The sequence below is a fragment of the Phyllostomus discolor genome, chromosome 3 (genome assembly GCF_004126475.2).
Source record: "Phyllostomus discolor isolate MPI-MPIP mPhyDis1 chromosome 3, mPhyDis1.pri.v3, whole genome shotgun sequence".
In the NCBI taxonomy this organism is placed as follows: Eukaryota; Metazoa; Chordata; class Mammalia; order Chiroptera; family Phyllostomidae; genus Phyllostomus; species Phyllostomus discolor.
Genome location: NC_040905.2, coordinates 103,209,201 through 103,281,289, shown reverse-complemented (window position 1 = coordinate 103,281,289; position 72,089 = coordinate 103,209,201).

Below are 72,089 nucleotides of genomic sequence, written 5' to 3'. Positions count from 1 at the left end.
CTGCCTCAACTCTAGTGGACGTTTGGCAATTTTGGGAGATGTTTTTGTTGTCACAGTTGGGGGAGGGGGAGTGCTACTGGCAGCTAGCATGCAGACGCCAAGAATGCTGCTAACTACATAAAAATGAGCACAGACCCACACAGCAGAGATTATCTAGTCCAGAAATGTACATTGCTGAAGGTGAGAAACTCTGGCTTGTCCCAGAGCCTGGTTATAGCAAGCAAATTGACTGGTGTGTCTATTTGAGCAAATATAGCTGGGAACCTGGGTTGTAGTCAGTGTTTGTGTTAGAGAACCCAGGCTCTACCCTTGGGAACCCAGTTGGAAAATCCAAACAAAATACAAGATCTTAAAGTCTATGAATCTGCTGTGGAGCAAAAATCTGAGATGTTTATGTTCTTTAGTCTTTTGCTGATCTGGAGTTGTGAAGATCAACATTCACTTGGTATAGACAGGATATCCTGTATGGCAGAAAATACAAACGAACTTCATTTAAAAGGCAGAGCTACTATGGGGAGGAAGAAGAGATATAGAAGTGGCTGGGTAGTGTGATCTCATGGTTGTATTAGAGTATTTTAGATGAGAAGTATGAAACACAAACATGTCTAGAGAAACAAAGGCTGTGTTGTGTTGAACTGTATTGAGCAGAATATTGAGAAAACCCAGACCCAGTGAAAAGAAGATTGTGGCTAATAATGAGTAATCAGGGCCCAACAGTAAGGATATAAGAATATTTCTCAAGTTAACAAATAAACTAGTGATAATTACACAAGAATTTTTCCTGGGTGACTATATAATTTATTATCCAAACTGAGAGGCTTTTGAAAATAAAGGGGGTATTGTTCATAATTAATTGATCTATGACAGGCATAGACTAAAGCTTCCCCAGAAATTGGGACTTACTGTAATCATACGTAAGTTTTTAGTTTTATTTATTCTTAGGCCACAGGTAGCATATATACACGGCATGCATAGTGTTCTATCTTCTTCCTCTGCCTGTAGTGGGCATTACAGAACTCTTCCCCTCTGAATTAATGTGTGGTCTTAAAATCATTCTCAGTAGAGCATCCCAAACCTTTTTGCGAATTAATGGGCATTGACATAAGAGATCAGACCTGCCTTGGGCAAGCATCCTACTTATATGCTCTGCTCAGTTCCTCCCTGACTTCATTCTCCCACCACTTATCTCCTCATTGGAATTCTCATTCTCAGGAATCTAAAATTCCACCTTTTCAGATTCCCATCAAGAGGCAAAGTCCTAGACACAGTGGTCCTTTAGGACACAACTTGCAGAATTATTTGAATATCTTGTTATGCTTTTTTGTTAATGCTATATGATGTTTTATCAATTTGATGTCTAGGGTCAATTATGCATAAATATTAAACATGTTTTTCATTGAATGGTTAATAAAATATAACCCTCAAATGGATTTTTTCTTGTTAAAATTTGTAGGGCTTGATTAATGTGGTCATTTTTCCTAGGAGAGATTCCAGTATTTATTTTGGCAAATATATCCGATAATTCCAACATGGCTAACTGGCAGTTACTAAAATGAGTGGGATGAACCAAAAACTAGAAGAAATTATTAAGAGACCCATCTCCCTCTATGAATACTAATATTTAGTTATTGTGAATATGGTGGGGCAAGGTCAGGGGGCATGGTAGGGAATTTGTCAAGAGTGATACACCATTTCCATTATTTCAGCTGTAATAGAGAGCAGTTACTAAGAAACATGGCTGACTGAAGGCATCCCTTTTGTTTAGTAAAACACAAATGCAAATTGCTAAAGTTGTTCTTTAATTCCATAAACTTTCCTGTAAATTGCTATCTGGGGAACTCTTTGTGATGTGTGTCCACTAAAATTTAACCTTGGGCCTCAAAATTGGGCCTTCACGGATCCTTATCAGTGTTACAGGGTCTGTATTGTTCAACAATAAACATAGTATTTATGATTGCCCAAGGTTGTTCATCATAAGTTAAATATCTATTGCAAACTAAAATACCATTACACATGTAAACCATTTAATATTTTATTTGGCCCACATAATATTTTAGAAATTATATTTTAACATTCCCAACTTCTAAAAATCTAAAAATCAGGAATTTAACAATTATTAAAAGCACATTTTAAAATGTTTTAAGAATCCACTTTGAAAAAGTAGTTTACCTGGCAACACTGGCTCTACATTCCTGTCAAGATAGAGGTTATTTTCTAGTTGTACCTAATCATCCTTGTTTACTATGTTTCCTTCTTGGCCCTTTGAGGCATTTTAGCTTTCAACTCCTGGTTTAGGTTAATAAGTCAATCACAAAGGAATCAACCATGAAATTGAAGATGTAGTCACCCAAGAGTGTATTTTAATTTAAATTTAACACTAGCCAATGCTTCAGGCTAATGATGAACATTACCCAGATCTTTCAATATAAACACACAGAGAACTTCAGAACAAGTTCTTTCATTTAATCAAATGACTGTTTACTGAGTACCTACTATGTGCCAGGAACAATTCCAGGTTGTTTGTTACCAACATCATTGGCCAACTTGATCATTGCCCACAGATAAGCAAGGAAAATGCACAAGCTAATTGAGCAATACACAGAATTGCTCAACTGGGGGATGTAGTATGGAAACTCTGGTGTGAAGCACATTCTCCAGAGTTTTAAAATGTACCTTGTACATAGTCAGTCTAGGAGGCAGAGGTAGGTTGAACAAATTTATAAGCTTATAACTGCCTTGTTCTTTTAGATTTGAAGAGGTCCTTAGAGATCCTGTCCAAGTTATGGTAACAGAAAGAAGAGAGCTGTAAGTGACTCACTCAAGGTCAAGTGGTTTACATCAAGGGCAGGACTAAAACTCAGGAGCTGGGCAATTTTATTTTCTCAGGAGAGGCACAGATTGCCACCCACTGGCTTGAAAAGTGGGTTACTCCATTGCTGATAGGTATAGAAAATATTATCAATAAAATTTTACTTCAGGCCACTGCTACATAATATCTCCTGTTTCCAACTCTTCTGAGATCACTATGGTGGGGGAAAGGGGCTGAAAGATATTTCTGTCTTGTGGGCATTCATCTAGAACATCTGGCGTAAATAATGATTATTTGTGTGGTTTTGGCTCAACCTGGAGGTCAATCTTTAGTACAATGCCACGAGATCATTACATTGAAATCAAGGGCTTGGAGGAGGTATGCATGGTCATCATCCAATTTGTGTCTGACAAAATGCTTAATGAGACAGCTAATCCCCAGAATGAAAGAATCAAATTGAGAAAGATTTCACTAAACTGGAACATTGGTTACAAGCCAAAAATTGAGCATTACTAGAGATAGATATTGCTTTAAAAAATCAATTGCTCAGGTAGAGAATGGAGAGCATTAGGCTTGGCTGTGGTTCCCATGTCTTAGGGATGGATGTCCCTTAGGGGGATGTCTTAGAGGCTTGTGTGAGCCAAGTGAAGTAACACCATAAAAAAGATGTTGATGAAGAAAACCCTTTTGGTTAATAAGTAACAAAACTTCAACTCAAATTGATTAAAGCCATATGGAAAACTTACGAGATCATATACTGAAAAGTCTGGGAATGAACTTATGGGACATTAGTCATTTTTTGATGTGTAAAGAACAACTTCTAAATCTCAGTGGTTTTCAACAATACAGGTTTGTTTTTCTTTCTCATGGGTCCATAGGGCAGCTATGTGTAGGCTGGGCTTGCCTGAGCCAAGCTGGACTCCGGACTTGTGCCTGGTTTTGACTGCTCCATGGGTCATCAGCCTGAAGCCCAGCCAAAGAGGCAGTGCCAACATGGGCAGGATCACCTCATGTCTGATCACAAGAGCTTAAAAGGGGTGAGTGGGAATACAAATGCATTAAGGTTTCTGCCCGGAATTGGCAAACAGCACTCTTGTGCACATTCTGTTGGTCATAACTAACCATGTGTAGAGTTGGGAAATAAAATCCACCCTGTTTATTTGGAGGTATTGTGGCTACATGATAAAGGACAAGAATATGTAATTCTAATGCCCAGAGACTGATTCAATCTCCCACAGTCTAGCTTTAACATGTCTGGATCTAGAAATTCAAATGATGCCAACATGAATCACTTCTGTCATCTCTCTAATTTCTACTGTTACTTTGAGTCACTGAAACCATCTACACTCACAGCTACTGTCTAAAGTCTTAACAAGACTTTACTATTTCACTGTCTTAATCAATGTAATTTTACTTTTCCAAAAAACTCTTGCTTAGCAAAATAAATGTTGCAAGTTACTTTATTGTTCATTCAAGAAATGTCATGAAAGACCCTTCAATTCTTCCATAGATAGCATTAAACAATAGTTTATATCCAAGCTCTTTGAATTTGTTATCTCAAACTTCTCATCTTGCTGTGTCCATTAATCCTACACTATTATATTACAATCCTTGCTAATTCTAACAAAGTCCCCATGTTAGAGACCTACTATAAATCAACTTCAAAACTTCAATAAATATCCCAACTGTGTCCTTGTTCCTTTGAAATGCTACTAGATTTATCAAGGTAGTGCTCTTCTCCATAGTGTTAAGAACCAACTCAACTTTGTCTTATCAGCAAATTGTTTGGGTGATACTTCAGGAAGCTAGCATTTAATAGCCTCATGCTCAGGATATTGCCACAAGACTGCAAAATTATCTGCCAGCCCCTTCAGGTTTATGGTATAACACCTGAACACTCCTAAAAGAAAAAGTTATAAAAAAACATTTCTTGGGAGCTACAAAAAAGGTCCTGGTAAGGCTCTGATTGTCCCAAGTCAAATCACATACCCAACTGTAAACCATTCAAGTTCAGGGGATACTATGCTCTCATTGTCTATGCCTGAATCTCTTGGCTACTGCTGGAAGTGAGCACGTAGTAAACCTCTCCTGAATCAGGTGGCTTGAAATGAGGACGGGTGAGGTCACCTGGAGGATAATTAAGCATTTGATACCAAAAGAAGAGGGAATGGATGTTGAGCACACAAAAAAACGAGAGGTATCTGGTATCCTATTTTAGTCAATAGATATTAGTAGGTCCACATAAGAGAGGGAAAGCTTTACTGTACTGCTTAATACTGATTTCCAAAAGCTGTTGTGCTTCCAGAAGAGAGAGTAATAATAGTAATGGGATGGGCACTAACGGAGTGGTGAAACCTGCATGGTTTATCCAGAAGAGGAAGGAGTCTTAAAGGTCTGTCATGTACAAAAGTGAGTAAATCTGATTTACACCTGATTCAATTTAACTCAATTCCATCCACAAAAATTGGTCTTTGTTATAAACTAAATGCATGTACCTCCTTCACCACCAATTCATATATTGAGGCCCTAACCCCTAATGTGACTATGCTTGGAGTGAGGAAGTAGATAAGGTTAAATGAGGTCATAAGGGTAGAGACTTGATACAATAGGACTAGTGTCCTTATAGGAGGAGACACCAGAGAGCCCTTTCTGTGTGTGTTCACCCTGAGGAAAAGCCATGTGGGGACACAGAGAGAAGGCAGCTCTCAGCATGCCAGGAAGAGAGTTCTCATCAGAACCAAGTCACAGGAACTTTGATCTTGAACTTCCAGCCTTTAGAGCTGTGAGAATATAAATTTCTGTTGTTTAAGCAACCCGACCTATGGCCTTTTGTTATGGCAGCCTGAGCTGACTAATATAGGCTTCAAGTTAACTTAATTCATAGTATTCTTTGATCTCAGTAAGTAGTTGACAACTTCTCTACAACATCCTGGCCATGGCAAAAATTCTGACAGATAATGGGGTAGACGCCAGAGCAAGATCACAAATGGACCTTGACCATATGGACTGTTAAGAAATATTATCCAAAATTTAGAAATAGGGCATAGCATATCCTGTCACTAGCGTGTCACATCATTATTTAACAGTTCTGCTCACTCAAGATTTGTTTAATTCTCTTACAGAATATCTCTGTATTTGGTTTACTTTTTATTCTTCGATTAGAGATCAAGGGTATTATGAAGTTACATGTCATCTTATAAATTTCAACGCAGTGGAAAAAATAGCTCTAAAGGTTACAGTTCTATCATCCTATAGAACATTACTCACTAAAACAATTTGCTGGTAAGACATAGCTGAGTTAGTTTTTAACACTACAGAAAAGAGCACTACCTTGATAAATCTAGTAGCATCTCAAAGGAGCAAAGACAAAATTGAGATATTTATTGAAGTTTTGAAGTTGATTTAAGATGGGTCTCTAATGTGGGGACTTTGTTAGAATTAGCAAGGATTATAATATAATAAATAGTGTAGGTTACAGTTCCATCATCTTATAGAACATTACTCACTTTTGTTTCTAACTTAGCAGTCTTATGGGAAGAATATTTGCTTTTCATAATACCTATAAATACGCAGGTCCTCAGAATGTTCTTTGAACAAGTTTTACCTTTTTACTGATTCCTTCATTAAAGAGTGAAATAAAATTTGACAACTGTTTGGTTTATAGCTGCCTGAAATTCATGTCTTTAACTTTTTGAAAATTATCTTTCACAGAGCTGTCTAGATTACTAGCAGAGAGACATTAAGTCAATGTATCGTGATGAGGAAGGCTAGTAAGGAAAAGAGACTACTATGTTCTGGGTGGCCATGAAGAGAAGGATTTAATGTAGTCTAAATGATTGGGAATGGCTTCCCTGAAAATGTGACATTTCTTAAGCACAAGTGACAATTACTAAAGTGAAGGAAAGAAAATTTGGGTTTGGGGTGTACTTGTTACAGTAGTCCAAGGTCATGGGTGAAAAGAGGGGGTAGGTCGAGTAATAGAAGCATAAAGAACATATTTTTTCACCAGAGGATCTGGTTCCGAGTTCTTGACCTTCTAGGGATGTCAGAATCCCCAGGATGAGAAAAGAAGAAGTGCTCAGGCCCTTGCATCTCAGATTGGGCTTGCTCATGGCTTTGGCTTCTAGGTAAATGGTCAAATGACTCCCACAAAAGAAACAGCTCAGAGGCTCAACCCTGGGACTCAGAGTGAGCTTCAAAGGGCAAGAATATAGTTTCCTTTTCCCCACCAACTGTGAAATCAGGCAGGGGGTGGGGGCTGGAGGAGGAGAGGCGCACTTTCCATAAGCCCAACAGGAAAGACAGACCTCCCAATGCTTGTGTTACACAGAAGCCGAATTAAATCTGCACACATGAAAGGGAGCGGATGCCACACCAGCTCACTCTGATCCCATCTCTGCTTTGCAGATGAATGGGTTTCAGTAATCAGTCCAAACTGCTTCTCATTTGATTAAAAATGTCAGAATATAGGAGAGAAATAAAATGCTGAGGCTTGTGTTGCCAGGATATTAAGCCACTCATCCTAAAAAAAATAGCTAGAAAGCAACAGGAGGGGATCACTTTTAAAATAGGCTTTCTGAGCTCTAGCTTCTCAGGCACAGGAAGGTTTTTGTCAGGCAGTTTTGACCTGGAAAGCTATGGGGCAAAGTGCCTTGCTCAGCATGCCACCAATCCAGGCAGTTCCAGCCACAGACAAAAGTCTCTGTTCAGATTTTAGACACTGGTCCGAATAGTACAGACTTTGGGGTCACATAGACCGGGTTTTATATCCTGGCTCTGTCTCTTACTAGCTCTGTGATCCTATACAAAGACTCAGCTTCTTCATCCCATCTGTACTAGAGGATAAAAACTGTCTTTACCTGATGGGGGTTACTCCTAGTAAGAAGTGAGTTTATGCATGCAAAGTGCTTAGTGCAGAGTCCAGCATGTAGTAAGTATTATCTATCTTTATTACAAGTATAGTAATAATAATGGTGACCCTCATCATCATGGCCTGCCTATAATTTTTCACTATTATAAAAATCTGATTTCAAATTCATCATTTTTCTATTGCAAGGTCCATCTGCAACTAGTTTTAAAGAGCATTTCAGTAGCTTAGGGGAAAATATAACTTGATGCCTATCATTCAACTCTGAGGACCAGGTGGATTTATAATGAAAAGATGGGTTATCAACTCATCTTGATTTGCCTGAGTCTTGCCTGGTTTTAACACAGCAAGTCCCACATTCTGGGAATCCCCATAGTTTTGGGCCAATGAGGAGAGTTGGTCACCTTAATTATAGGACTGACTCAGGTTGCACAGCAAGTCATAAGAACCAGGACAGAACCCCAGGCCTCCTACACCCAGCCTGGATGGTGCCACCAACACCTTTGCTTGGGGTGGGGTGAAGAGAAATACATACTAAAAGAAGTTCCAGTTTATAAGTCTGAGGGTAAAGCTTTTTAAATTTTTTTAAAATTTATTGACTGATTTTAGAAGGAAGGAAAGAGAGGGAGAAAGAGAAACATCAATTTGTTGTTTCACTTATTTATTAATTCATTGGTTGATTCTTGTATGTGCCCTGACCAGGGATCAAATCCACAACCTTGACATTATCAGACCATGCTCTAATGAAATGAGCTAACAACAATGGATATTGCAAATGACTGGGGCAAGCCAGGGGGCTTACACAATGCTAAGTGTGAAGTGCCCTTTGGCAATGGCCACTTGTTGCCCCGTAGGACTGTGAGCCCAGTGTTGCTAAATAAACCAGTTATTCAAGAGGTGGCAGGTATCCAAAAATTTTAAAATGCGAGAGCTCCCCATTTTCAAATGTTGGCAACTAATTCCACTAAAAGAAACAAACAAAAAAACTGTATGAGCGAAACAAAATACAGTAGTGTGCCAAATGAGGTCTGCCAGCCTTCACTTTACAGTCCTGACCGAGACCAGGCTTTTCCTCACTTCCAGGCCCTTTCACACACTGGTCCCTCTGCTGGGCACCCTATTTCCTACCTTTGCCTCTGCAGACAGCACCTCTTATTCATTTGCCCCTAAACATCATCTCTAAGATAATGATTCCCAAATTTTATTACCAAGCCCAGAACTCTCTCCTGAACTTCAGACCCATATACATATTCAACTCTCTATTCAACATCTGTTCTTGATGTCTAAATAGGCATTTAAAACTTAACATGTCCAAAACTGGACCTTTGATCAGATCTCCAAATCTGTCATTTTCTGATCTCAGTACATATATGCCAATACCATTCTTCCATTTCTCAGACCAAAATCAGGGCCATGCTTGACTCCTTTCCTTCTGTCATATCCCATATCAGTCCTTCATTAGATCCCATTCACTGCTCCTTCATAATTCATCCAACATTTAACTTTGTCTTAATTCTCTTCTGCTACCACCCTGGTCCAAGCAACCATCATTTATCACCTGGATCAGAACCACAGCCTTAGCTTCTACCCCTCACAAGATCCAACTAGCTGCCCTCTTCCCCATTACATCTCGGACCTCCACACCGACTGGCTTCCTTGCTGTTCTTATCATGGTCTCTTTGCATGTACAACTTTCTCAGCTGAAATGCTTTCCTTCAGGTACCCATGTAGCTCATTCCTCTCCCCCTTCAGATTTTTATGCAAATATTACCTTCACAGTAAAGTAAGACTTTGAAAACTCAAAATTTATCATCACCACCCACCCCACCCCCATCCCCACACCCCCACACACCCACACCCTGACCCATGGCACTCCTGTTTCTTTCTCTTGCTTTATTTTCTCCTTAGCATTATCATCATCTAATATTTAATACATTTCACTTTTCTTGCTTTTTTGGCTATTTCACTTTTCTCACTAGCTCCTACAGGACAAAGATTAGTGATTACCTTTTTATTTCTCTCTTTCCAGAACCTAAAATAATGCATGAGACACAGTAAGTGCTCAATAAATGTGTTGAATAAATGAATCAAAGAATTAAGAGGATATTAGGTAAAAGATACAAAATATTGGCTATCGTTGATGAACAGTTAAGAAAATTTGAATAAATCTAAGTAAATGTTTTTCTGACTAGCCAAAACAAACAAAATCAAAAGAAAAACTAATAAACTGAGGGGGGAAATGCTTTTGCATTACTAATGACAGTAAAAGGATTAGTTTCTTTCATTGAATAAGTGCTGTTCCAAAGAAATGACAAATGGCCAGTATCCTATTAGAAAAATCAGCAAAGGACACAAACAAATAATTCAGAGGAGGGAAAGAAAATGGAATGGCTTATTAACATATGAAAAGATGCCTGACCTTTCTCATAATTAAAGAAATGCAAATTAAAACAAGAAGAGACTAATTTTCACCTAACAGGTTGGAAAATACACTCTGAAGATGATTATACTACACAATGGTAGTGGGAGTTTGAGCAAATGACGAGTGTGCCAATCAGGACAGCCTCTGGGATAATTAGGTCACTGGTGTACAAACTATACAACACAAATCCTGTGGTCTGACAGGAATTCGCCCTGCACAGAAATTAGCCTTGCAAAATGCAGTAAGGTATATGCACAAGGAAGTTTATAGCAATATTTTTCACACAAAAAAAGAAAAACCAGAAGCAACCTAAATATTCAGCAATAGTAGTGTTGTTACATTTTTGAAGCAGGTAAGAATTATCCACTTTAAAGATGACAGTATACATCTATTTGAGGAAAAAAGATTAAGGTACATCTAAATTATTTATGTAGAAATAGTAAGTTAAAAATGCAAGATGGAGAAAAATGCACTTACTTTTATTCCTTTTGTATTAATAAAAAGGATATGCTTACATACACATGCTTGTACATGAGCAGAAATTTTATAACAAATACACAGGAAACCATTAACATTGGTTTTTCCCTGGGAAGAATAACAGGAGATCTGAGGTGGAAAGAAAACTTTGACTTCATTTATGTTTTCAAAATGTATGAATAGGTTTTGTATTTTATAAACAAAATTTTGTTTAAAAAACATCATTTTCCAAAAATACACATTGAGTATTTAAGTTACATGTCCTCGGGACAGGAGGAGAGAGCCTGTTAGATCAAAGGCTCCCTACCCTCCCACCCGAAATGGGCATTTTGCCGCTTCTGCCTACCTTCATCTCATGCATGAATCAGAGTGAGAGCACCCCTCTTACATCATTCAACCCAGACAGTGGTGCCCTCCGGCCAGCCCAGCCCACAGATAATCACATCATGATGGCATTTTCCTGCCCCTCAGTCTCTGTCCTCAGCACACTCTTTTGCAGAAAGAAAATCATAGAGAGCTTTTATCTCTGACTTAGAAACATAGCATAAAACCCCTGTGAACTGCTTGGACAAAGGAAAAGTAAGACAGGCAGAAAACTTCAGGTTCAGGAATAATTTGCTCTTTAGACTCAGAAATACTGTGTTTTCCCTAACAACAGCTTCTAATTCAGATGTAGTATTGTTGTGTCTTTTGATCCCCTTCACCCTTTTGTCCACCTACCCCACTCTCCCACCTCTGGCAACCACCAGTGTGTTCTCTTCATTGATGAGTTCAGGGTTGGTTGGTTTGTTTTTATCCCACACATAAGTAAAATCATACAGCATTTATCATTCTCTGTCTGACTTCTTTTACTTATCATCATGCCTTTAAGGTCCATACAATGTTCTTGTAAATCACAGGATTTCCTTCTTTTTAAATGGCCAAGTAATATTCCATTGTATGTATGTACCACAACTTCTGTATCTATTTATCTGCCAGTGAACATTTAGGTTGTTTCCATGTCTTGGCTATAGTGAATAATGTTGCAATAAACATAGGGGTAGGGGTGCAAAAATCTCTTCAAGATAGTGAGTTTATTTCCTTTGGATAAATACCCAGAAGTAGAATTGCTCTATCATATGGTAATTCTAGTTTTAATTTTTTGAGGAACCTCCATACTGTTTTAGGATGTATTTAGAATAAGGACAAGAACATGTAAAACAAAACAAGTCATTCTTGTCACTTCAATATCAAGAATCAAATATTACATGTTAAGATAATGTCTTTCATTTAGCCTAGTTATGTTTATGTTAATGCACATCAGTTTGAGAATGTTTTATGCCTCACGTAGATCTTTCATGCAGAAGCCAGGTTTGGAAGCACTGAGGGGAGATAGGGGGAATCATAATAATGGTAAATAGAGTTATAAATAGAAGTAAAAGTAGTAGAAGCAGTGGAAGTGAAAGTTGAAATAGGAGTAATAGTAGCAGTAAGTATAGTAGAAATAATAGAAATAGTAAGTGCCAAAGAGGCTGGTGTACTAGTAACAAAGATTCTCTCATTGACCAAACCTTGCTCACATTCCCTGATCTCTTTTTTAACTAGGCCTGACATTTGGACTCCCATTTTTTTCTCTGCATTGTCCAGTTTTAGCAAGAATCCTGCTAAATTGCTAGAGTCTCCCATTCTCCATATTTGATCACCTTCAATATCTGATAGGGTTCCTCATTCGCCACCCACCCCCAAATGATGTCTGATCACCCTGGCCTGTCTTCAGCAGGAATTCAGTTAGGTCAGTTTAACCAGAATCCTCCTTACCCTTTATATTTCCTCTTAGCAATTTTCCACTCTTTGACCTCCAATTTGCCCCTTGGTTATAAATTCCTACTTGCCCATTGTCTATTCAATGTTGATTCTGATCTTTTCCTCTTACTGAAATACCCCATTCTGGTGGTCCCCATACCTATCTGGATGGCATTTCCCTTATACCATTAGCTTCATGAGAATCAGGACCTGCCCATCTTGCTCCTTGCTATCAACTCCACCATCAAAAACTATTCTTTTTTTAACTTTCTAATGTTCCAAGTATTCTTTTTTCTACCTTTGTTTTCCTTGAAAAAACTGTACATATGGCTATATAATTTAATTTAATTTAATTTAATTTAAAATTCAGTTCTTCACTTGTACTCACTTTTCAAGGGCTCAACAGCCATATGTGCCTAGTGACAACTGAATTGGACAGCATACATGTGCAACATTTCCATCATCACAGCAAGTTCTATTGGAAGCAGAAATACATCATTTCATACATTGTAGGTTTTCAGAGATTTGAGTCCCCATTTGGGGCATTGTCAACACGGATCCCAAGATATACTTGAATGTATTGCTTATTCCAATATTCAGAGTCATCCAGCAAGGTCCATTTGAACCAGAGGAAGGTATTAGTGGCATCCCATGAGGACTATCAAGTCTCATTTCCATAAACATGTTGCTTTGGGCAGTTTTGAATCACCATACAGTGCAATATCTACATGGTTCCCAAAGCCCAGCCTCTGCCTCTATAGCCATCCTCCTCTCTGTAGATCCTTTCCATGGGTGGGATGTGGCATCCATGTACGAATAGGGGGGCTGAGGATGGGAAAGGAGTGGTATGGTGGTACTATTGCCATGAAGAATCTGGATTTCCCTCCTGATTCCCCAAATGTAACAGGTGCTGAGTGGGCAGTGACAAATGGCTTCCCTGAAGCAGGCCATCCCTGTTTTAATTATTTGATTCACTGGAGTGCAATGACTTGACTGGCTTAAATTCAGGATCTTCCTAGGCAGTCAAAACTCAGTCAGGGGATGTTAGTGCCTCTCTGTTATAAAATAGACTGAAATTCCACTTAAACTCAAATTACATTTGGCTGGAAATCTCTGGTTGTCAGTTTTGAAGATTCAAAAGCAAAAACAAAAGGAAAAGGAAGAATTGGAGGAAAAATATAAAAAAGAGAGAATGCAAGAGAGAACATATTTAGGGAGGAATAAATGGTTCATAAAAGTAGTCCTTGGAGGTTTAGAAACAGGGTTTATTGTTTCAACAAGCAGTTATTAAGGAGCAAAAGATATTCAGTGTTAAATGCTCTGAAGAACTTAGAGGGAGAGTTCTTGTGTTTTGATCTGACAGATCTAACTTAAAATTTTGGCTCTTCTATTTTCCAGCTGTGTGACCTTGGTGAAGACATGCAGCCTCACTGTGCTTCAAGTTCAATGGTGCCTACCTCAAAGCACCATTGTGAGGAGTAAATGAGAGAAGGTAATGAATACGGAGCACATAGCATGCATCTAGAAGATACTAGGGTCCTAACTGAAGATAAGGATGTGAATGGGCTTGCCCAGAAAGTACAAAGAGAGAGAAGAGACAGGGCCCATGTTCAAACCCTGAGAAATGTCATCACATCTTAGAAAGGAAGATGGCAGATGAGAAGACAGAAGCTACTGGAATAGCCAGAAAGATTGCAGAAAAGCCAGGAAAGAGTAGAATTCTTGAAGCTAAAGGAAGAGAATGTTTCACAATCTCCCAAGATATAACAAAAAACAGGACTGAAAATGTCCATTTATAACCATTAGAAATGAGGTGTTGCTAAAATAGTGGATGTCATAGATGTTCTTAATATATTTCAAGGGAAGAATCAGATTACAACCATTTATATATTTATAAATATAGATAATTGAGCTACTATTTTAGTTTGTCATTCAACAAATATTCACCACCTGCTGTAGTCTAAGCACTGTTCAAAATGCTAGAGATATAGGGGTGAATGAAACAGGCACTTCATGGCACTTACATCCTATCATGCACTCGTGCATGTGAGATTATGTGCATATATACAGATATATGCACACATACATACATGCATATATATCTTTCTTTACCTTTGGTTGAAATGAGATATATGTGACCAACCATAAAATCAGACCAAATCATATTTCTGCATATACATATTGCTTAGATAAAAAATGTGGCAGACTATGTACCAAATATTAATGATGATTTATTCAAGTGATGGGACAGTGTCTGAGTGGATAAGAGCTCAAGTTTTGGGGTCAGGCAACCTGAGTTCAAGTTATTTTTGCCACCAAGTAGCTGCCCAGATGAGCGAGTCACTTGACCTTACTCGACCTGTTTACTTTTATCTAAAATGCAGATAATGATAACCACTACCCCACAGTACTGTGGTGAGAATACAATGATGTAATGCAAGTATATACCTAATTCAGTGTCTGGCATGTAGTAAGTGCTCAATAAATCTCAGCTACAATTGCTTAACTTGCATAGATTTTATAATTTTTTTCTATGTTAGACTGTATCCTTTTGTAATCACAAAACATAATAGGAGTTGTTTAAAATAGTAACTTTTAATGGAGAGCAATGAGGGGCTGGCTGCTTGGAGATTAAATGCTTGAAGAGAAGAAAAGGAAGGTCATATTATGTAACACAATCTGATTGTGTCAGATGCTGGCATTTTGCAAATTCTACTTTTTTTTCTTGCTTTTTAAATTGAATTTATTGGGTTAACATTGATTAATAAAATTACATAGGTTTCAGGGGTACAATTCTACAATACATCATCTGTATGTTGTATTGTATATTCACCACCCCTAGTCAAGTCTTCTTCTATCACCATTTATCCCCACACTACCCTCCCCTCCCACCCCTGCCCCCCTTTCCCTCTGGTAATCACCATACTGTTGTCTGTATGAGGTTTTTTCCTTAATCCCTTAGTCTTTTTCACTCATTCCTCCTTACCCACTCCCACAAATTTTACTCTTGTAGAAAAATCACAGAAGAATCATGTGACCAAGGATGGGTGGTGAGATAGACTAAATAAAGTAAAAATCCCATTTCTGGAAATGGGTGTAGTAACAGGCATCTTGGGAGAAATGAGCATCTGAAGACTTCCATGGTAGCCTAGAGAAGACAAGTCATTTCACGCAAATCAAGAGTGAAGACTAGAATTCAAGCCTCTTGTTTCCGCATACCAGCACCCTTTCTATTACACCTTATTGCTAGGGCATTACTATTTTCAAAGATATTCTCTGTGTGGTAGGTTCCCCATCTCTTATTCTAAGACATGGGTGTAGTTACTGAAAGACTATGTCTCATCTTTCTATATTTAAAAGTCAATAAACAGCAGGTAAAAGTCAATAAAAGAATCTAGTAACTATGTATTTGAAACTATACCTTTTTCAGGTTTTCCAATAATGAAACACAATAATAACAAAAGTCTTACCATGTGTGTCAGGTGGCCCTAGGTGTGCTAAAAGAGGTCACTGGGTTCAAATAGCTCCTGGAGCGTGTCATGTCAATTTCTCTCCTAATGCAGGAATCTTTTCTAAGATACCTCTAAGTGGGCAGTAAGTGAGCTGTTGATTGAGCTACTATTTATTTAGCAACTATTATTTCCAAGCATGAGATATAATCTACAATATTTCCCAGAAGCATCCAGAGTGACCTTGAAACCTGAATCAGGACATACACCCTTCTGATGACTTCTCATCACATTGGAATACAATCCAAATAATCTCCCTAGCTGATAAAGAAGGGCACCATGGCTGCTTCTCTGACTCCATCTCCTTCCACTTTCCCCTCATCTATTACTCACCATCCCCTAACTGTCTTTCAGACTTTCAAACATGCCCAGTTCATTTCCTCCTGAGGTCTCTATACTATACTAGCCACTACCTCTGTCTGAAATTCTTTTCCCCTAGGTCAATGCACAGCACTCCTTTTTAATTCAAGTTTCAGCAAATGCCCTCTCCTCCAAAAGGCCTTCGATGACACTTGATCTTGATCTAAAGCAACACCTTGTTCCACAGTCACCCTCTGTCCCACCTCCTGCTCTATTTCTCCATAGCCCCAATCACTACCAGGAATTATATTGTGTTTCAGGTCAGGTGCTCCAGAAGCAGAACCTGAGGATGGATTCTTGAGCAATTGACTGACTTATTGAGAGAATGCTCATGAAAGAAGCTTATAAGGGAGTGCAGAAAGTAGAATAGGGCATGAAAAATGCTGAGCAAAGAAGGTGCTCTGGAGCATGACCTGCTCCATTGAGTATGTCCTGCCTTGAGGCTAGGGAGCTGGTCATGTAACCCCTCATCCATCTGTCAGTGACCAAGGGCTACCCTTAGATGGGGGACATAAACTTTGAGACAACCTCAATTGACTAATGACAAACCTTGGCACAAGGGATGGATGCACCAATGGTGAAGCTCTGAGCAGCACGCCAACAGTATCTACAATGTCTGGTTCATATATTATTTTAATTGATCCATATCAGTCTACCCTGCTAGGCTTTAAGCTCCATGAGGTCAAGGAGATCATCTACTTAATTCACTGTGGATGACTCCTTAAGATATAATAGGCACTCAGGAAATATTGGTTAAATGTTCAAAGTATTAAGTTAAGACACTTCACTTACTTGTCTACCTAATCCTTACAATCACCCAGGGAGACAGGATCTTCAAGTCTGAGTTGTTTCCAGGCACCACTCCAAGCTTGTCCATCTGAGAGCCAATTAACCAGATAGGCTGGGTAGAAATAAATCATGTAAATACACTTCACTAGAGACTTCACTTTGAGCCTTTCTCCCACTACTATTACCCACTATTTCCAGCTATACACACATAGGCTTTCTTTTGTTTTCCCAAGTATTTAATCTCTAAATCCCAGACCATGAGATCAAATAATCCCAGAGAATCAGCATACATTCCCAGCACTCTTTTTCTTGATGCTTCATTTTGTATCCAAGCATGTTAATAATATTATATATATATATATTATATGTATATATATTAAATAATAATATTTAAAATATATACTATTTTTCCTGTTTTCCTCCTCTAAAACCTAGGTATGTCTTATAGTCCTAAAAATATGGTAACTTCACTCATTGGATATAAAACAGAAAGCAACAAATTAACAAACAAAATAAACTCACAGACACAGACAACAGTATGGTGGTTACCAGAGGGGAAGAGAGTGGGAGGAGGATGAAGAAAATAAAGATGGTCAATTATATGTTGCTGGGAGGAGACTAGATTTTGGGTGCTGAGCGCACAATGCCATATACAGATGATGTATTATAAAATTATACACCTGAAACTTATATAACATTACCCTAATACATTTAATTTAAAGAAAAAACTAAATGGAATGAATTATTTCACCAACAGGAATATTGGAGAATGTTTTATCCCCTTTCATTGCTAGAGATTGTCAGGCATGTTAAGGCATACTTTAAGACCTCGCTCAGATGATGCTGACGTGCACCTGTGCATCAGCATCACATGAGAATTTGTCAGAACTGCAGAATCCCAGGCCCCACCCCAGACCTGCTGAATTAGGATCTGAATTTTACCCGACTCCCTGGGTAATTCACTTGCACATCAAAGTTAGACAATTACTACCTTAAGACAATTGTATCCATTCTTTCCTACTACCCCTCCTTGAGTGAAGCTAATTGTTTAGAAGAGTTCTGCTAATTCTCTAAATTCCTTTTACTCTGAGTCATGAAGGACCATAATGGGGTCCTAGATCCCTCCTCTGGTCTGAAAGAGTGAAAATTTAAAAAGCTTAGGGTCTTCAAAAGTGGGTACTTGTCTTGGACCCATATTTTTAGAAAGGATTAGCTTAAAGAATATCTAATTGTGGAACAATGACCCTCAACAAAATTCAACACTTCTACCTACTCTCTTTTTGAGCTTCCACAAGAGAAAATTCTCCAGGAGCAAGTGGACTGATTCTGTCCTTGCCTATTTCAGGTAACCCAGAGGCCCTCCAGAAGTTGCATCAGCAGTGCCTCCTCTCAAAAGCTTCCAAGACTCTCACTAAGGGCAATAAGTTCACTAAGTGCACTAAGGTGAAAGTCTAGACCCATGTAATAGCCTGTGAGTCCTTATATATAAGCTTTGACTTCTCACTCCTGTCCCCAGCCCCCATGATCCCTCAGACCTCTACTAGTCTCACCCTTGTTCACTCTGTCCCTTGTTTCTCAGACATGCCAGGCCTACCCCTGCCTCAGGGTTTTTGCACTGGCTGTTCCCTCTGACAGGAATTCTGTTTCTCACATATCTACATGTCTCCCTCCTTCACCTGCTTCAGGTCTTTGTTTCAAAGTGGCATCTTTTTAGTGAGGCTTTCCCTGAACCACCCTGTTTTAAATTGCAGCCCATACTCCTGGCTTTCCCAATCTCCCTTATTCCACAACAATTAATTCTCCCTGTATCACCATCTTCTAACATACGTAATTTAAGCCATTTATTTGGTTTGCTTATTACATGGCCACCAGTATGTAAGATCTATTGGGACCAAGACTTTTGTCTCTGCTCACCACAATATCTGCAACTCCTAGCACAGCGCCTGGCACAGAGTAGATGCTCAATAATGAATGAGTGAGTTCATTCAACAAACTATGTCTGGGGCCCAAGATAGTCACTAATAATCCAAAAATGAATGAGACCTGTCTCTGCCCCTTGGGAAGCCCATAGAGCACTGTGAGAAAGGGACCAAGGAGCAAATAAGTAAAGCTGGGAAATGACAGGTCAACAGAAGAGAGGTATGTGTGCAAGGCCACTCAAGGAAAAAAGCAGACTAAGCCCAACAGTGGGGAAAGTTTCAGAGGGCAGCTGGCATTTGAGGTGGGCTTGAGGATAATGGAAATTTTGACAGGATATGGTGGATGGAGTAATAAGCACCAACCCCTACACCAAGACAGAGGAGTCAGCAAGTATGGAGCACATCAAACTGAAAACTGTGTTCAGGAGCAAAGGACAGGAGGCAGGGCCTGTGTGTGCGTGTGTGTGCATATGCATATATGCATGTGCATGTGTGTTCAGGAAATAAGTAAGGCTGGAGTGGAGAAAAACAGATGCCCTGGGTCAGTTGGAGTGCTGGGGTTAACATTGTAGCTCAGCTCTCATTTGCTGGGTTCTGTACTGCCTTCTTGATCAGCTCTATCTCCCTACTCTACTATCTGCTCAGGTGCCTACACCCTCAGGACCTTCCATATTTTGCAGAGCAATTTACCTTGGACCTATCTTCATATTCATAAACACAAAAATATCTCTGTTGAAATCAAGTGTCAAATATTCTGAGACACAGCCTCGAAGCAGCACAGAAAAACTGGTAGAAGCTTTAAAATTTCAGACTCCCTCTTTTCTCTCTATGCCAGTCTATCTATTAATAAATTATAGGGATTTCTTTACCCTTCCATGACATATGTAGCCAGCCCACCTCCATCCCTCAGGAGGATTTTGACAACAGTCAATTTGGGTTTGTAGAGTTTCTAATTTTTTTTTATACCTGAATACACATACTTTTATCTCTCATAGCACCCTCATAGCACCTCATAGCATCCCTGTGAAGTAGGTATTATTATGCTATTTTTCAGGAGAGGAAACTGAAGCCCAGGGTCATAGCACACAAATAACAGAGCTGGAGTGAAAACCCAGGTCTATCTAAGTTCAAGGTGAAACATTTCTAACCCAACATCAATGAGAAACAGAACAGGACAATGTATAGCTCATAATCTAAAGGCAGATATTTCAAGGAGAATGAAGATTCAAAAACACTGTAGAGAATGGATGTTTCCCTCTATCCTTCCACTGTGCACATATTAAATATTAATTCCCTGTGTCTTTGCAAATACAGAACTTGTTACCTCTGAGATTTAGAAAATAGAAGTTAGGGCTGCTAATGTCTACCATCAAAATTAGTATATGAGTGAAATGTACCTGGAATCCTACCTCCTAGAACCACCCTTTTGATAACTCTTCCAGAATTATTATTTTTCTAAAACACAGATATGTTTAAACATCATTTTAAAACATACAATCATTTGTAATCAGATATAATCATAGCATCTTTGTTCATCCCTTAAACTCCCTCCTCATTACTTTAGTGGCTGTGCAGTATTTCCCTATATGAGTGGACCTCCTTTGAGCTTTATAGCATCCATGTCTTTTAGCTGTTTATAAGGACCGTCTAAAGGTAAGCAGTGCCAGAATCAGGACCCTCGGGGTGGACTCCAGAAGTTGGAAGGCAGTGCCCCTGACCAATAGGGGGGTTAATTACATTCCTCCAAGGTAATCCCAGTTTATACTCATTTCCAAAGAAAATGTGTTGGAGAACATTCTGAGAGGTTTAGGGACCTACTCCCTTTTCCTAGCTTCCTAGGGAAGCACAGCCTCAGATATTACTCCCTTGGCTTTCCATTATTTGTGGAACAAAATCCAAACTTATATGTATCCCTCATGTTCTGTCACACACGAACCTATTCTTTACCCCTCAGCTCTCCACCCCAGCCACGTGGTGTTGCTCCAACTCTGGATCACAACAAGCTTCTTCCTGGTCCAGGTTTACCACATACTAGCTTCCCCACCACTGCCCCCTGCCCCTGCCCCCCATGGCCCATGCCTGGAGCACTTCCTCCCCAGCTTCTCCTTGCTCTCTAAGCTGAATGTCACTTCCTCAGAAAGGTTTTCCTGACCTCCTGATTTGAACAAGATTCCCTCTCATCCCCTCTCATAGCACCTGTGCTTTCCCCTCCACAGCCTTTCATTTCTACTGCATTAATAAATATTGATCTGCACATTTATTTGTTGAATATTTATCCTCCTTATTGAGAACTCTAAGCTCTATAGAACTGAGAGGGACTGTATCAGTTTTGTTCATTGTTGAATGTACAGCATCTAGCACAGGTCCTGCTGCACATAGATGCCTAATAATCTTTCTTGAGTGAATGAGTGAATGAATGAGTCACTTCACTCTGTGTTACTACCTCTGGACATTAGTTTCCCCTTATCTACAAATAGGGTTTGTGATATGTTATGAGAGTAAATGCTCTAACTTCTGTAGAATGCCTCAGTAAGTGTATTGACAGGTGAGAAATGGTTCTCACTGCCATGGTTATTTTTGCTCTTCAAACATCCCTAGCCTTAGTATATAAGAGAGATACCCACAGCCCTACTTAATTTAAAAACTTTTTGTTTGCTTTTTTGAAGGCAGGTACAAATGAGAACATTAGGATATTTATTCTAATACAATTCTTTTGAACCTCAAAATGCATATGACAGAAACAATTTTACATATTTTCTTCTAGCTAACATATACAGGGTGACATATATAATTTTACCTTTCTTTCAGTAAACTACTATTTACAAATGTCATTTGGCTCTGGCTTAGCTCAGAAAAGGTTCAGGCAGTTAATTACAGCTGACTCTGGGGCAGTGGAACTTGAGCCATACTCAGAGGTCAATAGCTTTGATGAAACTGGGAGGGAATAAGTGTCACTTAAGGTGACAGGCTGAGTGTCAGTCACCTTAGGACCAATGGGTCTGTAAGTCAGTGATCCCATCCTCATGTCCCATTTTGCAAATAGTTTATACAAACAATAGTAAATACAAAAGTGCCCTTTCCTTCCCAGAGAAAATCTGGCCTCCAATCTAGAGTGGAGGTGATATGATGTAATTCATCCATTCATTTCTCAAACATTACTGACCACTTACCACATGCAAAGCTATGTCCTAGGTGCTAAGCAAAGACACAGTAGTTAAGAAGATTGGTAAGATCTCTGTTCTCACGGACCTTACACTGGCGGAGGAGGGCATTTACAAGGCAAACAGAAGAGACCAAAGAAAAAAAGATCATAAAATGATGAGTGTTTTTTTTTCAGATAAATGAAATGGAATTAATTAAGGGAGAGTGAGCTATTGAATGAAGATATGAAATTTAATCTGAGATATGAATAAGAAGAAGAAACTAGCTACACAAAATCTGAAAGAAGAACATGCCAGGAAGAGAGAGCAGCTAGTACAAAGCCCTGGGGTGGGAAACTTTAGATTTTAGAAATTTAGTAAATAAATAGAAGAGAAACTAGAAAAAGGAGTATAGAGATCAGGCCTTTAAAGCCATGGTGAAGAGCTTCTATTTTATTCTAAAGGCAGGGAAAAGCCACTGGATAGTTTTAATCAAGGGAGGAATAGGATGTGATTTATGTTTTAAAAACATCACTCTGGCTACTGTGTGAAGAATATATGGTAGGGGCAGGCGGTAGTGTAGATGTAGGAGACCATTCAAGAGGATGTTGCAATAATCTAAAGGAGAAGTAATGGTGGCTTGAGCAAAGACATTACAGACAATTCTGTCCACAATGAGTTTATAGTTCATTAAGGTAAACCTTTAAATGCACAGAGGAGGTACATTAATCCTACAAGAGAGTTAGCAATCAAATAAAATTGTCAGTTAATTTAGATGAAAAAGTTCAAATATCCCACCTTTCCCACTGGAAGAAGCAGCATACACATAAGCTTTCTTTTCTCTCTCCTCCAGATCATCCTGTTAAACTCCACCTGTTTAATAACCTACCTGCAGATCTTGGATTCTAGCATAGCCTTCAGAGAACAAGGTCAATGCAGGGAAGATGAAAGACAGGAGTTTTTCTTTTCAGGGCTATAAAATCCAAGAGGTTTGGAATGAGGATGTCAAGGCCATTGTTTATTTGAATGAATACAGCCACCAATAAAGTCTGAATTAGAAACCTCTCCTTTTGCCCCACCTGAGAACGGGCAGCTACAAATGAAATTACTCATGACTTTCTGATGATGTTCACTTGAGCGGTTACAGAAATGTCTTGAAAAGAGATTTGGAATCAGGAGAGAATTTTTGTGAAAGCTACTTAGTCATGCCTGGTCCAATAACACCACCTAAGATTTTGCCAAGAAACTGGTCTCTTACTTAACTGGTATTACTCCAGGACCCTGTGGCCATAGGAACTGAATGGGATGCTAGGAAGGGATCTTAAAAGTCTTATGTTGCTGGCTAGAGTCTCAGACTTATCAGAGGTCATAATCAATATTTGGATGAGAAGAACTGGGACTCGTCTCCAAAAGGTCAGAGAAAAAAATATTTAAAAAAATGTGTGTGTGTGTGTGTGTGTGTGTGTGTATAGAAAGAGAGTGAAGTCATGTTCTAAAATGAATGTAGTGTTTCTCAAATGCCTGCATTCCAAAAGCCCTCTTTTCTTCTTCAGATGTCTGAATTGAGGCATTGTTCTATTTGCCAATAACTAAGACAAAACAATATGAGACATGAGAATTAGAGAGAGAACAAGAGACAGAGTCTAAACAGATGATGCTACTATTGTCTCTAATTATATTAAAGGGTCATTAAAATATATCATAAAAAAACAAAGATCTCATGTCCCTGTTCATAGAAAAAAGCAACTGACAAACTTACTCCACAGGACATTTATTATAAATCAATATTAAGCTATAACTTGGAATCAATTACATATAATCCCTTCAAACAGTCTCACTTTCTTCCCAAACACAGAGCAAAGTTCCCTTGTGGGAGCTAACCTAAAATTCACACACACACACACACACACACACACACACACACACACACACAGAGTTTCATCTTCAAGATATGTACTCAGATAAGGTTCTCAAATTTAATAAAAGGCTTCTTCACATTGAGGAACCTTTCATTTTAAGTGAAACATCCTGACAAGAAAACTGCAGTCTGAAAGCCAGTAAACTGTGATTTCTCAAATGTGTGTGATGTGCCTGCACAAACATCTTTTCAAAAGAAAAAAGAAGTCAAACTCAGCTGCCTCATCTCCCCACCTTCTCCTCTACCACTATTGCTTCCCTATCTCCACGTGGAAGCCCCTTCGCTTCATCCCTCATCCCTCAAGGGCAGATCAAAGAGAAATCCAACTTCTCCTCACTTTGGGAATGCCTTTCTTGTTTGCAACCCTGCAGAAAAAAAATATCGCTCTCTGTCCCCCTGGGAGGATGTTTAAGTTGAAAATATACCCAGTACAGAGAAGGAAAGTAATGTGATAGAAAACTGGTGTTTATATGAGGATTTGAAGACCCATAATGTAATATCCACTCTATCATTAAAATAAGTGATCAGCTTTCCTTTATCTGTGAAGTAGAGTGAAAACTTACCAGGCTCTATTTACCCCCTCAGAACACTGTAAGAATACAAAGTGTTAGAATAAGGGAAGACTTCTTCTCTGGGCAAGGATGTAGGGCAACCCCATCAAAGGAAGAGTATTTCAAGAAAACTGCTTCAACAAGTAAGTGATCCGAGTTTAACTCCAGGTGTTGGAACTGAATCAAGGCAAACAGACCAAAAAAAAACACCTTCTGAAAAAAGTGCTAATGGTATTGTCTGTAGTATAAATAAACAAGACACAATTTTAACAAATTCTATCCAGTGTTTTTTTTTCAGTTGCCATTTGTTTGTATAATGATATAGAACATATAACTCCAATATCAAGCTCAATTCTTTCCACTCTGTTAGTTGTTTTGGTTCTTGATGTTGTTCTTTCTGTCTGTTCCTCTCTGATCTTCTTCTCAATCTGTTATCATGTAAAAGAGGCAGAATAAATGTACAACACCTGGTATTGTACAGGTACGACACCTGGTGTCTTGCGCAGTAGGATACTCCTCTTCTAAGCCAGACATCCTAAAGATACTTCCAAATGTTTTTACTTCTGCTAGGTCATGTGAGGTGATAATATTACATGTGGGCACTAGAAGGAAAAGCTTTATGAAAGGCAAAGTAGACAGACATGCCACCACTCTGATGAACAGGCACTCTTTTAATCTCACTCCTCCTTCGTGTGAAATGCTCAGGGTCCAAAAGCCAGGATTAGTCCCACACACTTCTCTAAGTCCCATGATCTCTGAAGCCACATCAGTTCATCAGCAGATTCATTCATCTGCTTTGAAAGGACCTGAGGCTTCACATGAGGTCCTTCAAATGATCTTTAGATACTGAGTCATACTTCCTCTGTGGGAATATCAAAGTCTTCAACAAGTGGGTTTTGGCAGTATGTCAAGTGGTTCTCTGGACACAGAGGTGGGAGTTTGACTTATTAACAAGTTTCCAGGTTTACCTGGCCCAGAAGAAAATACATTTGTAGGTAAGACAATCTATATGGACCAGTGCCTATTAAAGCATCATCATTATTAAATGCTAATTAAGTACCTAGGATGAACTATGTGTTAAGAGAGATGTCCAACAGCAAAAACTCAAGTGTTTCCTTAAAGGAGCATAAAAAATGTGAAACACATACATAGGAAGATAAATAGTAGCATGCATCAACCACCTCTAAAGGCTGTGTCTACTAGTCTGACAAGTTCAGAACATGGACTGCACCATTTTCTTCATAGATATATCACCAAAAATTAAAGTATAATGTGAACATAGTAGAGAGCTTGAAAATGTTTGTTGATGGGGTGGTGAACACAGAATACAATAGACAATGTGTTACAGAATTGTACACCTAAAACCTATGTAATTTTATTAAACAATGTCACTGTAATAAATTCAATAAAAAATGTTGAACAGGAGAATAAATGTAAAGGTCTGGAGTTATGGTTGGTAAGGCTTATGGTTAAAGGAGGTAGTGGTATAAAATTTGTAAAAAAGAGAATGTACAGATGGATAATTAAGAGCTTAGATTCTGGTTCTAGCCGGGTGGCTCAGCTGGTTGGAGTATTGTCCCATACACCAAAAGGTTGCAGATTCAATCCCCAGTTGGGGTCCTATGTTTCTCTCTCACATCGATGTTTCTCTCTTGATGTCTCTCTCTCTGTCTCTGTCTCTCTCTCTCAAGTCAATGGTCATGTCTTTTGGTGAGGATTTGTTTGTTTGTTTGTTTGTTTGTTTGTTTGTTTTTAAAGAAAAATAGCTTAGATTCTCGAGCTAGGATTCCTGGATTTGAATCCTGACTATACCACTTACAACCTGCATAACTTTGGGCAAATTATTTAAACTCACTGTGTCTCAGGGTTGGTTTTCTTTTTAATTATAAAGTGGAAACAATTAAGACACCTACATTGTACAGTGGTGAAAAAGATTAGATACATACAAAGTACTTAGAAAATGGCTAGCATATAATTAATGTTATATACGGGTAGTAAGTGGTGGTGGTGATAATTATGATGGTGATAATGATGATGATAGTAATGATGATGACCATGTCAAAATATGGAGGTTCATGAAGAATGAACCAAAGCACAAGAGTTTTTAGGGGATAAAAATACTGGCCTGGTGGTGGCATGTGATAGGAGAGTATGACAAGTAACAACATAAAGAGGAAGAAATCTAGACTAGAGATCTCCCCAAATAGCATTTGGATGTTAAGGTGGCAGGCACCTGAAAGTTTTATGAGGGGGTGCTCATAAAGGGGTATTTTAGAAGATGCATAAATAAATTGTGTCCCTTTTAATAATGCAAATGTGAGAATATTAACAAGAAAATAGCATAGTAAACTTTGATGTATTTATATTGTGGAATACTATGCAGCAATTAAAAAGAATGAAGTCAACCCACATAAGAATTTGAAAAAAATCTCCAAGTCACATTGTTGAGTGAAAAAAAAGTTGCAAAACAATAATAAATTATACTACTACTTACTTATATATATATTCTGCATATTTCCCATTCTACATGTTTTCTATTGACATATATGTTTACAAATACACAGAATAATGTCTGAAAGTTCGCATACTAAACTGATGCACATAAAGACTCTGAAGAGAGGAAAACAATTTGAGGGATGAGAAAGCTGTCTAAGGGATTTTACCTCCACCCTCAATGTTTTGGTTTTTAATCAAAGAGAATGATACAGGTATTATTTATATAAATAAAAAGTAATAAGTTAAAGAAAATAATGTTAAGAAGAAAGATTAATCTGTAGAAAAAGAAACTTGTTTGGATGGAGGGCAGGCTAGAAGCTGAAAGCTTAATTAGAAGGTATTGCAGTTGTCTGGGTTTGAGGCAATAGGTAACAAGGTCCATGATGGGAATGACAAGAATTACACTATATAAATCAACAGATCATTGTAGAAAGCCAGAAAAAGGGGAACAGAGAAAGTAAGAGAGAGAGAGGGGAGGGAGAGAGAGAAACATTCAAGTTCAGTTTGGTAACACATATAGCAGTACCAAAGCTCTCAGAACAGCTATCATCCCAAACTCTACAGCTTGCATTAAGATTGCTTTCTTTAGCATAATAATGACTGGATTCAATCAATTAATTTTGTCAATTAATTAATCAATTGGCCCACAGCTGTTTTAAGAGCTTTAGAGAACAACTGCAAAGAAACCTCTAAACAGTTGATTTAATATTAAGTAGCTATTGCGTCAGCCTTACTTAATTAAGAAATAGTCCCATTGAAACCAGAGAGTATTATCCTTTTATCAGTGCATTGAATCTGATGCACTTAATGGCTTACCAATGATCTGGGAAAGATATTTCTTTTATACCATAAAGAAAGGGTATTTTGAGCCCTAGGTAATACATATTTCACTTACATCCAAGCAAAATAGCATTTATAATATCCTGCATTCAAGGCCCACATATAATCCTTTTTCCTTCTGACAATAAATCCATAAAAAATACAATTTTTGAATCAAGTTTAATATTAATCCATTGAAAACTGTCTATTGGCAATACCAAATAAAGTTACTTTCTGCTTCAGCTAATAGGAGGTGTAAGAGAATTAACTTATTGAAGTACCAGTTCTTCATCTTGGTCAAAGAAGAGTGGCAGTCCACAGATGGGCTTCAAGGGGCCTGAGAACATCCTGAAATATTATGCAAAATTCTCTAAAATGACTTATTAATTTTGCCTTGTTAACCTGTTGGGGAACAAGAAAGAGCCCATGATTTAAGTAAGTTCAAAGGAAATAACACAAAAACTGTTATAATATTTTTTTACAAACCATGTCATCCAAGTTAATTGAATTATTCTAAGTAGACAGAATTGCTGAATCAGACAATATTAAATTGAAGTTATTTATAGTAAGTCAATCTTTTAAGGGAATTATAACATGTGACCCTATAACATTTTTTTAAAATGCAGTCAGTGATGAGTGCAACATGTCTCAGAAACAATATCTAAGAAGAAAAGTTTATAGAAACACTAAGAAAATTTTCAAGGACAGGAGGCCTTCATCTGGTTGAGAACATCATGGGGCACTTTTGGAAGCAGGAAGCACTTGAACTATCCATTGTAGAATAGATAGGAATTTGTAGACAAAGAATGAGTGAGCAAGTTTTAAGTTAAAATAAGTGTTGACCAATGCCATGAACTTAGGGAAAGTCAGGCCATCCTCAATTTCAGAAACTTTTGGGGCAAAATAAGAAATAAGGCAAGAAATGTAGCCTTGTACCTAAACAAGAAAGCTGGGTCTTATTCAATTAATGTTTCTGATCAAGGGGATGATATGAAAAATAGATCTATTCAGAGTAGAGGTAAAAGAAAGATTAGAGGAGAGTAGAATAGCTGCTTAGTAGTCTGTAGATAGCCAGGGTGAATAAAATTAGCACAAAGACCAAATAGAAAAAATGAAAAACCACTTTGGGTATGAGGTAGCCTATAGTTGCCCAGGGTTACTGCCCACAATCAAAATTTCTGTCCAAAATTATTTCCTTCTTCAAATGCTTAGTTGGCACACACATACAAAGACACAAATCCTTAGTACCTTAACTAAGTCTTGGGGTGATATATCTACAATGATCTTTCACCTGGTAAATTGGACTTTATAGGGAATAAAAGAACAGTTTTGGTTCTCAGTTCATCATGATACTGTCTCAGCAAATGTCAAAGGACAGGAATGAATTAATTCTCTGGTCCTTAGTTATAATCTGAATTCCCTGCTTCCCTGACAAACATGGGAAACCACAGCAACAAATGTTCTTGTTGGAGGTGTCAATCCCACCTTTCCTGGTTTGGAGAAGTGTAGCCCTCTCTGTCAGCACCACACACTCCCCTCTGGCTATCAGCTGAAGGATTACTTATATCTCCCACTCAGGCTGACCAATGAACAAGTGGTCAGAGGTCATTTTGAATAGAAAATGTTCCCTTTCTTTAGAAACCATGACACTGTGGCATTGGAAGTGACTCTCAGATCTCTCTATCAGAGAGCCGATAGAACATAGGCTTCTGAGATCAATGTGCGGCATAGAATCATTAGAACAAATTCAACAGGAAGGAAAGGAACCACTAGATGGGAATCTGATAGTGTGCTGAGATTTACACAGACTGCAGAGGATATGCATGGTCCTCTGTTATTACAAGTGTTCTTTGGTAGAAAGTAATAAATCCCTCTTGTTTAAGTTACTCATGGTTGAAATTGTTACTTTTTGCTTTTGGCAGACCTAAGAGGAAAATGGTTACCCACAAGGACTGTAAGAGAAGAAATGCGCCAAATATTAAGATCTCAACCACATTGCATTAATTTGTAATTGAGCAGTAGTTAGGTGTCTTTGAGCAGAAACCTCATTTTGGACTCAGTTTTGTGACCAATGATTGTGTGATGTCCTGAGACAACCTGGAACTTCCACATGATGATATTTCCTCCTGAAAAGAACATTACTTTTGAACTGAAAAACATGTTACTTTTGAGCAAGGTACTCCAGAGTTCATGTCATTTCTAAAATTATCTTGTTCCTCTGTAGGGAGGAGAATTTTTCATTGTCTCTAGGTTCAAATTCCGTTTTGTTTGATAAATATGCCAGGTGTAAAAGTTCCTCATTATTTAAAAATCACGGTCAGCAAAGTGAGTAGGTATGTAGATAAGTAGACAGGTCAATTATAGATGATAAAGAACTTTCCACCAGTATCATAGATAGATAGATAGATAGATAGATAGATAGATAGATAGAAAGAAATAGGAGCTTTATACCAATGTCACAAATAAGATAAAAGAAAATTTGTGATAGGCTGAACAATACCCTCTCCAAAGATTCTTTGCCCTGATCCCATAACCTATGAATATGTTAAAGGTAGTATCTGAAAAAAGGGAGGGGGGGGCTTTCTACATGTGATTAAGGTAAGGATACTGAGAGGGGGCGTCATCCTGGATTACCTGGCTGAGTCCAATATAACCACAGAGATCACAATGATCTCTGGAGGTCAGAGTCAGAGAAGGAGATACGGTGGTGGAATTAGTGGTTGGAGCGATGCACTTTGAAGATGGAAGAAGGAACCATAGTCAAAGAATGCCAGGGGTCTCTAGAATCTGGAGAGACAAGGAAACAATTACCCTCTGAAACTTTCAAAAGGAATATGGCTCTGCGACAGCTTGATTTTGGGACTTCTGACCTCTAGAGCTGTAAGATAATATATTCATGCTATTTTGAGCCATTAGTTCATGGTAATTTGTTGCAGCAGCAGTATAAGAAATAACAGAACATTATAATTGAAGTCACTAAAGGCTCTGAATTTCTGCCCAAAGGAAACAATAAGGAGGTGGGAATGGCCTCCCATGTTCCTGCTGCAGTCCCCCAGGAGTATCTGAAAATCTGAGCTGCAGACAATGAAGACATCAATGTGCTGTCCAGAGCAGCTCCTGGCATTTAACAGCTCTGACATCATCCTTCAACTGGTTTCAGCCTCTGCATATTTCATATTTTTATTCCATTATGATCAGAAGAACAAAAACATAGCCTGGCCCAGAGGTAAGTATTCCAATATGACTTCCAATATGACAGACCCAAGGCAAAAAGGGGATTGACTTCCACAAGATGAGTCGAGTCTACAGATGCTAATGAAACATATTCAGAAGCATTCATCTGCCCAGCCTATTGTTCATGATGGTCCATGGGCATTAAATACACACACACACACACACACACACACACACACACACACCCCTCCTGGGTCCCAGTTGAATGCCAATCAGTTCCTGCAGACCAGCCAAGTTACCCCCACGGTGTCAGAAAAATCCTGAAGTGGGAAGCCAGAGATACATCTTAAGGGTCCAGGTAAGAGCTGTTCAGTTGAAGGGTATTGATATCTGCTCTTAAGTAGTTGCCACAGCAGCATTTGGAATAAGAGGGGCTGACAGGGTTTGTCTACAAATGGATCCATTACACTTGCAATATCCAAATGATATACTAGAAAAGAGGGTTTATTAACAAATAACAAAAAGACAAACCAGTCTCTATCATGTAGTCATTACCATGTATTATCAATGGCAACCAGAGCTCCTGATCAGCAGTTTCCAAATTCCCAATGCCTGGCACAAGGTTAGACGTCATACAGTAGACCCTTAGCAAAAGTTTGTAAATTTGAACTGAACTATTTTTCACTGCTCTTTCCCCCCTGTATTAGTTTCCAAGGGGTTTTATAATAAATGACTTAAACTTAGTAGCTGGAAACAACAGAAATTTTTTGTCTCACAGTTCTGAGGGCCACAAGTAAGAGATCAAATTCAGTGAGCCAGAATGAAGGCATTGTCAAGGCCACATGCCTTCTGGAAGCTGTAGGTGAGAGCCTTTCTTCATCTCTTCCAGCTCCTGGTGACTCCTGGCCTTTCTTGGTTTGTGACAGCATCACTCCACTCTGCGTCTGTCTGTCTTCATATGGCCTTCTTCCCTGTGTGCCTGTGGGTCTCCTCTCTGTGTCCTCTGATGTTCTTACAAGGACACAAGTCATTGGATTTAGGCCCACCCTAATTCAGTATGACCTCATCTTAATGCAGTTACCTCTGCGATGACCCTATTCCAAAATAAGGTCCTTTTCACAGATTCTGGGTAGACATGAATTTTGGGGAGACATTATTCAACCCAGTACACACATGTCAGCATGGGAGTCATGATTTTACCTTTTTGGGAAAATTATCCTACAATAGTTGTGATGCCATTAAAACTAAAGTCAGGAGAAGGTGATGGGTTGGGATGTGAGAGTTCAAAGAGAAGGTGTTTGGAGTTGAATATATTGATTGGCCTAACTATGGGGCTGGAGAACAGAGAAGGGAAGACTAGATGAAGAGGAAAAGTAGTAACCTCAATGGCAGAGCTCCGTTCTATCTAACTTGCTCACTTTACAGATGGGAAAACTGAGGCCCAGAGAGGGATAACTCTCCCAAGGACACAGAGCAGTTAACTGGCAGAAGCAGGATGCAACCCAGACTTTTTAACTTTAGCCCAGGATCTCATGCTGGTTGGAAAGGTTTTTTTTAAAGTTTCTGCTTTTGAATGGAGACTTTCAGACTGTTCATTTCCCTGACCAGCTTCCATATCATATTCTTAACATTTCCATATATGCACACATATACATAGACATATAAGAAAAAGCTCCACATAGTGGCACAAAACTTAATTGTGAAATCTTTTATTAGAAAAGCTGAACCTGAATCAAAATTCAACCAAAGATAATTAGTTTACATACCTCCCTGATTACACCACTGTGTAATCTTCTGGCCTCAAGGAAATGTCTAAACTGTAGACAACTCTGTAGCTATTAGTACAATGAAATAGGTTTTGAGACAATGGTTTCAGTACTTGATAATGGCCCAGGTACAGAAAGATCTCTGAATTCTTAGAATTCACAAAGGCAGAAGAAATTGTGAAAATGAAAAGCATCCCAGTCTCAAACTTATTTTTTTTAATTATGGCACTGACACTGTGGTAATGTTTTATCAAAGATCATTTGATTGTCTAATTCTACAGTGATATTCCAGCTCCTAAGAGTATAATCACCAAGTCATAAAATGTAGCCTATTTTCTTTTACTTTATACCCCTGTATATATTAGGCACAATGTGATATTTCCTTACCAGCAAAAGAGACTTGGGAAAATTTAATCATTTGTTTCATACACTTCCTTAAAACTTTACTGTTTTAGACACATATGGCTCCTATGCTGGAAGAAATTCAAATTTGTACCAGGATGTTTTTGCTCAATGTTGCTATACACTTTGAAGATGCACCTACTAATAATGTCTATGAAGTGTTTCATATTTTCATTGTCTCTATGACGTCATCTCATTTGAGTCTCACAACAACTCACAGAGGTATTTATAATTGTCCCCATTTCAGAGATGAGAAAACTGAAGGTCAGAGACATTCAATTGATTTGCTAGTTAATGCCTCATTGTGAAAATAGCTGAGCTGGACCTCAGCAAAGAGAAATGTTTCATTCAAATGAAATATTTTATGGAATCCAAGATCTGAAACAGATCAAAGGAATACTTCTTTGGTTGAGACAAGAGTGCATCCAAGGTAGTTCTCAAAGAAACTCCAGTAGTCATCTGGACAAACCTACTCAGGGCAGTTTGGAACACTCTAATCTTACCCAGATTCCTTTTTCAGAATGAGCAAGTCATCTTCTGCTCACAACCCTTCAGCGGTGTCCTTGTGCTCCTAAGATAAAGCTCTTCTCGGAAACTACAGGACCTCACATGGCAGTGTTTCTCAATGGACCTAGACACTGAGTGAGAAGCTGCCAGGTCTGACTACAGCACTTATTGGCTGTATGACTATGGACAAGTTACTTTACCTCTCTGGGCCTTAGTTTCCTCATTTATATGCAGATAATTATTATTCAAACCTACCTTACACTATTGTTTTAAATGAGGTTCAAAATGAGATTGACTAAATGAGACAATAAATAAATACACAGCTCTCGCATTATACCTCATATATAATAAATCTTAATAAATTAACATCATTTTTATAAAAAATTATTATTTGTATAGGGCACTTGTGTCTCTAGAAACAATTTGTAAATCAAAGAAAGATGGGGGATGCCAGGCCTAAACTGATGAGAGGTAGTTGGTGATAAAAAGAGACCTTAAGGAAGACCTCTTTCAGGTTTCTACATTGATATTTTTGTTCTTATTTTGTAAAATACCAATCATTGGATAAGGTCAGATCAAGCTGCTTTTTTCGAAGCCTGCTGCACCCTGTGTGGGTGTGAACATTGACAAGTTTATCAGTGTTGCTCTCTGAAGTGAAAAGGGCCCTGCTTCTCAGCCCATGAAAAGCACAGATAAATCCAAAGAGTGGGTTTCTTTTCATGGTGTTGTACTTGCTTCCACTGGGAAGAAAAAAATGGCAACAATTGGTGGCAGCCACTGTTAGGGACTTTCTCAATAGCTATAACTGCCCCTCTCCTTTGTCCCAAAGAAATTTCAAGAGTCACAGGCAATGTATTGCAGGGGAGACTCTCCATCAGCCCAGGGGCTAAATATGTATAAGTTCAAGGTATCTATGGCAGTTTCACTTGCCTCTGATTGACTGAGAAGTGAGCCTATCGTGCAGCTCAGGTCAATGAGATGTAAGAAGAAAGACAATTCTCTACAAGCATATCCTTACATCTGACATCAACTGCAGATTCAGGATCCCAAGATAGCCCTCCCTAGTGTCACCAACTATAGGTTTGAGGGTCTCCAAGATCACCCTCAGGTTCAATAATTCATTAGAAGGACTCATAGAACCCATCAAAGTCTTTATATTAACGACTATGGTTTATTACTATACAAAGACTCAGATTAAAATTAACAAAGGGAAGAGGTTCATAGGGAGAGTTCAAGAGCTAACCCAGCATGGAGCTTCCAGTGGTTGCCTCCCAGTGGAGTCAGGTGAGTAGTGCTCAATTCACTCAGCAAGTATGTATGATGATATGCGTGTAGAGTATTGCCACCCAGGGATGCTCACCTGACCCTTGGTGTCCAGAGTTTTTATTGGGGCTCAGTCCCATAGACATAATTGATGATCTCCATTGCTGACCTTAGTCTCTAGCCCTTCCAGAGGCTAAGCTGATACAGTGACCTCCCACCATAAATCACTTCATTAGCACAGGCTATTGAGCATGGCCCAAGGCCCCCAGGTAAACCAAGTCATTTTTATCAGGCAGCACATTCCAGGGACTTAAAGGTACTGCCTAGGAGCTGAGGCCAAAGGTCAAAACTTGGGGCAAGTTTAATCCTTTATTACAGAGAACAACAGAGGAAGGTTTATGGAATTTTTATCACCTATTTTTAAAAGAAATACAAGCCAGGGATTCTGTCTCTTTCCCTGCATTTGAAATGTGTGTGGTGTGTGTGTGTGTGCACGAGCACGCATCCAGACATGAGGTCTGGAACTGCAGCAACCACTCTGTAGCCTTGGGGCAACCCGCAACCTACCTGATGATAAAAATCATAGTGGAAGGGGGCAGAGAGCAGAGATGGGAAGACTTTTAGTTCCTTTTTTTAAATTTTTGAATGTATTGACTTGATATTGGTTAATAAAATTATATAGGCCTCAGTTTTACAATTCTGTAATATATCATCTGTATGTTGTATTGTGTGTTCTTGTGTGTTTACCACCCAAAGTCAAGTCTCTTTCTGTCACTATACTGTTGCCTGTGTCTATGAGGTGATTTTTGTTGTTGTTATTTTCATTCTGCTTTGTTTTTCTGGGAGGCTTTTAGTTCCTGCTAATGTCTTGAGACAAACTTTTCTTTACATGAATAACATATCTCCTTAATGTTTGAGCTATTTTAAGTTAGATTTTCTTCTTATTTGAAGCTGAAAGCTTCCTAACGCATATCATACATCTGGTCATTACAGTTATACACATGGTTAGTTGAGAGCCTGTCAACAGGATACACAGTAAGTGGGAGTTTCTGAGGCAATCTGTACTAGAATACAAAGCACACCTGAACAACAGTAGTAAAGTCACTAGTTAATTTCCTGGAGCATGTATATTTCTGCAATTTACAATATGGGTAGGGTAGGAAAGTCTCAACGTAGGAGTCTGGAGATAGGGGTTTCAAGTTTGAGTCTATCAACACCTCACTGTGTGACCTGGCATAGGTCCCTCAACTGCTCTGATCCTTCATTTCCTCATCTAAAATATTGAACCAAATAAAACTTCACCTTATTCATACTGTTTTGGGGAATTAGATGACAGATTTTCCCTATAAGGGACAGGCACCCAATTAAAATTGCTTGAGGAAGGAAGGAAGGAAGGGAGGGAGGGAGGGAAGGGAGAGGGAGGGAGGGAGGGAGAGGAAGGAAGGAGGAGAAAGAAAGGAAGGAAGGAAGAGAGGAGAGACAGACAGAGAGAGAAGGAGGAAGGAAGGAAGGAAGGAAGGAAGGAAGGAGGAAGGAAGGAAGGAAGGAAGGAAGGAAGGAAGGAAGGAGGAAGGAAGAAAGGGAAAGAAAGAAGATTCATTCTGAGAGAGAGATAATGCAGCATATTCAAATGGAAGTGCTGAGCTGAGAGTTTACTTAGGATGCTAAGCAGGTACTCTGAGGGGCACTTAAACAAGACCTGGGTGGGGGGATATTTCCCAAGTTGAATCTTAGACAATGGGAGTTAATCAGGTGATGAGGAGTGGGAAGAGTTTCTGGGCTGAAGGAACAACACAGAGGTGAGAAATCACATAAAGCAAACACATAACACTTGTGCACATGTGTACACACACGTGTGTTTGTGATAGGGTATAGGCTGACAGATACCCAGCTCAATATTACCAATTAGCAAGGATCAGGGGAGATGAGGCAGGTGAGCAGGGACCACCTCATGCAAGGAAGTTTTCATGCTAAGCTAAGATTCACAAATTGATTGGTGGCTTCCCTTTATAGTATACAAGAAAAGAGAAAAGTTCCCCCTCAAGCAGATTTTAAGCCAATCCAGCACAAAAATTAACAAAAGCTGCTTCATTCTATTTTTTCCAATGCTTGTGGCTCCCACAATTTTTCACTTTCATTAGATTTTTCTTTTATTCTATCCCCCATGCAGAAAGTAGGTACTAATATACTTCATTGGATTTCCCTTTCCAGCTACAATATGCATGATTGAGACAAGTCAAAAAGAGAGCTTTAAAAATAAAAACAACAGTTTCTCTCTTCTCGCTCAGTCCGTTACCCTTCCATCAGAGGAACAAGGCTGAGTTTGATGTGAGTTTCTATACTTGTCTATGTGTATATAGTCATATGTCAACACATATAGTCACATAAATAAAAGTTTTTATACTTTAAAAAATGGATCATACTACTCACATTATAGTATATTTGTTCAGGTTGACACATAGAGATGAAATTAATTTTTATAAACACTGTATAATATTTCATAGAATGAGCAAATCTGTCTGTCAACCATCTCTAGCAGTGGACAAAACTGGATTTGCTTCTGCCTTTTTTAGTCATTCTCAATAATATAGCAATAAACATGCTAGCACATTTATCTTTATGTATTTGTACATTTATTTCTATAGGATAGAATCCTCAGAGTTAGATTTGTGGCTGAAGAGGTTACTCATACATCTAATTTGAACAGATACTGCCAGATTAATTCCCTAAAAGATTATAGCATTATATTTACATGCAGCACTGTACCATTTCCCAAATGTGTAGTCAGCCAGAAGACACCATCTTTCATCCATCAGATTGGCCAGGATGAGGGGGGAAAAGGGTTAATGTATCTGAGGGTCTCAGAAGAAGGTGAGCTACCCAAAACAGTGGAGATTTCTTGGGTCTTCCCTGTTGTTGGACACTGAAGAACAGGACTACAGAAACTAATTTCAAGCAAATCACCTGGCTACTCAAGAAGGCCACTTCCTGTGTGAGGGAAATTACAGAGCAAGTGGTCTTAAAACTATATTTAGCTCAAGGTATTCCGTGCTCCCACCCCTTCTCCCAATCCCTGAATAAGCCATAAACTCTCCCATCTCCTGCTCTTTGCTGAAGCACTCTCCTCTTTTTAGGTTGCCATTGTCTCAACCCATATGCTTGTGCCAAATCCTTACTTTTAGTTCAAACTAAAGCCGAACTTTCCTCTTTTCCAGGAAGCTTCCAAGTATCTCCACTACCATTTGCTTGAACAACAATAAGAACGACTACTGCTGTCACCCTTTATGATGTGCCAGGCATCATGCTATGCACTTTACATGCATTGTCTCATTTACTCCTCAACAGTATTTTTAGGTAAGTCATATTGGTATCTACACTTTGAAGGTGAAGGAACTGAGGATCAGAACGTTTGAGACACTAGCCCACAGATACACAGCCAGTAAGTGTGGGAGCTGAACTTTACACTCAGGTCTGTCTCCTCTAGTCATCATCTAGTGCTACATAATAAAAGGAAAATTTCACTGAGCAAGCTCATACTTTAACAGAAAGCTATTTGGGTCATTTCTTTGTAAACACCGCCTGCTAATAGATGAATTTGTTTCCTACATCTTCTATGCAGTCTTACCTCCCGATGAATCTTTGAATCCAGTGAAGTTTTCAAGTCCTATATGCAGTGTGATGTACCAGAATTCAAGCTTTCTGCTGCTAATTTTTCACGAGGTTGCAAGCTTTAATTTAACTGTCAGACCCTGGGTCTTTTGCCAGCACTAATGGAGGACTGTAGCAGCGATGGTAATTATTTCTAGACACTGGTAACTCCTTCATCTACCTTCTGGTTGCAACTACTCAGCCACTTCAAGCTAATTTCCTTTCTTATTTTCCCCATTAGTTTGCAAACTCCCACTGCCAATGAAACAACCCATCTGAAAAAAAACATCAACATGGAGTATTCAAAATATTAAAACTGTCAAATAAAGACTGGGTTTTTACAAGGCAGTCTAACTGTGTCACACATGTCGAAACCACTTTCCAAAGACAGATTATATAGGTCAAAAAGCTACTGGGGTAATTTTGCAACCCACAAAAACAAACCCCACTATGACAGGTTCTTTTAGATATTATTCTGATGTATTGAAAATCAGCTTCCAATATACTCTGAACAAATGTGATTAAAATGCTGGTGTCATATGTTCAAATGAAGACTGCAGGTTTTCTGCTCATAGTGAAATTAATAGGAAAATCACCCAAAAGAAAATCCTGGGGTCTTGGTTTATATTTCATTCTTCCCACCAAGAAACAATGCAGACAAAAGATGGGACCTGCCAACCAACACTTATTATCAGGAGCACTATTCTTTCACAGGTCTCAAAAGTTGAACACCTGATTCAAATTGCTAGGTATCAACAAAAGCTGTAAATGGGAATGAAAGCCCCAAAGATAATGAAAAAGCAGAGAATAAAGATGATAGAGCTTGGGTGGGACTGAGTTGCAAACAAAAACACAAAGACTGAACTACAAATGGGTAATTTTAAATGGGACTTCAAGGAGGAAAAAATCCTTCCAAATGGAACACTTTCCAACATAAATATTGACATGTTTACAATGCTGATTTAGTGAACAAGGTGCCATGTAGAGGAACCCTCATCTTCCACCTAGCCTAACTGGAAAGAGCCCAAGTCAAGAAAACAATGAATGTGTGTCTTATGGAATCTCACCCCCTAGTGATAAGGGAAGAGAAGTATTGGTATAAGATGAAAAAGTAGCAGAGTCATGTCTGGGAAAATACCTTGCACACACACACACAGACACACCACATGTATTATCTTGTGTGTATATGAGACACTGAGAAAGACACAAAGAAATAGAGAAAGGCAGACAAAGACAAAGGGAGAGATAAAGACAAAGTCAGACAGACAGAGCCAAAAATTAAAATAGAAGCAGACAGAGGCCGAGATAAAGACAGAGAGACAGACAGAGACCAGAGACAGAGCAGAGAAGAGGGAGACAATGTTTGTGAAAGACAATTGCATATCTGCATAGCCAGGAAAACATCATCATTTAGCATATTTTTAAAGTTTGCTTATAAGTGAGAAATAAAGAAATCAAGAGGTCCTGCAAGATCATTATGTTTTCAGAGCTTAATAAAATGGAAACCCTTTTGCTTTCTACAGTTTCCAGAGTGCTGTGCTCTGAAAGCTTGTGCCCTGCCACTCCTAAGTTCTCATGTTGAAATCCTAACACTAAGGTGACGCTATAGAAGGCAGGGCCATTGGTAGGGTGATTAGGTCATGAGAGGGGCCCTCATGAATGGGATTGGTGCTCTTATAAAAGAGACCCCACAGAGATCCATTCCACTTCCACCATGTAAGAACACAATAAAAAGGGGCTATCTACCAACCAGGAAGAGGAAAACCAGAATGAGACCATGCTGATGGTCCACCTCAGACTTCAGCCTCCAAACCTGTGCAAAATAAATGCCTGTTGTTTATAAGCTACTCAGTCTGATATTCAGGCTCCTTAGCCAGAACAGACTAAGACACCGGGGGGTAAAGAGGTTGAAGATCAGCTGCATTCAGTAATGTACATTTATTGAAAAATGTATACATATAATAATAACATTTAAAGCTACTGGGTACTTATTATAAATCAGTCATTTCTTTAGGTACTTATATGGATTAACTCACTTAATTCTCATTCCAACTGGATGAGGAAGGTCCTACTGTTGTCCTCATTTTGCACGTGAGGAAACTGAGTCATGAGGGATTGAATAAGTTGCCCAGAGTTACACAGCTGGTAGCCATGGGGCCAGGATATAAACAAGGCAGACCTGGCCTCAGAGTCTGTGCTGTTAATGACTATATCACACTGATCCCTGCAGTGCTGTTCTGTACATTTATGTATTTCTATATATTCCCCATAACAGAATGCCATGAAAGTTTCTAAAGAAATAAAATATGCCATAATCAGAAAATATCTTGTAGCCAAATTTCCCAGTTGGTTCTGGGTTAAGCTGAGTTATAAACTATGTTATTTATGGTAAAATTTCTTGCCAGCTTATGTTAATGTACATTGTAGTTCTTTAATAAGGGAATTGCAGCATCTTCTAACCATACTTAATTCTGGAAGTTCTTTTTCTCAGATTCACCTGATAACCTAGAATTGGTGGAAAATGCTGACCTAGATGCTCTTTGTGGTGTTCCCCAAACCCAGGACTTTGTGATTCCTTACTTAGTAACTATGAACAAAGATAATTTAAAAGGATAAAAATTCCTTTCAAAATCAGAAAACAATCAGCCATATTCTTTTACTCAACAACTATTTATTGAATATCTGATTTGTACCTGAATCCTTTTCACTCTAGTGACTAACACATGAAGCTCACTTTTGGATGTGAGAAGACTGGTGCAGAAATAGTCAATAAATAAATACCAAATGAACAATACAATGAGGGGGGTATAAGTACTATGAAAAGTAAAATAATTCAGAGTAAGGGGCAGAGACAAAAGTTGCTCTTTTAGCTGGGAATATTAAGGAAGGTGACATTTGAGGAGGTGACTCTGGGAAAAGGTACAAATGAGGAAAACATGTAACAATTGGGTAAAGTGTCCAAGGCAGAGAGAAGAGCAGGTGCAAAGGCCCCAAAGCAGATATTTACATATTTGAGAATCCCTGGGGAAGCCACTATGGCTGGAGGACTGTGACAGGAGGGAAAGTAATGAGAGAGGTCTAGGAAGGAGTCAGGAGCCAAGTGGTCATGTAGAGCTCTGTAGAGTGTAGAACATAGGAAAGAACTTGGGTCTTTTGCTCTTTCCATATGGTCAGGTAATGGGCATGGAAAGAAGGAAGACCTTACTGTACCATGTAAGGAATCTTGAAAGCCAGTTTCTCCCAAGAGAAGGGTAGTGTTGACCTTAAAATGTTATCACAGAAGGAGAGTAATGAAGGATTCTAATTACTAAAGCATACAAAAAGAAAAAGTTATAAAAAGGGTGCCATGGTACTGTGGAAAGGGGGGCAGGGTGGGATGGGAACAGCCTTGAGGTCCTATGAACCTGAGTTCATATCCCATGTCATTCAAATGAAAGGTGAAGGTTGTATGTGTGTATACCTGAATACAGTTTTTTTGTGTGTATTTGTTTGTTTTTTAAGTTAAATATATTGGGGTGACATTGTTTAATAAGATATAGGGTTTGAGTTTATAGCTCTATCACACATTATCTATATACTGCACTGTGTGCCTACCACCCAAAGTCAAATCTCCTTCCATCACCATAATTTAACCTCCTTTACCTTTCATTAATACCCCTACCCACCTCTCTCTGGGGACTACCATACTGTTGTTTGTGACTATGGGTTTTTGTGTGTTTGTTTTTCTTATTTGTTCACTTGTTAGTTTCAGTTCTGACTCCAGATAAAGTTTTTGATATTGGCTTTAAAAATGGTTCTTTTATTTAATCAGGAAATTTTTCAAACACAAAAATAAAAAGCATGTATTTTCCCCACATCTTCACTTTCCATTCACTTCTCCACCTTAGCTCCCTCCCATTATTCCTCCATGGAAATTTCTCTTGCCATTATTACCAATGACCTCCATGTTGTCAAAGCCAATGCCCATATTCTGGTCTTTTTCACTCAGTCTCCCAACACCACTTGTCAAGGCCTGCTTGAAGTGCTCAGCTCTGCTGGCTTCTAGAACCTTGTTATGCTCCCATCTCCTTGATCATCATGCCTTTACACCTTCTGTTGTTCTTCCTCCTCTGCTTGACTCCAAAGATCAGAGCTTCTCAGGATTCAGTCCTGGGCCCGCTTCCTGTTTCTTCCCTTCCCTTCATCTGCCATGCTAGATTGCCAGTTAATACAAAAGATTTCAGAGTTGGACTCAATCAAACAATTTATATCTGCCTGTTTACTGGCTAGAATATGAGAGAAAACTGGATTTCTGTGTCACCTGAGTGAGGAGGTAGTGTGTAGTCTTAGGAGGTGCCAATGGCCAGAATAGCAAAGGATATTGAACCATTCTGCTGCTTATCACAGTGCAACCATTAAGTTTTGAATATTTATTGACAGCTTGCAAGGATGCTGTGATATGGGCAGCTGCCTTGAAAAATAGAAGTATCCCTGGCTTCAGGCTTCAAAGCTTCCAGAATTATTAATGATCCCTCAGCTGGCCTCAGCACTAATGGCAAAAACACCAACAACTTTTTAATTCAAAAAATTATTAATTAGGAGTAACCTTTTAAGTAGAGGCAATCTCTCTGACCTTGGCTTTATTTTATTCTCTAAATTCAAGGCACTGGAAATGTAATAAACCTACAGTTTCAATATCATTCAAAACCAGTAATTTTCCTTTAATTATTTCAGGTTAAAGCTTCCTTCATTTATATGCAGTATTTGAGAATTTTATCTGGAATACATGAATATCAAAGGAGGCCTTTAAGCCCCTTTAAAAATCATTTCTATCCACTCTGTTAAAACAATTGCCTGTACAGGAAATATTCTAGCACTGTTTTGTTAACCAAGTGTGGGAAAACCTGGACTCTATTCATTTAAGTGTTAAAGATAGATAGGTAGATGGGTGGATGGATAGATGGATGGATGGATAGTAGATAGAGACAGGTAGACAGACACAAACAACTTGTTAGTCTGCAAGAAAAAATCATAGAAAAAGTATAACTTCACTTAATCTCCATAGCAACTCTATACAGGATATATGGTTTTTATTGCCATTTTGTGCAAGCAAACTGAAGGTGGGATGTTGAATAGTTTTCCCTGGGTTACTCAGTTGGAAACGGAAACACCGTTAATGATGAGCATGATAATCATGATGATGACAATAGCAACACAACGATAATGATCTTTTTAAAAAAAACCTCCGATGTGCTAGGCATGTACTTGGTATTTCATATGTATTATGTCATTTAGGCACCACAGTAAATCTTTCATTATCTCTATTTAAAGTAAGAAAACTGAGGCTCAGAGAAATTCAGTAGCGTCGTCTAAGTCACGAAGTTGTAAGAGCTGACATCACTTATTAGAACCAGGTCCATCTGAGACCGGTGGTCAAGATCTTTCCTTTGTCTCTACAGGAAATTTTACTTAAAATGGGATTTAATATTTGTGTCAAAAGCCATCAACTTTGTCTGTGGATTGCTTATGGAAGTCATAAGCACAGAGCCTCAGAATTACTCTGCTCAGAAATATCTCCTGGGTATGAGATTTTGAAATTTGAGTAAATAAGAGCCTCTTTTAAAATATAAATACCACCTGAATATGTTAAACTTATTAGAAAGTCACGCCTTAAGATAATCTAATTTATACTTGAACATCACACTGAATGGATTTTGTAACTGTGATAGAATATTTTCCTTTTTTCCTTTAGCCTGGAACATCACAAAGGGAATGGAGAAAGAAAAGCAGCTGGGTAATTTTTAAAATTATCTCTTGTTTTAGCATAGTTTTGGATTTACAGAAAACCTATGATGGTAGTACAGAGTCCCCACTGAACGCATGCCCAGGTCCCCCTATTATGAACATTTTACGTTAATAGGGTGCATTTGTCACAGTCAGTGAACCAATACTTACACATTGGTATTGACTCTAGAGCCCACCATTTATTCACATCTCCTTGGTTTTCCTGTTCCAGGAAATTGGGACATTTTCCCATGGATGGGGATACCATGGGACATTCACTGTATTTTGCCATGTATAATGTGCTCCTGTGTATAATGCACACCCATGCTTTTGGTCCAGACTTTTAAGGAAAAGTCTTTCATTTTACTGTTTTAATCCAATTATTTATTTATTTATATTTAGGAACAAAACCAATTATTATATTCCAGGGTATTATTTTGCATATATTATTTTGCATTATGCTTTCTAGAAATACACTTTTAATGCATAAGCATAAATAAAAGAATTAAAAATATTTATAGATACAGAATTAGTACTACCCATGTATAATGCACATCCTTGTTTTTCCCTCAAAAATTTGGGCAAAAAATGCACATTATACACAGCAAATACAGTAGTTGTTATGTTTGCCTTAAGCTCCTCTGGGCTGTCTAGAATGGTTTCTCAGGCTTACCTTATTTGGGATGACCGTGGCAGTTGAAGGAGTACTGGTCCAGTATTTTGCAGAATGCCTGTATCCTGGGATGTGTCTGATGTCTTTCTCATGATTAGACTGGGGTTAAGAGTTTAGAGGAGGAAGAACACCAGGGCAAAGTGCTATAATATCAAGGGTTCATGCTTTCAAGATGACTTTTTGCTGTTGATATGAACCTTGATCTGGCTGAGTAGTTTTCCAGGTTTCTCCACTGTGAAGTCACCCTTACTCTCCCTTTCCAAACTGTACTTTTTGGAAGGAAGTTCACTATGTGGAGCCCACACTTGAAGAGTGAAGGCTGAGACTCCCCCTCTGAAGAGCAAATATCAACATAAATTATTTAAAATGTGTCTGCCTGGGAGATTTGCCTGTTGTTTGTATCTATCTATCTATCTATCTATCTATCTATCTATCTATCTATCACCTGTCTATCATCTATTGATCTATCATCTATCTATCTATCTATCATCTATCTATCCATTATTTATTTATATCAGCATCGACAGGTGGATATTTATTTTGTATTTTGGGTTATAATTCAAAAGGATTTTATTATGGTATTGCTTGAATTATTCCAGCTCTGGCCATTGGGAGCTTTTTCAATGGACTACTATGTGCCTTTGGCATATTTCTATCATTGTAAGACATTTTTAGCACTTTCTTTTTTATTGATTATGTTATTATAGGTGACCCAATTTTCCCCCTCATTTTCCCCTCCACCCAGCACCCCCCCATTCCATCCAGGAATCCCCCCTCCTTAGTTCACACAGTTCACATCCATGGGTCATGCACGTAAGTTCTTTGGCTACTCTGTTTCCTACACTGTTCTTAACATCCCCCTGTCTATTCTGTACCTACCAAGTTTGTACTGCTTGATCTCTGAACCTTTTCCTCCATTCACCCTCTTCCCCTCCTAGCTGATAACCTCCAATGATCTCCATATCTATGATTCTGTTCCTGTTCTGCTTGTTTGCTTAGTTGTTTTTTTTTAGGTTCATTTGTTGATAATTGTGAATTTGTTGCCATTTTAATGTTCATAGTTTTTATCTCCTTTTCTTACTTAGTTCTTTTCAACATTTAGAACTTTCTTACTTCTGGCACAATAAGCTGCTTTGGGCTTATCTTGTAAATTTCTTGTGCCAGTCTTAGAATCAGCCATTTCTCCAAGGAAACACTGATACATTTTAATGTAGAGTAGTATTTATAGGAAAATGGTATGAGAAACTAAGATATGGACTCCAGGAGTGTTTATTGCTACTGAGTGGCATGCTTTCAGTTCCTCTCAACTAACAGATAAGGAAACATGGAAATATACTAACCATGTATATACACACTGTTAAAAAGAAACAACAGTCCCAAAATGGAGTCCCTGTGCCAAGCCCATCAGGTAACTAAGATAGGATGCTTAGCCTAATTGCAGTTTTACTTTCCCAGGAATGTAACCTTTAACTAGTCAACATGGACTTACCTTGTCAGCATTAGAGACAATTGGCCTGATGAACCCCTTCATTACCTTTAGGAGGGCAAGTTTGCCTGAAACAATGCATTCTTTGCTAATCATTTCCTTCTTCCACCCCATTTCTGTCTTTAAAAATTTTGCCATTTTGTACAGCCCATTAGCCCATTAGTATAGTCCTTCTAGTTGCTAGATGGGATGCTGCCTAGCACAGGAATCGTTCAATAAGACCAATTAGTTCTTAAAAATTTTCTCAGTTGAATTTAGTTATTTTAACCACACAATAAATATGTGGTATTCAATATTTATTTCTATAAATATTTCTATTTGTAACCATGTATGTCTCTATTAAGTTAAACATGAGTTCATACTAATGTCTAGGCACATTTTTTAAAGTGCCAACACCCAATGCCCAGCCAAGATCAACTGACTTGGAATCAATTAAATTGAACCCAGGTAGCCACACGGGGGAAGTTATGTTGCCCCAGGCCTAGGTAATTTTTTGAAAACTCCCCAGGTGACTTTCATGCCACTGGCCCTGAGAATTACTGATAGAAAACAAAACAGTGGATGGGAAGCCAGCGTGACTCTTTTTTCTGGAAAACTACATATTGAAATTATTAATAGATGGAAGAATTAGAGTATGATCTTAATGCACCTTAATTATATACATCCTCAGAGTTTTCCTCAATTTTTCAATTTGATTCATTTTTATTTATCAAACTCAGCTGCAGCAATTCTAATGTATTCTAGATGGAGTTGTCCTAATCTAGAAAAGAAACCACATGTATGAAACACACATACAAAGAATATGGGCATTATTTTATTCATAAATCCAAGGAGACTGAGAATCATAAGATAGATAGTGGAGCACCTTTGATGAGTAAAATACTATGCTAGGCACCTATATTAGTACATTGTCATAAAAATAACTCTCACCATAAAACATAACATTAAATTGAGAGTAAACTGTATGGTTTTTGTTCCCCGTTTCTGGCCTGAAGCCTCAAAAAACCTTGAAATGTCTTAAGTGATAGGAGTGTCATTGTATACTAGTGAAGTGACCTAGGCAGGGCCCCTAGAGTCCTGGGATGGTGTGGAGGGGAGAGTGTTGTTCATCAGAAAAACCAATGACATGATTAAAGGGTTGGAATTTTCAGCTCCCCAACCATAGAAGGGAAGGGGCCTGGAGACTGAGTCATCACATGGTCAATGATGTAATCAATAGAATCAATCATTCCTGTGTATAAATAATACATATAGCAGCTAATAGTTACTAAGCACAACTTTATGCTCTGGATGATTCTGAGTACTTTTCATGCATTAATTCATTTAATTCTCACTACATCCATATAGATAGATTCTACTGTTACAACCTTTACCAGATGAAAAGAAGCACAGAAATTTTAAGCAACTTTCTAAAAGTTCAAATACCTGAAATGAGTTTCATTTCTATCTCTGGTTCCCCAAGCATACCAGTTACTCTTCCCAAATCAAGCACTGTGGCCAATTTCTTTGAACTCCATAGATATTTTCTATGCATATACAAGCATTATTTTGGGTGAGAGAATTAAATATATACAGAGTAATTGAGGATGATGTAACCAACACCTATGAGCTCACAATCTAAAATTAACAAGTGTTTCATTACATTTAAGTCATATTACATTTAAATATAAATAACAAATACTCAGTATCATTAAAATCTCCCTTGTAACCTTTTCCCAATTCCATTCATTTTATCCTTCTAATACATGATTTTATTCTACATATCACTAAAGTCATGTGTTTATATCTATTGTTTTGTGTTTTTTATCTACTTAACGGTATCTTTCTGCAAACTCCACCTTTTCCTTGACATTATGTTTTGAAGACCCATATTTGTTTATACATATTGATCTCATTTATCATCATGACTTTATAGCTTTCTATTGTATAAAAAACATATTTATTTATCCATGCCCCTACTTTGCTGTGACATGTCAAAACACTTTTAAACATTATTCCTTTGAACTAAATTTTACATGACATAAAAATTCAACATTTTAATCATTTTAAAGTGTGCAACTTTAAAGAAGACTAATTTCAAAATGAATGGAAAACCTCTGACTTAAGATACAATGAGCATACAAGGACAGATTGGGGACACCAATCTCCTGACTTTCCTTTCCTTCAAAATTATGTCTCCAAACTCCTTAAACTGAAATCCCTGATATCCACCTTGAGTCATCTATTGCTTTATTTCTTATGCTTTGCTCAAGTCAATAACTGTGTGCCCTACCTTTCCAAGTCTAAATGGATTGACACACCTAGGTTTGTTTATGTGGCCAGAGACTAGCGTAGCTCTGTCTTAGTCAGGTCAGGCTTCCATAACAAATACCATAGCCTGGATGGTTAAACAATAGAAACTTATTTCCCACAGTTCTGAGCCCAGACATATAAAATCATGGTGCCAGTATGGTGGGGTTCTGGTGAGGGCCCTTCCTTTTCCTTTCTTGCAGATGACTCTCCTCTTGCTGTGTCCTCACATGGTAAAAAGGGTGAGGGCATCTGGTCTCCTCTTCCTCTTCTCATAAGGACACTAACCCTTATAAGGGGTCTAGGACCCACACTTAGGACCTCTTAACCTTAATTATTTCTTTAAAGGCCCCATCTCCAAATATTATTACATTGGATGTTAGGGCTTTAACATATAAATTTGGCCAGGACACAAATATCCAGTATATAGTACTCTAAAAATGTGAGTTGTCACAGCTGAGCCTGGCAGGTATGCAAACCCATCGTCATCAACGTGAAGTACTGGGATAAGTGAAATTTCCACACAGTATGCAAATTATGCACCTGGACATAGATATGGATACAGAGAAGCCAAACCATTGCCCCAGTCACAAGCCCAGGAAGTCCCTTAAACATTTAGGACAGAAAACTCTGCTTGTCCATTTGTTTGGAAAAATGTCTGTCATAAATAAGAGATCAAACTAGAAATGCAAACCTCATGCAGCCTGAGCTGGGCCAGCCAGGAAGGGGCTATGACAAAATATAAATTCTCCAAGAGAGGAGAAAATTCTGCACAACTGTCTTGCACCACACCATGAACGTGAGGAAGAACACCATCCAAGAGCCTAAAAAATGTGCTACCCACAGGCCAGTCCACTGACAGAAATGGATTGCCCAATTAGGTTCAACAACAAGTTTGACCAAATAAGTTTTTGAATTGGCCAGTTATCTGACTAATTCAGGACTGGCTTGCCACCCAACTATATAGTAGGTGACCACATGGTATAGACAGAGGAACAGAAGTTTTAGGATCAGCATTGGCCTGGGATCAAATTCTACCTGCTTCACCTACAAATTACCTATAAAATTCATTTGGCAAATAATTTGACCCACAAGAGTCAGCTTTCCAGATCTGTAAAATGGGGATGATAATATATAGGGCCCAGCAGAAGTAATGCCCACATGAGTGTGGTTGGCAGGGTAATAATACAGGTGTAAGAATTTATAGTTTTAATTGGAACATTTCACCTAAAACACCATATGGTATGCTTGAGTGTGATATTGTTATGTCACAGAATTATATGCTTATGATTTTGTAATAAAAGATTGTGTAATAAAAAGGGGTCATTGTTTGTGCCGGACCCTGTATTTCTTCTACAGCCCATTGGAGAGGATATGTGTTGAGTGCTTACTATGTGCCAAGTGCTCTGCTAAGCTTCTATAACCTTCACAACAATGAGTGAAGTAGGAAACAATTTTACCCCATATTCCAGACAAGGAAACTGAGTCATGGAGAAGGTAAGTAACTTTCCTGAAAGTTTACACAGTTAGTGAGAGGTGAATGAGGCAGAGTATGTGACATTTAGTTGTGTCCAGGCACTACGGAGTCTTTCAATATATGCTTCCTCCTCACCCTATATTATTCTCACTAACACTAATAAACTATTCTCACTAATACTAATACTAATAATACTTTGGGTTTAGGCCATTGAGGCCCTTTAAAATGTAAATATTTTAACTAGGACAAACAGCACAATCAAACCATATCAGCCATGAAATCCAATTAGCTTAGCATCTTGTTTTCCAAACTTGCCTGAAGACAAAAATCACTTGTGACACTTGACATTTCTTCCCACATCCCAGGATCCTGCCCTGGAGATTCAGTGGATTGGGGTAGGGACTGGGAATTTCTAATTTTCACAAGATACTCAGGGAAGCTAAGAAACTGGCATGTTCCCCAGAGCCCACAGGGAGAGGGACCTGTGGGAAGTACAATTCATGGCCATTCTAATAGCATCATAGACTCTTACAGCAAGAAAGAACAAGACAGCACACCTTATTTTGTCCTATCCCTTCATTTTGCTGATAAGAAACTGAGAGCCAGAACAGGGAAGTTATTCATACAACCTAGGTATGGCAGATTTGGAATCTGAATCAGCATTTTTCTGATTCCACTTTCCTTTAACATCCTCAGGACCAGCAAGTACTGGTTGCAGTGAGAGGTACAGAGGTAAAATCAACTGTGAATACTAGGAGATCTCAAAACAAGGTACATTTAGATGGAACACTTGTGTGAACCAAATGGCCTGGGTGGGAAACAAGAGAGGTGGAAAGAGGGAAAAATGGAGATTGTTTCTGATATGTTTTATAAGACCTGATTTTTTTATATTTATTTATGTGTATAGTCTATCTCTTTCTCTCCCCTCCATTTTAATCTTTCATCTTTTTCTTTCTCTCTTTTTTGTTCTCTCTGTACTTTTCCAGATATATACCCAGTGTTGGCTTAAAAAAAGGCAAATTGAGGCAAGTTTAAAATTGCCCCCAAAAATGAGTTTACTTGGGAAAAGCAGATGAATTGCAATTCTGAAAATGCAAACTACAGGTGAGTCCATTGAGGTTTGGGGGAGGCTGTATTTATGGGCAGGTATGTAAAGAGGGGAGAGGTCAGTGTGAGTCGATTTAAATCAAAACAAATGCAGATCATCTTTGAAAATTCCCAAGCAGGCAAAACCAGTCTAGTCATTCCAAAAAAGCTCAAGTTAGCTTATTTTGCAAGATCAACCTGTTCAAGTCTCTGGAAGCCATTAGCAAAACTTGTGATGAGACAACCCCTGACACATTCCCTATCATTTAAGCAAATTCCAATATTAGTTTTCTGTAAATCAGGCATTGACAGGAAATCAGTCCCTCATTGTTTTGTTTTTCTGAGGGCACAAAACTGAGGTTTTCTATTTTCTATCCTCCGGTTCCGTTTTATACTGGCATCCTTTCACACCAGCCAACTACAAATATATCTTTTATTTTGTCTGCAGGAAGTTCAGATTTCTTATTCAGTTCCTGGAAACAATCAGATTTTTCTTTCTCTCAGAGACACCTCTGTTCGGAATACGAACATCTCCTTCCAGCAGTGGAGCCCTCATTCTTCACCTAGTCCAGATTCACTTGTTAGTCTGCTGCTGGAAAACATCTGAGAGCAGCGAGGCCCTGGTAGGAGCAAATCTCAACTACTTAGCATGCATCCTGTGTGTAAGCTTGTCAAATCCTGCTCCTCTGCTATCAAACAGACCTCTGTGTGTGGAGGGCTCCTTGATCTAGGGCATATCTTAGGATCAATAAGGGAAATATATAGAGGGAAGGTTCAAATCAAACTGAAATGTCTTAGCTTTGCTTTGACCCATTGAGGGCATATGGGGAAAGTCATTTCTAGGTTTTGAAAAGAGGAACAGAAAAACCAATGGATTACACCAGCTTGGATGAGGAGCAATCCTCACCTGGCCAAGTTGCCAGCTGGTGCCTTGGATAGCAGTCAGTGACACAGTAGAGTCAAGATGTCCTTCTCAGAAAGTCACAAGCCTTTCTGACCCTCAGGGCCAGAATACCTAATCAACTGACCTCCACAAGAAACCCTGGACTTGAGGGTTCCCAAGTCTGACCAGGTTGTGATCTCAATCTATACCCAAATGCTCAAATCAAGATGTAAATAACAGAACCAAACAGAAATTGATCTTCTAGTTTTTTAAATCTACTTCTCATAACAGTCTTCTGAAAATACTATTAAGTTCCTGATTAGCATAATCAGACCAAAGGCAGAGGACTTTCCCTTTCTCTTGGAGGAAAGTGGAAGATCTACACTAAGCTCTGGTGTAAAAAATTCTCAGGTTCAAGTCCATCTTCTGCCATCTGCCAGGCATGTGGTCTAGAGGAAGTTATTTACTTTTACTGAGTGAAATGTCTCCATCCGGAAGATGGGAATGATGCTAATAAGAATTATTTCAAAAGGATGTTGAGGGATTAAATGAGGTGATAAATGTAAAGCACTTACAACAGTGGTTAGATACTTAGTATATTTTATCATTGTCCTCATTGTAGAGGAGACCAGGGCTCAGAAAATTTAGGTAATTGCCCCAAATTGTTACTGAGTAAGAAACAGAAATGGAGTTCTAACTTGGGTCAGTCTGACTCCATTACTTAAGTAATTGGTGGTAGTTTTATCTATTAGGATAGATTGTCCGATTTGATTGAATTAAAACCTGTTCCATCACTATGTGGTTAGGAAGATAATCCAAAGATCTGAACCATGGACTGTGAATAGTAAAGGTTCATAGCAGCTATTTGTCAACTCCAAAGCTATGGCCATAAAATACAGTCAAATTAAATTACCAAGAGCACAACCCAAATATTTCTAATGTCATTTCCATATGACTTTAATTTTTAAGGTTTTTTAAAATGTATAGTGGCAGATTTACCCTCTTGATAATATTCACTGTAGTTAATATTAACATGAGTTTTTATTCCCTGGGAATGTTTGTGTGGCTCCTGTTTGTGCTCGACTTTAGAGGGCAGTCTGCCCAGGACAGACCCTTACTTCTGATAAACAAAAAAACGATACAAGACATTCATCCAACCGCCAACTACTTAAATAATGGAGTCAGACTGACCCAGGTTAGAATTCTATTTGTTTCTTACTCAGCAACAATTTGGGGCAATTACCTAACTTTCTGAGCCCTGGTCTCTTCTACAATGAGGACAATGATAATATAATAATAATATCTTTCCTAGTCTTTTTTTCTTTGTTTTTAATTTTTACACTATTACAGATGTCCCCATTCCCCACCCCCACCTTTGCCTGCTTCTTTCCTAGTCTTTGTTGGGATTAATTCAGAGGAGTACAGGACTCAAAAACAAATGTTCTTTCTTTCCTTTTCCCTGCAACCTCCCAGGCTTTCTTTATCTTGACTATTTCACATTCTGTTTGTTGGTGAGATCCATAGGGCCAGGGACCATGTCTTGTTTTTTCATCATTCTATCTCCAATGTTATGCACAATGTATGGCACATAATAGATATTCAATACATATCTGTAGAGTAAGTGAATAATTGCATAAGCATCAGCTTCCTGAAGAACATGAGGAGCCCTGCATTTTCATCTGTCCTGTCTCCCACCTTCCTCCTGACTCCATTTCCTTCCCTTCCTGAGGTTCTAGCCACCAGAACAATATCCTGACAGTAGATATTTTTGGACAAAGATGCTGGGTATTGAGCTCTTTCTCCATCTGCCTCTATTCCTGTGTTACTAATAGCTTTGAGAATTTTTCCCCCACAAGATGAATGACAGCTTTTGGCTGAGAACATCTTCAGAAGTGACCCTGGTGGCATGAAGTTATTTTAAGCCTGTGATATTTCATCTATTTTGTAGTCAAAAATGAGTTCTGCAGGCCCTCTCAGAACCTTATAAAAGGCTGACTGTTCAAGGAGCACTAGGTTATGAGCCTCCTCTTCCTTCCCAAAACATGTCAGTCAAGCTCAAAAAGAAAAGGTGACACTGCCCAGGTGGAATGGGGAAATTCAGTTCCCACTTGACATTGAAAGCCCATGTCAGTGGCCCCAACACCTGAGGCAAAATTAGAAAAGAAGCAATTTATCTTTCTCAACCACCCTATTCCACCTCGCCTTATCACTTCAGCCTTTACTGATGTCCCAAGTGTCTAGGGCTCCCCAACATTGAAATCTCCTTTAATTGCCCTTTATCTCATTACCACAGTGACCCTGATTTCATTTTGCTAATATGATTTTTAAATCCACCTTTATCTATTAGTTAATTAACTAATGACTTTAATGCCTTGAATAACAAATTGCTTTCCTTGACATTTTGCAATGGGTACTCCACTGAAATTGCATTTATTATTCTTCATCATTCTACCCCAGAAACTAGAGTAGTGCCAGGCATCTAGTAGATTCTCAATCTATATTTATTGGAAGAAAATATTCTGTAAAAAAGTGACTAAAATTAGTTTTGACTTAAATTAGGTTTGACTATAACAGAAGTTTAAAATATCAATGGTTGAAACTAAATCATATTTATTTCTCTGTCATATAAATGTCTATAGGTTGGCAATTTGAGGCTGATACGGTGTTTTATATGAAAACAGAGGCAATAAAGAAAGAAATTGCAAAGAGGCCAGTACTATTAGAAGCTGGAAGTATTATATAACTACCTATTACAATGAGCAAAGTACAGGCCCTTTAATCAGGATGAAATGTTGGCCCCAAAACTTACTACATATATGAACTTGAACAAGCAAGTAAAATTTTCTGGGTCTGTTTTCTCAGCTGTGTGAATAAGAACAAACAGGAGGAGGAGGGAGGAGGGGACGAGAAAGTTGTTGGAGTTGGAATTGGAGAAGGGAGGAAAGGAGAGAGACAGAGTGGTGCAGAAGGAGAAGATGAAATGGAAGAGGAGGAAGAGGAGAATAACAACTTGTGGGTGAACATAGAAGCATCTGACTTGCCTCTCCCCTCAACAACATCACTTTTCTCTCACCACTGCCTCTTTCCTACCCTGGTTTCAGAACTTCTAAGAAGAGGTGAGTCCGTATCAGTAGAGTTGGGAAAACAAAGCAAATAAATAACCCAAGGATATGGATAGGAGTTCTAAATTTTGTCACTTCAACAAAAACATTCTCATAAGGTGGTACAGAGTTTACATGCCAAGCACAAGACTTGGCACATGGTAGGTGATCAATACCTTTCAGTTTTCTTCTCTTCCATCTCTCAATATTAATAGTATTTGTTAGGCTTATTTAAAAAAACTGTTAGAGTTACATCTTCAGATTTAAATCCAGGATAATCCAAAATCTACTCATTTTATTCTCAACAGTATGACTTCTTGATCTTTTATAATACCTTCAAATGAATGTGAGCTGTTTCCAATTCCTGTGCATTTAACAGTGAAGAGTTATTTTAATATCATGTTTTAATTATAGATCTCAGGAGTGGATCTATAATTATACCTGGAGTCCACAGATCCAACTGTCTGAGATAATAGAAATATTTTATTGTCTTGGGGTTTCCTAATCTATAATACAAGAGAAAGTATGTCAGCCAGATTCAGAATTCCTGAACTACACGAATTTAGTCATCTCCAGTGAGGGAGGGGAAAGAATGGGCAAGGGTGTAAATCGGAAACATTGAGAGAGATTTTTCATTTTATTGTTATTAAAGAACTCTCTAGGAGTCCTTCTTTCTTCAATTATAACTTAGAGTGGTCAAGACCTGCTGCACAGGTCTTGGGCATCCTGGAAATTTTTTTTTGTTTCTCTCCTATATTGGAGACTCTGTTCTTTGAATTCCATATTCCATATCTGTGTGTGTGTATCCACATATGTGTGTCTATGTGTATATGTGTGTATGTATATATCCACATTAGTGTATATGTGTGTGTATATACACACATACTTCTAATTGAGCTATAATGACATAAAATGCTATACATATTTAATCTGTACAACTTGATGTTTTAGGGATGGGGACACACTGTGAAACCACCACCACCATCAAGGCCATAAACACATCCATTACTTTCCAAAATTTCTTCTTGCCCCATTATTATTATTATTATTATTATTATTATTGCTGTTGTTGATATTATTATTTATGGTAAGAACACTTAACATCATATCTACTTTCTTAGAAAATTTTAAACAGACAATACAGTATTGTTACCTATAGGCACTGGTACCTATAGTGCTTGTATAGGAGATCTCTTGAGCTTCTTTATCTTGCATAACTGATAAATTTGAAGCCCTCAAGCTCCCCCTCTCCCAAACCCTTAGCAACCACCCTTCTACTCTCTGTAAGATATGTTTCTGAATGTCTACTTTTAATCTCTGCACTTACTCAACTCAGACTTTTTAAAGTTTTTTTTAAAGTAAATCTGTGGTCTTGATGCATCAATACTTACTTCTCATCTCCCCCACTTTGTCACACCACAGAAGGCTGGAAGGAGGTGCAGGAAGAGACAAGGGATCCTAACCCCAACTTTGCAGTTAATTAAATGATGTTGGACAGGCTTTGGTTCTCTCTCTTTATTTTAATGGAGGTGGGGTGTGGGTTAAATAACTTCTAAGACTTCTCCCAGGCACATGTGCTTCTTTCTACCACTTAAATAATTGAGTCACCATTACAATAGTAAATTAAGTATCAAATACATCATGTCTATCTTATACATGCATCATGACTCTCTTTGATGTCATCAAAAAGGTTCCTTCTCAAAATAAGAAAAGAAATCCAGAGTAGTGTGTACTTTTTATTTAAGAAACATTAGAAGTCAGACCCACCAACTAAATTGTGGTAGCTCAAAATACCTAAGGTAAAAACAATAAATTTCTTTCTCTCTATTACTGTAGCATACCATAAGCTATATCTATAAAAGCTTTATAGAGTTTTGCCCTAAGCACTAACTATATACCAGTCTGCCTATCAGACCTCCTGGTATATAGTTACTGCTAAATTAATATAATAACTCTTTGATAAACTCCAGTAATACAATACTTATCTCACTATGTTGTAACTGTTTTCCAGGTCTACCTCTTAATTAGCTGTAACCTCAAGGAGAATCTATACTGAATTATCTTGCAATCTGAATGCTTAACATACTAGCTGCCATATTGTAGGTGCTAAATAAATGCTTGCTGAAATTATATACAGATTAATGTATTCGTTGTCTTAGAGATAATTACTTCTCTCCATGGGTGATAAAATTTGGCATGGTAAAATTATACACCCAAAGTGTGAGTCACAAAATGCCCTGAACCTGGCTCCCTTTAGCTTGTGACTTTTTCTGGCTGGTTACAAGATTAATATCATTAATGCCCACTGCAGTTAATGGATCTCCTTACGAATTACTCAGCATCTGTATTGCATAACCTAGAATCCATCATTTCTTGTGTGGCAAATGGAGAATTGAAGTTCAACAGGGGTACTGAGGTTGCAGTTACCTTCCTTTTTTCAGGATGGTTTTTTCATCACTTATCCTAGAATCTGCATTCTCATTAGAGATCTGAGAAAGATATGAAAAATGTATTTTGTTTTTGGCTGACACTGGTATTGATGCCAAATTTTTCTTTTAACTTTACCAAAATGTGTTTTCTCCCTCTCACTTACGAAAATAGGATACAAAAGCACCGTCCATAAAGGAAAAATAAAAAATTTCTTAAAGGACAGACTGGTTTTTCCACTTTATATATTTTTATTAATTTCATAAAAAGCCAGTATGTTTCCCTTGTAAAAAGAAAATCAGCCATTACAATTGTCATGAAAGTCTTGATTTCACCTTTCCTTTTTTTAAATTTTATTTTAATCATTGTCCAAATACAGTTTTCTCCCTTTTACTCCCAATCCAGCCCCCACTCCCAACCCTCCCCACTTCCCTCCCACTACCATCCTCCCCCTAGTTTTTATCCATGTGTCCTTTAAGTTTGTTCCCGTGAACCCTTCTCAATGTCCCCTGATATTCCCTCTACTCTCCCCTGTGGTCACTGTCAGCCTGTCCTCTATTTCAGTGTCTTTGGTTATATTTTGCTTGTTTCTTTGTTTTGTTGTTCAGGTTCCTGTTAAAGGTGAGATCATATGGTATTTGTCTTTCACTGCCTGGCTTGTTTCGCTTAGCATAATGGTTTCCAGTTCCATCCACGCTGTTGCAAAGGGTAGGAGCTCCTTCTTTCTTTCTGCTGCATAGAATTCCATTGTGTAAATGTACCACAGTTTTTTGATCCATTCATTTACTGATGGGCATCTTGGTTGCTTCCAGCATCTAGCTATTGTAAATTGTGCTGCTAGGAACATTGGGATGCATAGGTTCTTTTGAATTGGTGTTTTAGTATTCTTAGGATAGAGTCCCAGCAGTGGAATCGCAGGGTCAAAAGGTAGATCCATTTTTAGTTTTCTGAGGAAATTCCATACTGCTTTCCATAGTGGTTGTACCAGTCTGCAGTCCCACCAACAGTGCACTAGGGTCCCCTTTTCTCCACAACCTCTCCAACACTTGTTGTTTGTTGCTTTGTTTATGATGGCCATTCTGACTGGTGTGAAGTGGTATCTCACTGTGGATTTAATTTGCATCTCTCTGATAGCTAGCGATATTGAACATCGTTTCATGTGTCTTTGGATTTTCTGTATGTCCTCCTTGGAGAAGTGTCTGTTCAAGTCCTTTGCCCATTTTTTAATTGGATTTCTTGTCTTCTTAGAGTGTAGTCATGTAAGTTCTTTATATATTTTGGAGATTAAACCCTTGTCTGAGCTATCATTGGCAAATATGTTTTCCCATACAGTTGGTTCTCTTTAAATTTTGATACTGTTTTCTTTAGCTGTGCAGAAGCTTTTAATTTTGATGAGGTCCCATTTGTGTATTCTTTCCTTTATGTCCCTTGCTCTAGGGGACATGTCAGTAAAAAAGTTTCTGCGTGAAATATCTGAGGTTTTCCTACTTACGTTCTCCTCTAGGACTTTAATGGTGTCACAGTTTATATTTAAGTCTTTTATCCACCTTGAATTTATTTTTGTATATGGTGTAAATTGGTGCTCCATTTTCATTTTTTTGCATGTGGCTGTCCAGTTTTCCCAACACCATTTGTTGAAGAGGCTATTTTTACTTCATTTTATGTTGCTGCCTCTTTTGTCAAATATTAATCGACTGTAGAGACTTGGGTTTATTTCTGGGCTTTCTGTTCTGTTCCATTGGTCCTTGTGCCTGTTTTTATGCCAGTACCAGGCTGTTTTGATTACAGTGGCCTTGTAGTATAGTTTAGTGTCAGGTATTGTGATCCCTCCTACTTTACTCTTCTTTCTCAAAATTGCAGCAGCTATTCGGGGTCATTTATGATTCCATATAAATTTTTGAAGTGTTTGTTCTATGTCTGTGAAATAAGCCATTGGTACTTTAATGGATATTGCATTGAATGTGTAAATTGCTTTGGGTAGTATGGACATTTTAATGATATTAATTCTTCCAATCCATGATCACAATATACGTTTCCATTTGTTTGTGTCTTCCTTGATTTCTTTCCTCAGTATTATGTAGTTTTCTGAATACAGGTCTTTTACCTCTTTGGTTAGGTTTATTCCTAGATATTTTATTTTTCTTTTTGCTATTTCAAATGGGATTTTTTCCTTGATCTCTGCTTCTGCTCTTTCATTGTTGGTGTACAGAAATGCCTTTGATTTCTGGATATTGACTTTGTATCCCGCTGTTTTGCCAAATTCATTTATTAGGTCAAGCAGTTTTTTGGTGGAGTCTGTAGGACTTTCTATGTATGCTATCATGTCATCTGCAAACAGTGACAGTTTTGTTTCCCCCTTTTCGATTTGGATGCCTTTTATTTCTTTTTCTTGTCTGATCACTGTGGCTAAACCTTCTAGTACTATATTGAATAGAAGTGGTGAAAGTGGACAGCCTTATCTTGTTCCTGATCTTAGTGGAAAAGATTTTAATTTTTGCCCATTGAGTATGATGTTGGCTGTAGGTCTCTCATATATGGCCTTTATTATGTTGAGGAATGCTCCCTCTATTCCCACTTTGCTGAATGTTTTTATCATAAATGGGTGCTGTACCTTATCAAATGCTTTTTCTGCATTTATTGATATGATCATGTGATTTTTGTCTTTGCTTTTGTTTATGTGATGTATTACATATACTGATTTGCGAATATTGTACCATCCTTGCATCCCTGGAATGAATCCCACTTGGTCATGGTCTATGATCTTTTTAATGTATTGTTGGATGCTGTTTGCCAGTATTTTGTTGAGGGTTTTAGCGTCAATGTTCATCAGTGATATTGGCCTGAAGTTTTCTTTCTTTGTTGTGTCTTTATCTGGTTTTAGAATTAGGATGATGTTGGCCTCATAAAAAGAGGTTGGGAGTCTCCCATCTTTTTGGATTTTTTGGAATAGTCTGTGAAGGATAGGGGTTAGCTCTTCCTTCAATGATTTGTAGAATTCTCCGGTGAAACCTCCTGGTCCAGGGCTTTTGTGTGTTGGGAGTTTTTTGATTACTGCTTCAATTTCTTTTGCTGTTATTGGTTTGTTCTGGCTTTCTGCTTCTTTTCCATTGAGTACTGGAAGATTATATTTTTCTAGAAATTTGTCCATTTCACCTAGGTTTTCAAATTTCTTGGCATACAGTTCTTTGTAGTAATTTGTTACAATCCTTTGTATTTCTGTGGTACCTGTTGTAATCTCTCCTCTTTCATTTCTGATTGTGTTTATTTGGGTCTTCTCTCTTTTTTTCTTGATGAGTCTGCTTAAAGGCTTGTCGATTTTGTTTACCTTTTCAAAGAACCAGCTCTTGGATTCATTGATCCTTAGAATTGTGCTTTTAGTCTCTATGTCATTTAATTCTGCTCTGATCTTGGTTATTTCCTTCCTTCTGCTTGCTCTGGGCTGTCTTTGTTGTTGTTCCTTGAGTCCTTGCAGACATAGGGTTAGGTTGTTTGTTTGGAATGTTTCTAACTTTATTAGGTGGGCCTGTATCGCTATGAATTTCCCTCTCAGGACTGCCTTGGCTGTGTCCCATAAGTTTTGGGTTGTTGTGAGTTTGTTTTCATTTGTTTCCAGAAACCTTTTGATTTCTTCCCTAATATCATTCTTAACCCATTCATTGTTTAATAGCATGCTATTTAATCTCCATGATTTTGAGTGTTTTGGGGTTTTTCCTTCAGGTTGGTTTTTAGCTTCAGTCCCTTGTGATCCGAGGAAATGCTTGATATGATTTCAATTTTCTTGAAATTGTTGAGGCTTGCTTTGTGTCCTATCATGTGGTCTATCTTTGAAAATGTTCCGTGTACATTTGAAAAGAATGTGTATTTAGCTTCTTTGGGATGGAGGGCTCAATATATATCAGTTAAGTCCATTTGATCTAGGGCATTGTTCAATGCCACAATATCTTTATTGATATTTTGTTTGGAAGATCTGTCCACTTTTGATAGTGGGGTGTTAAAATCCCCCACAATAATTGTGTTGCTGTCAATATCTTTCTTGAAGTCCTCTAAGATTTTCTTTATGGATTTGGGTGCTCCTATGTTGGGTGCATATATATTTACAATATTTATGTCTTCTTGGTGGATTTTTCCCTTGAGTATTATAAAGTGACCTTCTGGGTCTCTCTTTATGGCCCTTTTTTGGAAGTCTATTTTGTCTGATATGAGTATTGCTACCCCGGCTTCTCTTTCCTGTCCATTTGCTTGGAAGATTTGTTTCCAGCCCTTCACTTTCAGCCTGTGCAGGTCTTTTATCCTGAGGTGGATCTCTTGTAGGCAGCATATGTGTGGGTCATGTTTTCTTATCCAATCAGCTATTCTGTGTCTTTTGATTGGAGCATTTAATCCATTTACATTTAAGGTTATTATTGATAGGTACTTATTCATTGCCTTTTATGTATGTGTGTTCCTCTCTCTCTCTCTCTTTTCCTTTCTTTCCTTAAAGCAGTCCCTTTAGCATCTCTTGCAGAGCTGGTTTAGTGGAGGTGTATTCTTTTAGACTTCTTTTGTCTGGGAAGCTTCTTGTTTGGCCTTCTATCTTGATTGAGAGCCTTGTTGGGTAAAGTAGCCTTGGTTGCAGACCTCTGGTTCTCATTACTTGGAATATTTCTTGCCATTCTCTTCTGGCTTGGAGTGTTTCCATTGAGAATTCAGCTGTTAGCCTTATTGGGGCTCCCTTATATGTTACTTCCTGTTTTTCCCTTGCTGCCTTTAATATTCTCTCTTTGTCTTGAAATTTTGCCATTTTAATTATGATGTGTCTTGAGATGGGCCTCTTTGGGTTCCTCTTGATTGGGACTCTCTGTGTTTCCCGGATTTGTGTGACTTTTTCTCTCATCAAATTAGCGAAGTTTTCCATCATTACTTTTTCAGCTGGGTTTTCGATCCCTTGCTCTTCTTCTTCTTCTTCTGGTATCCCTATTATACTGATATTATTACGTTTCATATTGTCTTGTATTTCTCTTAATCCCTCTCCATTCTTTCTGAGCCTCTTTTCCTTTTCTTGCTCTTTCTGGGTGTTCTTTTCTATTTTGTCCTCTAGCTCGCTAATCCAATCTTCTGCTTCATCAACCCTGCTTTTCATTCCTTCTACTGTGTTCTTCAGTTCAGAAATTGTATTCTTCATTTCCTCTTGGCCCTTGTTGAGAGTTTCTATTTCCTTTGTCATGTTTATATAGTTTGCAGTGAGATCGTTGTAGCTTCCCTGTAGTTTCTCATAGCTCATTGTGAGTTCATTGAGCTTCCTGATAATCATTGTTTTGAATTAACTATCTGATAGTTGAGTTGCCTCTATTTCATTTAGCATTCTTTCTGAGGCTTCCTCATTTCCCTTCATTTGGGGATTGTTTCTTTGTTTTCTCTTTGTTCCTTAGACTCTTCTTGTTAGCCTCTGTTTCTTAAATTGATCTGTTCTGGTTCCCTGTGATTATGGTGTGAACTTCTGTGGTAGAATATCTGTGAGATTCAGTGGTGCAGTCTCCTTCATGTATCCTGGTGTTCACAGCTTCCCCCTACTCTTTTTTGTGATCATTTGGAGGAGTAAGGTGAAATGGTTGAAGACAGAAGACAGTATTCTGCGATATTTACATTAGCAGCCAGTGGAGAAGAGATGGGATATCCTTTGGCTCCTTATAGTGTTAACCGTGATCTTCCACACCACTACCCACAATTTAGAAAGGATGGAAAGAAGATAATACTCTTATTGGGGATGAAAGGATTGTTAGTTGGATCTAGAAAGCTGTGAGGCTGTGGGAGCTCAGATTCTGGGGTAGGGTGGGAATAAAGATTAATAAATAGGAGTAGTGTATAAAAGAATAGAGACAACCCTCACAATAATAGAGTTCAGGAAATTGCAAAGTGGGCTGAGATCAGGGAGGGGTGTTGAGTAGTATTTACAATTGTATGAACTAGGTCTTATTTACAGTAATATTAAAGCAACAATCTTGTGGCAGAATCGATGAGATCTAGATAACAAGAATAAGGAGTATAGAACCTTGAGAGGTGTACCAATGGAACACAAATGAAAGACAGTAAATTATCAACACACTGTGACTGAGATAACAGGGAGAACCTATCAAATGACAGTATAACCAGCCAAGCAAAGAAGATTATACAGAAAGAAGAATACTAAAATACTATTAAAATAAAAAATGTCAGAAAAATGAGAAAAAGATAATACAAATTTGCAGTAACTTGCAAGCTCAAAAAAAGGGGGAAAAAGCAGAAAATGGAATGCAGGAGAGATAAATTTGGAGTGGAAGGAATAATACTAGAATGAAAGGAAGAGAAACATAAGGAATTGAGAGATATAAAAATACTAAGAATTAAAAAATAAAGTTACTTTAAAAACAAGATAAAATCAAACAACAATAGCCCCCCACAAAAAAGTCTCTTGTTGGTTTCTAACTGGCCAGACCAGTTTTTCTGGTCTTTCTGGCTTCAACAGGCTGAGGGGTATTTGGAGTGCTTATCACTCTTCCTAGTCAAAACTCAGTCAGTCTCTTGGGTACTGTCCCCAGGGCCAGCAGGGCATTCTTCCCAGAACCAATTCTTCGTCCCCCTGCAGGACCCTGTATGTGGGTATGAGCACTCCTGAGCACACTCTCTGGAGCTCACTGCCACAGTCTTCCAGGCTCCAGAGCTCCTGAGTCTTTTCTGGGTTCACAGAGCAAGCTCCAGGGATCACAAGGAGATGTGCCATTCCCCCAGATTTCACCACAGCGGGCTCTATGTTCTTGGGAAGCACCTGAGTCTTTTCTGGATTCACAGTGCAGCTCCAGGGATAGTGAAGGGGTGCATACTCCCACCAATTTCCTGTTGTGGGCTCCGGGAACCCCTGGAGCACTAAGTCCCTTCCAGGTTCACAGTGCAAGAGTTGGAAATTCCTAAGGGGAACCCGCTCCCCCAAGTTCACCACCGCAGCCTCCAGAAACCCGCAAACCCCCTCGCCCTTTCCTTGTTCAGGGCTGCGAGGTCTGGATTTTCCACAGATCCACACTCCCACCGGGCTGGGGGCCCCAGAACACATCTAGGCTGCCCCTGGTCTGGCAGGCTGGGGGCACTCACCCCTCCCAGGGCTATGCTTGGGTGCCTGCAGCACCTGTGTGATTGCCTCCCAGTCTAACTCCCCGCTCCGTGCTTTCAAGCAGCAAGGCCTCCCCTGGTGCTGCTCAACCCCCATCGTCCAGGGAGGGAGCAGCGTCTCTGCTCTCCCGGGTGCTCTGAGGCAGACCCGGGAGCACCGGGCCTGGGGGCTGCAACCCCCCTGGTCTCCGAGCTGATCCCTCGGTCCCTGTTGTCCTGAAGCAGTCTCCTTACCATCTGGTTTTTCAATGTCCACTATAATTTTTGATGTCCTGCTTTCATAAAGGTTTCACTAAGCCAGGCCCTTTGTTCTGTTCCTCTGCTGACCTGTGAGTTTCCCTTCTATTTTTTCCAATGTTTTTCCTGTGTGCATTTCATTTTAGGTAGCTTCTATTAATACATTTTCAAGTTCTTAATACTTTCTTTTGCAACATCTAATCTGCTGTAACACCATTCAAGCTTTTTTAAAATGTCTGACATTATAGTATTTATTTTTACAAACTCAATTTGGATTTTTAAAAATATATATCTTCCATATCTCTAATAAACATGACAGAGGGAGGTGGTGCTAAATGTGTTACCTACAGCAGGATAAACCAATACAGTCACCTTCAAAATGCCCAGTGGGGGAGAAGGATACACAGCCCCTTCAAAGAGGATCTTGCTTAAAGATTTTTCAGATTTCTGCTAGGACCTTTCTCCTGTTCAAATCATCATACCCTGGATGAAAAGCAAAGTTTCATCTCATGTCACAGCATTTCTCAAACTTCTTCAATGACAAGAATGACTTGGAGTATTTACTAAAAACACAGAAACCTATGCCTCAATCCAGTCCTACTGAATCAAATTTCCAGGGAAAAATAATTGGGTGATCTCTATTCTTTTTTTTTAAAATATATTTTATTGATTATGCTATTATAGTTGTTCCATTTTCCCCCTTCACTTCCCTCCACCCTGTACACCCTCTCCCACCCACATCCCCCCCTTTGCTTCATGTCCATGTATCATACTTTTGAGTTCTTCAGCTTCTACATTTCCCATACTATTCTTGCCCTCCCCCTGTCTATTTTCTACCCACCATCTATGCTACTTATTCTCTGTATCTTTTCTCCCTTTCTCCTCCTCCCAGTCTCCTGTTGCTAACCCTCCATGTCATCTCCATTTCTGTGGTTCTGTTCTTGTTCTAGTTGTTTGCTTAGTTTGTATTTGTTTTTGTTTTAGGCATGGTTGTTAATAATTGTGAGTTTGCTGTCATTTTACTGTACATGGTTTTTATCTTCTTTTTCTTAGATAAGTCCGTTTAACATTTCATATAATAAGGGCTTGGTGATAATTAATTCCTTTAACCTGACCTTACCTGAAAAGCAGTTTATCTGCCCTTCCATTCTACATGGAAGCTTTACTGGATAGAGCAATCTTGGATGTAGGTCCTTGCCTTTCATGACTTCAAATACTTCTTTCCAACCCCTTCTTGACTGTAAGATCTCTCTTGAGAAACCAGCTGACATGGGAACTCTTTTGCAGGTAACTGTCTCCTTTTCTCTTGCTGCTTTTAAGATTCTCTCCTTCTCTTTAATCTTGGGTAATGTAATTATGATGTGTCTTGGTGTGTTCCTCCTTGGGTCTAACTTCTTTGGGACTCTCTGAGCTTCCTGAACTTTCTGGAAGCCTATTTCCTTTGCCAGATTGAGGACGTTCTCCTTTATTATTTGTTCAAATAACTTTTCCACTTGTTGCTCTTCCTCTTCTCCTTCTGGTACACCTATAATTCAGATGTTGAAATGTTTAAAGATGTCCTGGAGGTTCCTAAGCCTCTCCTCATTTTTTCGAATTTTTGTTTTTCCATTCTTTTCTGGTTGGATATTTCTTTCTTCCTTCTAGTCCACTCCATTGATTTGAGTCCCAGTTTCCTTTCCATCACTATCGGTTCCCTGTACATTTTCCTTTATTTCACTTAGTGTAGCCTTCATTCTTTCATCTAATTTGCGACCAAATTCAACCAATTCTGTGAGCATCCTGATTACCAGTGCTTTGAACTGTGCATCTGATAAGTTGGCTCTCTCTTTGTTGCTATGTTGTATTTTTTTCTGGAGCTTTGATCTGCCCTTTTGTTTGGGCCATTTTTTTTTTTTTTTGTCTTGACATGCCTATTTTGTAGTGAGGGGCAGAGCCTTAGGTGTTCAGCAGGGTGAGGCAACCCATGTCACTGGGTTGTGATGCTGTATGTGGGGCAGGGGTCCAAGAGGGAACAATGGCAGTTCCTCCACTCTCTGCTGGATTTCAGTCACTTCTCCCGCTTCCCACAAGCAAACTGGCCCTTCTGGTGCTGATCCCCATGTGGGTATGTTTGTGTACATTCTAGGACCCTGTGGGTCTCTCCAATGAACTCTCCTGTGAGGCTGGGAATCTCTCCCAGCACCTCAACCCCCACAGGTGTTTTCAATCGGTATTTTGAGGCTTTATTTCCCAGTGTCTGGGCCCTAGTTTGTGCAGTCTGTTTCACTTCCCAGTATCACCTGGTTTGTCTGCACATGAATGTGGGACCGTCTGGTTCCACAAGCCACCTTTCACACCAAGCCCCTCCACAATCTGCCAACTTGCTGGGTCCACCTGCTGCCACCTTGCACACTGGGGATCTGCCAGCCACCACTTTTTTTTTTTTTGCCATGACCCCTCTCTGCCCTGACTCCACCCCTCCTACTGGTCTGGATGAATGTGTCTACTTTAACTCCTTGATTGTCGAACTTCCATACAGTTCAATTTTCTGTCAGCACTGGTTGTTATTTTGTTTCTAAATTTTTGTTGGTTTTACTTTGGTTGTGCAAGGTGCACAGTGTGTCTACCTTTACCTCCATCTTAGCTGGAAGACCCAGTAATCTCTATTCTTAATAAGTATCCCACATTCATGGAAGTTTGGGAAACAGTATTAAGGACTTGCAAGGCCATGTCTGGGAAAAATCCAGCCATTATTAATGTAATGAGAATGGTTTGCTCAACATCCATGTAACCTGGCAACCAACGGGAGTAGACTGGAATGGGAATATGTGAACAATGACTTCTCTGTACTAGTCAGTGGGGACAGTACACAGTTTAGCAAGCATTTATACTGTACGGCTATTGAATTCAAAATGACTGAGCAAATAGAGCAATGAATCTGCATCAAATTTTGCATTAAGCTAGAATATTCCTCCACAGAACTTATTTGGATGATTCAGAAGCCTGAAGCTCTGGGAAACTGGTGATTGGCAGCTTCTTCACAACAATGTGCCCACTCATTCATCACATCTTGTACAGAGTTTTTTGGCAAAACATCAAATCATCCTTGAGAGTCAGCCCCACTACAGCCCAGATTTGGTGCCCTGTGGCTTCTGGCTTTTCCCGAAACTAAAATCACCTTTGAAAGGGAGGATATATCAGACCATTGATGAGATAGAAAGTATGACAGGGAAGCTGATGGTGATTGGAAGAACTGTGTGAGGTCCCAAGGTGCCTACTTTGAAGGGGACTGAGAAGTCATTGTCTTATGTACAATGTTTCTTGTATCTTCTTCAATAAATATCTCTAGTTTTCATTTAAAAACCAAACAAACAAGGATTTGCAAGGCCAGACATCTCTAAAACTGTTTCTTTCATAGAACTTGGTCTGCAACTAAGATTCCCTGACAAAATAAAGAGGGATAAGTACTGGGAAACAACCACATATTCTAGAAAGATAGACTTCCCATGCTTATAATTACCTAAGCTAAAAAGGATGTTTCTCTTCTCAATCATGATTTTCATATTAAAATTTGTCTAATTAAAGAACAAACATCAATCACTTTTGCTGCTACAGTGGACCATCGACATTTATCTTTCTTGATTCAAACAATTTATGGATAATCCCAAGCATTTCTGATGTGAGCATGATCTAAAGATGCAGTAATTCCTGTGAATTATGAAAAAAAAAAAGAAAATGTTACTTTGGAAAAAAGGGCTATCCCCAAGAAATCCAGCTGCTAATGGTGACCTAGAAGCAAACAAGGTGACAAAGACTAAGGAAATGTAACATTTAGCCAGAACTTAGAAGTTTCATGAGAAAAACAAAATTGACATGGTATAATTTGCAAATTTGGCTTATTTATAACTTAACATCTTAGGTGACATTTTCTGAAAAAAAACAAAACAAGGTTATATTGTAATTATATTGAAAAATTTATGGAATGAGAAACTTCTAGGTGTAAGTAACTAATTTTTTAACATATTACATCCTATTGATTTTACATAAGTGCTTCATTTACCCTATTTTTCTCAAATTTCAATAGAACATTTTCTTCAACTTAATCAGAATTTCTGCACAAGACTAAAATTACCTCAAAAACACAGTTATGATCTTTCTACACCCTTTTTCAGGTGTCCCAAAACTCTTTCTTCTGTGATGGACATTAATTTTCTTATCAAGAATGCCTATAGAATGCCAGTGATATTTGGAATTCTTTCTAACCAACTAAATCTCTCCTGAACTTTTAGTTCATTAAACATTTACACAAGTAAGTGACCTTGGGCAAATCAATCCACCTGTCTGAGATACAGTTTCTTCATCCATAAAAGGGGATGGGGAGAGAAGAGAGGTACTGGATAAATGACAGTTTCTAAGGTCCAGCATTCAAGGCACTATTTTATATTTACACTTTATATTTAAAAACACTGAATCCAGAATGAGATGCATTTAGATTCAAATACTAGTGCTGCCATTCTCTATCATTGAGTCCGTAGAAAAATTTTTTAATTTCTCAAAGCCTCTAGCTCCTTTAAATGAAATAATACTATTATCTGTAAGACAAGATTATTACAACAATTAAATGAGATAATTCATAGACAACAATTAACATAATGCCTAGCCCATAATTCATCTTCAATAACTGTTAGCTCTTATTTACTGCATGATGATGATGATGATGATGATGACAATGTTGATGGATTATAAAAGTAATAAAGGGAATAATAAGCTGTTGAGAGTTTAGCTAAGCTCCTCCATGGCACTGCTGCCTTGGCATCATTTTGTTTGGCCAAGTGGTCTGAAGGGATCTTAAACTGACACTAGCCACTTCATATAAGCACATGCCCTGAATAACAAACTGCAGAGTCAAAAGCAACTCTAAGTTCCTAATAAGACTGGCCAACAGTCTTAGTGATCAACAGTCTCCCCTTTAGATAAGACCACCCTGCCCTTTTGGTTTGAATTGACCAATCTGGCCTTAGCCTGAGAAGCCCAAAGCAGTCTACACAGGGACCCTAATAAATGTATGTGCCCCAGGTTTTCTCTCTCTTTCTCTCTCACTGCACTCCACCTTGATCTCTGTATGTGGCCCATTACAATGTGCCAGATACTTCCTCCAGGACCTGTGCATAACAAATTTCTCTATATTGATTTCTCCTGGGGTCTCTTGTACCATTGCTCACCATCAGCACCCTGCATTCCCTTTAACAAGTATTAATTTGACAGATTCATAACATAAGCTCTAAAACACTGTTGCTATAGTGGACTTTCTTAGACCTAGCTGTAGATCCCTCCAGGAAGCTAGGGGACTTTAAAATGCATTCTCATATTTCATGGCCTTTTATACCCACTTATTGCTCAGGAGAGGGCCATACTTCTCCCTGAGTACCTCATCTTTAGACATCTTTTTATTGGAAATCAAGGAGCTTTTAGGAGATCCTGAGATATAAAAACTGTGATACAAGTAGTTTTTTAAGTTTGTTTATTTAGCTCTAACATTTTAAGACCCTTAATTTCTCACCAGCCCTGTCTGTGTTAATACAATTAAGGGCCTTTTTTTTTTTTAAAGATTTTATTTATTTCCTTTTAGAGAGAGGGGGAGGGAGCGAGTGAGAGAGGTAGAGGAGCATCAATGTGTGAGAGATACATGGATCAGTTGCCTCTCACACACCCCCAACCAGGACCTGGGCCACAACCCAGGCATATGCCCTGACTGGGAATTGAACTGGTAATCTTTCGGTTTGCAGGCCAAATTGAGAATTGGCGCTCAATCCAGTGAGCCACACCAGCCAGGGCAAGGGCCATCTTAAAAACAAAACTATTAGCTGTAGCATGGAGATTAGTAGTCACCCAATCATTTAGTCTGGCACTTATGCCAATAGTTTTGTCTTCCTCTGAAAATGGTGGTCAGGAGGGCAGACAGTGAGAGTTTGTTTTCATAATTCAAGTGACTCTGCCGGTCATCTTAGCCCTCAAATCTGAGTTACAAATTTAAAAAAAATCAAAATCACAAATGTCCTCAAATCTAGTGATATCATTCTTCTTTACCTTCTCTCCTGGCTCATTATACAAAGGTGCTTTTACAACACAGTGATAAACATTCAGTATCCAGAACCCAAGATGGGTTCCATTGGAAAACTTTCAGGAAAAGCCAGTCTCCTTGTGTTACAGAAACACAGGGCCAAGGGGGGTATGATATACTATTACCAAAAGGACCCCCCACTAGGTTCACATTGTCTGCCACCAGAGGAAAGATGTCTCTCAATGCCAGAGATTTGTGAAAAGGAAAGGAAATGTTTATTTAAAGCTATACAGACTTAACATAGTGACCTAATGTCTTCATTAAAATATCAAAGTCCTTTAGGATACCCACAGACATACACAGTGCTTCTTTCTCCCTCTGCCCTAAAGTGGGGTACCATATCTCAGGAAAAGAAGTGATTCAGGCTCCCAACACCATCAGCTGTGTTGTCGGCCAGGATCAAGCCACATGGTTCTCCTCTGCAAAGCTGTGGAGATCTGCACTCTGGCAAAACCGCATGGTTCTCCTTGGCAAAGGTGTGAGGGGATCTCCACTCCACCAAGACCATGAGGTTATCCCTCACATGGCTGTGAGGGTCCCCACCCTGGCAAAACCTCATGGTTCTCTCCTTAATGGCTGCTGAGTCTAGGTTTAAATCCCCGTGCCAGTCTTCCTCTGCAGTCCCATTTCCATCTCCTCCCACAATCAGCTACACTTGCCAGCACTCCCATTTCCTTCCAACTTTACTGGGTTGCCATAGTGAGTCTGGGCAGGCATGGCCCCATGGCGTGGGACCAGTCATCTCCAAGCTCTCATACAGGTGCTGTAACCAGGGGGAGTTGCCTCTCAGTTACATCTTGGGTGGAAGTCACTCCCTTCTCCCTGGCTTA